Source organism: Capra hircus, chromosome 12, assembly GCF_001704415.2.
Source record: "Capra hircus breed San Clemente chromosome 12, ASM170441v1, whole genome shotgun sequence".
NCBI classification, from domain to species: domain Eukaryota; kingdom Metazoa; phylum Chordata; class Mammalia; order Artiodactyla; family Bovidae; genus Capra; species Capra hircus.
In genome coordinates, this window is record NC_030819.1 from 64,104,994 (window position 1) to 64,177,082 (window position 72,089).

Consider the following 72,089-nt stretch of genomic DNA (forward strand, 5'->3'; position numbering starts at 1 on the left):
GGGAAGCCTGGAGTACTGCAGTCCATGGGATCGTAAAGAGTTGGACACGACTGAGCGACTGAACTGAACTGAAGGTACACTGTTAGCATAATGGTGTAAAGCCACTTCTGATCAGGAGCACAGAGGTGGACAAAATGGATTATCCTGGTGTATGCGTGTACATGCCATGGTAAATTGATTCAGTCCTGTCCGACTCTGCTACCCTAGGGACTATGGTCCACCAGGCTCCCCTGTCCATTGGATTCTCCAGGCAAGAATACTGGAACGGTTTGCCATGCCCTTTTCTAGGGGATCATCTCGACCCGGGGATCGAACCCTTATTACTTGTGGCTCCTGCAGCCCCCTGGCGCTTGCATCGCTGTGGTTTTGTAATCCTATGATTGCCCCAGGTGGGGTACTCCCACTCGTTTTGAGTAGATAAAGTTCAGGGCCCATAAAGAGAAGGAATCATGGTTATGGGAGGAAAATAATCTGAACCTGCACTTTACCATCCCAGCTGATAAAATCTGCCTCTATTCAAATTTGAAAGAGTACATATTTCAAAAATATTTACTGGCTGATTACAAAGCTGTAACAGTAATGATGCCAAATCAAATTGGATAAATGTTGCCTGGTAAATAGAAAGCCCTCCATCAATGTTTGTTCAATTAAACCTGAGTATAAATGATTGTGAGTTATTCTGGAAATTAAAAATTCCTTGAAATAGTAGATATCAAAATTGTAAGAGCCAAGTATTATTCAGGAAAAATTAAAGGTGAAATGATTAGATTCCTTATCAAATGCTCATCTCATAGGGATTTTCGAAGAAATGTTTAGTTGATGAAAGACTTTGGGTCTTTAAATGATCTTTTGAATGCATTTTTGTACCTTTTAGCTTGTTTTGTGTTTTCACATTTTGGCTCTTTGTAAGTGAAAGTGAAAGTCGCTCAGTTGTATCCCACTCTTTGCATGGAATTCTCCAGATAAGAATACTGGAGTGGCTAGCTATTCCCTTCTCCAGAGGATCTTCTCAACCCAGGGATTGAACCCAGGTTTCCTGCAGTGCAGGCAGATTCTTTACCAGCTGAGCCACAAGGGAAGCCTAGTGGAAAACCTAGTAGGGAAGCCTACTATTTGAAGCCCTGGGGAAGCAGAAGTGAACAAAAGAGGAGAAAGATCATACCTTCATGAAACTTATGTTGCAGCAGAGGAAACAAATGTGAAAATGACATAGTATCTCAATCATTATATGGAGATAAACAAGCACACAAAAAATAAAGGAAACATATTTAATCTTACAGTACAGGACCTTGAAAAGTACAGTAGTCAATGCAATAGCTGGCACCCAGGGACTGGCATCAAGGGAACAGGCAGGAAGAGTTACTGACTGGAGATGGGATAGGAGGTGGGAGATGGTAGAGCTGAAGGGTCATCAGCAGTGGGAGATGGAGGTTACGTTGCAATTTCACTCATGCCTGGCATTGATGAAATGCATGGTTGCATCTTTGAAAGTTTGCAGCTTGAAGGTTCGTATGGAGGGGACTTACTGTAATTCAACTCCATTCTGACATTCTCTAACCTGGAGATAATGTCAGATTGCACAGGTCTAAGGCTCAGTCCAAATATAACGCTGCCTGCCCCCTGCTCCACCACGCCCACTTCAGATGTCAATCACAAATTCAATTTGTCACCTGTGCTTCTGATCCATTGGCTACAGGTCAGAGGTTTCCATGAATGACACCCTCGTTGGGTTTGATTAATTTGCTAGAGTGGCTCATAGAACTGTCCTTGTCTCAATCTGTTATCATTTGTTTTTAATGTGTACCACTGCCATTTTTTGTGTTTGTTTTTTATGTATTAGCTGTGTGAAAAGTGTTATAAACCTATTACATACAGTGCTATATAGCTGTATTAGTTGGGTACCTAGGCTAACTTTGTTGAACCTAATAAACAAATTGGACTTATGAACATGCTGTCGGAACAGAACTCATTTGTGTGTAGGGGCTTACTATTAGGACAACCAGCTGGTGTCAGAGAATTGCTTGATGGTGTGGAAAACCCTCCACACCTTGCAATCAGTGATTTGAGTTTCAGTAGTCTACTGATGGTGCTGTCAACTGCTGATCAGTTATTCTATTTGGAATCACGTTCTCAAACTCTGGTTTCAACAATCATCCACTTGTGGTGCTTTGCTTACAATTTTATCAATCTCTTCTTTGCCTTCGTGTGGACTCTTTTATCTCACTTCCTAATGTAAGTAATCCTAAATATCTGTTTTCACCTCTCTCCCAGGTTTGCATTGCATGCTCTCAAATGATGGCTTTATTGATTTCCAAGACTTAAACTTCAGATCTATCCCTTAACTGATTCCTCAGTTCCATGCGTAATTTTCAATACTGTAATCTTTTCAATATTTGAGCTGCTGCTGCTGCTAAGCTGCTTCAGTCGTGTCTGACTCTATGCGACCCCACTCTAGACAACAGCCCACCAGGCTCCCCTGCCCCTGGGATTCTCCAGGCAAGAACACTGGAGTGGGTTGCCATTTCCTTCTCCAATGTGTGAAAGTGAAAAGTGAAAGTGAAGTCACTCAGTCGTGTCCGACTCTTCACGACCCCATGGACTGCAGCCTACCAGGCTCCTCCGTCCATGGGATTTTCCAGGCAAGAGTACTGGAGTGGGGTGCCATTGCCTTCTATGATGTAATAAGCCCCACGTTGCTGCGTAACCCAGAGAAAGTCACACCTCTGACACGATCTCTCGTTTGTGAGATGAAAAAGTTTATCTTTCTGGTTTCACATGTATGTTGTCAGTCAAGGTTCTTGGCTAGAGAAGGAAATTTGAGCAGAGAGTAGATTGTTACAGGCTATTTGTGAGCTTTAGAATTGGTAGTAAGGCCGAGGAGACAGACTTGAGGACTGGAATAGGACGCCTCTAGTGTTCTTGCCTGGAGAATCCCAGGAGCGGCGGAGCCTGGTGGGCTGCCTATGGGGTCGCACAGAGTTGGACACGACTGAAGCGACTTAGCAGCAGCAGCAGCAGCAGCAGGAGTTTACGTGCAGAGAAGGAAATGGCAGCCCACTCCAGTATTCTTGCCTGGAGAATCCTGTGGCCAGAGGAGCCTGGTGGGCTGCTATCCATAGGGTCACACAGAGTTGGACACAACTGAAGTGACTTAGCATGCATGCATGCATTGGAGAAGAAAATGGCAACCCACTCCAGTATCCTTGCCTGGAGAATCCCAGGGACAGAGGAGCCTTGTGGGCTGCCGTCTACAGGGTCTCATAGGGTCAGACACAGCTGAAGCGACTTAGCAGCAGCAGCAGCAGTTTACGTGGCTGGAATCACAGATCACTCCCACTAAAGGAAAAGCCTCCAGACATTGCAATCATGACCTTGGAACAATGCGACTTCCACCACCGTGACTGTGCCCCACGTGAGATGAACTAACTACCTGGTCACCATCTTGATCTCACACACAGTATTCAGCCTCCAGTTGGCACATCCTGTTAACTGATCCTGGGTCACATTGCCCGTGCCCTGGGAGCAGGCAGAGGAAAGATCTAGCTGACCCAGGACACAGAGATTTCCACCCCAGCAGAATGGGGATCGGATGTGGGACAGCAAACCCCTCTCGCAATAAGAAATGTTTACCTTATATTTCTCCCAGTTACCTCCAACATGAAACATTGAAAGCAGGATACTCTCTGTTACCCAGGCAACTTGTGCCTGAAACATCTACCTCACATCCTCAGGATAAGGAATCTTGCTCCACAAGGCATTGTTTTCATAGTTGTTTGATCTTGTGCAGTTGTTGCTGGTCAGATTGCTACATTTTAATCACTTCTTTCTTTTCTTTTCCAGCTCTGGCACATAGATTTTGTTAGGAAGTCATTAATGAAGGAATGATTTAGGGACTCAAAGCAAAACAAAGCAAATCTCAAGGCAGAGTTTTATTGATCCAGGCCAAAATAATCTTGACTTGAATTCTTGCCCTTTAATGTGGTTTTTCTGGACTGTTTCTCCCTTGTGATTTTCAATGAGCTTCAATTACCAAGTAATGCTTTCTCAACTCCCGGAACATGGATGACAGATAGCAGAACCTGGTGACGCAGGGCTTACCTTCTTTTAGAAAAGGAGAGCATATGGAGGCAATGCTTCTTCCGGTTTTTTCGTCTTTTACTGTGAAGCAGATCACCACATTCTCAACACTTGGAGTAATCATCATCTTTTGAAAGTATATTTCATTCAAATATTTTAACATTTCCATAAGTAGATGGCAGAAGTTGTAATGCAGTGTTAGTTGCTTCAGTCGTGTCTGACTCTTTGTGACCCCATGGACTGTAGCCACCCAGGCTCCTCCATCCATGGAATTCTCCAGGCAAGAATACTGGAGTGGGTTGCCATCCCTTTCTTCCGGGGACCTTCCCAACCCAGGGACTGAACCTGGGTCTCCTGCATTGCAGGCAACTGCTTTACCATCTGAGCCACCAGAACCTATGAGCTGATGAGGGAAACATCACAGTAAATTAAGCCTGATAGGTACCTATGGAAGTCTGCAGATGAAGAGGAAGTGAAGCTGTGTCATTGTTCTAAGAAACACATTTTCCTTTGCTTTTTTAATTTTTAAAACATTAAAAAATAATTGAAGTGTACTTAGTTTCGGAGAAGGAAATGGCAACCCACTCCAGCACTCTTGTGTGGAAAATCTTGTGTGGATAAAGGAGCCTAGTGGGCTACAGTTCACGGGGTTGAAAAGAGTTGGACGCAACTTAGTGACTGAGCATGCACATGCATCATTTACAATAAAAATATTTGTTGAATCAATTCCTAGTAATTTCATGAAGAGTATAGTTTTTTGAAGACAGGGAAGTTGAAGACAGTCAGGACAACCAAGATGTAAGACCTGGATAGTTCCAACAAATTCCTGATTTAAAAATCACAATTACAGGCTTGGTTTTCACAATGTCATCAAATAAGGGCTGTTGATACATGTTTATGCTATAGAGAGTATATGTGCTTCTCCTAAATAGAATCAAATTGAGATTTAAAAAGGGATATATTTTCCTTTGCTTTTCATTGTGAGATGAGACTCAGAATGTCCCCTGCATTCATGAAACAGTGAAGGAGAAAACATGATGTTATTTGATTATCTATAAATATCCACAGAGGATAATAAATGCCTTTGCTACCTCTAAGCCCATGTGTTATGTTGAATTTTCAGTGTCTAGCAGTTATCCCTGACGCACTTTTTATGGTTTTAAAACTTGAGATCTGATTATATACTCCTGGGCTCTTCACTGAATTGCCTATTTGGAAAAGCCAACCACCCACCATATTTAAAATTAGAACCTGCCCCTACCACCTAGGCATTCTTAAACAGCTGACCCAACTCTGTTTTTCTTTTTTTTTTCTGTAGCAACTTATAGCCTTCTAAAATACTCGATGAAGCAACTTTATGTTTTTTATTGCTTATTTTCTAGCTTTTTCTGTTAAAGAGTAAGCTCTGTGAGGACAGGAGACTTTATCTGTTTGATTCATCTCTGTCTTAAGAGTTCCATACAGTAACTGGGCATATTCTAGGCATGAAATTAACATGTGCTGAATGAATGAACAGTGTCTACATGGCACTGAGTCTAGCTCTCATGCCTGAGGCTTGTGTGTCTGGTGTGGCTCCTTATTATGCCCAATTCCAGATCTGTAGTCCTTCCCCCCTTAAAAATCGGCTTTCCAAAGGATTGAAAACTCACTCATAGCAAGATTTCAAAGACTCCTCACAGTTTAGAGCACTCCTATTTCCTGCAGTAATTTCATTTTAAGACGGATCAAAGTTATCAAATCAAAGTGATACAATTTTTTCTGGAGACTTTTTTTTTCAGAGCAGTTTTGAGTTCACAGCAAAAACTGAGAGGAAGGTACAGAGTTCTCATATGCCTTCTCTGCTCACACATGGATAACTACCCCTAATTGTCAGCATCCTTCACCAGAATGATACATTTGTTATAATTAATGAACCTTCACTGACACTTCATTATCACCTAAAGCTCACAGATTACATTAGGGTTCACTCTTGGTGTTGTAAGTTCTATGGGTTTGGACAAATGTATAATGACATGCATCCATCATTATAGTATCATACGGAAGAGTTTCACTGTCCTAAAAAGAGTTTCAGTCTGTGCTCTATCTGGCCACTCCTCCCCCTCCACAACCTCCAGCAATTACTGATCTTTTTCCTGTATCTGTAGTTTTGTCTTTCCCAGTATGTCAAATAATTGGAATCATACACTGTGTAGCCTTTTCAGATTGGCTTCTTTACTTAGTAATATGCATTTAAGGTTCTTCCATGTCTTTTCATGGTTTGATAGCTCATTTCTTTTTAGTGCTGAATAATATTTCATTGTCTGGATGTACCACAGTTTATTTATTCATTTACCTACTGAAGGGCATCTTGATTGCTTCTAAGTTTTGGAGGCTATGAATAAAACTGCTATAAACATCCATGTGCAGCTTCTGTGTGGACATAAGTTTTCGACTTCTTTGGGCGAATACCAAGGAGCACAACTGCTGGATCATATGGTAAGAGTATATTTAGTTTTCTGGGAAACCACCAATGTGGCCTCCAAAATGGCTGTACCATTTTGCATTCCCACCAGTGATGTATGAGAATCCCAGTTGCCCACATCTTCACCAGCATTTGGTGTTGTAGGAATACAGTTTTAATCACAAAACTTTCACCACATCTTTTTAATGTGCATGGCTTATGTAGTTTATCAGGGGTAACTTTGGTTTGAAGATCAAGAGACTCAATCCCTTGGATCATTACACAGAATTCCTAATTTATGCATTTGTTGTGAACAGGTGTTGTGTCCTCTTTTTCAAGATTTTACTGAAAACTATGTGCTATCTAGAAGATAAAATGAGTATAAATCACAGTCTAATCACAAGATGGTTGGTATTTTCACCCACTACTGTAGAAGACCTGGCTTCACCATCTTAATGTGAATTGCTTTAGTTTTACTTTTTAAAAAAGAAATCTATAAATCATCGCCACCATCGACACCAGCATCACCACCATCATCACCATGATCAGCGTCATCACCATCACCAGCGTCAGCATCATCACCACATCACCACCATCATCACTGTCATCAGTGTCATCACCAGGACCAGCATCACCACCATCATCACCAGGACCAGCATCGTCACCATCACCATCATCACCAGCATCAGCATCATCACCACCATCATCAGTATCATCACCGTCCCCATCATCACTGTCATCAGCGTCATCACCAGGACCAGCATCATCACCATCACCATCATCAGCATCATCACCGCCATCATCACCAGGACCAGCATCGTCACCATCACCATCACCATCATCAGTGTCATCACCACCATCATCAGTGTCATCAGCATCATCACCATGACCAGCGTCAGCACCATCACCAGCATCAGCATCATCACCACCATCATCACCATCATCAGTGTCATCACCATCACCATCATCACTGTCATCACCAGGACCAACATCATCATCACCACCATCATCACCATGACCAGCATCATCACCACCATCATCACCATCATCAGTGTCATCACCATCACCATCATCACTGTCATCAGCATCATCACCAGGACCAACATCATCACCATCACCAGCATCATCAGTATCATCACCATCACCATCATCAGTGTCATCAGTGTCATCACCAGGACCAGCGTCGGTACCACCATCATCACCATCATCAGCATCGTCACCACCACCATCACCATCATCACTGTCATCAGCGTCATCACCAGGACCAGCGTCAGCACCATCACCAGCATCAGCATCATCACCACCATCATCACCATCACCAGCACCGTCACCATCGCCATCATCACTGTCATCAGTGTCATCACCATGATCAGCGTTATCACCATCACCAGCATCAGCATCATCGCCACCATCATCACCATCACCAGCATCAGCATCAGCATCATCACCACCATCTCATGAGCATCATCCTTATCAACACCATCCTCATCGTCACATCTCCCTCACCATCACCATATCCCATGAAGTTTGATATTACAGTATTTTCAATTTCTTAACTAAATACAGTAAAACTGTACTGTTCTGAAGGTCATAACTGTAAACCACAACCCTGGAACTGAGTCAATAAATGATCTCTAGCTGTTTTGAATCACCTAATTAAAAATATCTTTTCAAGATCTCTCTTTTCTTCTTGCCAACTTATACTGTTCTGCTGGCTTTTGGCCTCCAGCAGAGATCCTCTGGGGCAACCTGGTTTCTTACAGCCATTTGGCCTTGTCTATTGAAGGGGAATTAGGAAGAATGTGACTTGGCTGGGCCCCTGATGGGGAGGAAAGCAGGGCCTGAGGGAAACATGATATGACTGCACTATTGTTTTCTAGGCTAATCTCATTATAAATTTTAAAAAGTTTAGTCATTTGAGATCTCTCTTCTACGTTTACACTTGATTTATTGTTTGACTGGTCATTAGAAGTTAAAAAAATTTTTTTCTCCTGATTTTGAAGTCATTTTTTGTTTTCTATCCCTGTATTTGACCTGTTTTCCTTTTCTTTCTTTTCTCTCTCTCTTTTTTTTTTTTTTCGCCATTCCTTGGGGCATGCAGAATCTTAGTTCTCCAACCAGGGATCGAACCTATGTTCCCTATGGTAAAGTGCAGAGACTTAACCACTGGATGGCCCTAGAAGTCCTTTTCTTTCTTTTAAATCTCTAGAAGCTTTTAGATCATTTGTTTCATCTTTAGTGGGCTGGAATTCCTAATTAATGAGTCTTTATGTAGGTGTCTTTTCAAAACAAAGCTCTTTTGGCAAAACATTTGAAGAGCCCTTTCAAAACTAGAGTCCTGAATCCGTCAGTTTGAGAAATTTTTCTTGCATAATTTTTAATGAAATTTACCATAAAGTGACTGGGCAGAGATTAAAGATTTTAGCTGAAGAACTCCCAAAATGTCAGCATGTAGCCTAAGTCTTTGTTCTGGATCATTCAGTGTTTCAAGAGATGAATTTTCATTTTTTACTCATAGGCTGTACTACTCGGACTGGCTATTGATTTTCTGTCTGAGCCCAGAGATGGACAGAGATTAGGGGTATCATTATTCAAATTGCAGACTTTATTTTCTCTTTTGTTTTCTCTCTAGCCATACCTGCAGTCCTGGAGTCCTGATCTTACCTTATTAATGTTTTCTAGGAGGAAGCCTCTGCTCTCCTATAGAGGTAGGTAATCACCTGGCTGTGGGTGGGACAGCACTCCTGAGTCTCAGTGGCTGTCTGTTGACTTCAATAAGCCCTGTTTCTGTGTCTATATACTTCATCTCCACCTTCACTGGTGATCCTGAGCCTTTCTGAGCTCTGCCTGCAAATTGATATATCTAAGTATTTAGCTCGAAGCTCAAAGTTTTGAAGCTTCCTCCTTTCTGCTAGGTCAGGTACCACTCCATTATGGTTCTCTGTGTTCCAAAAATTTGCCAAGATCTTTCATGTGCTCTACCATTTTCTTTGACCTTGTGAAATAAAACTTAAAAAATTTTTCACTATCCTGTTAGTGGGGTTCAGAAGAGAATTCAAATTAAGAGACGATCTGCCATGCTTAACTGGAACTCCAATCAGTACTTTTCAAAATGCTCCCTCTTGGAAATCCAGGACTCTATATCAGTCCTGCTGGCTGGAGAGAGGGGGAAGGTGGCAAGGAGATGAATCTCTGATGATATTCAACCAGCTTAGTGCTGGTTCATCAGTTTGATACCCTGAGTTCCAGGCAAGGTGTCTTTGAACAAAAAGTTCTGCAAGTAAAAGTACTTTGGAAATTGCAAGTGTAGATAATCTTTAATGCAAACTTATGATGTTCATATTTGAGGACTATATGATTCACTTATTCATTCAATAAACAGGTATTGTGCTTCTGCTCTATGCCGGGCACCAAGCTAGGCACTGATTTCCTCCTACTTGATATAAACAGATTTAATAATGCTGCTTCGTATTAATACATATTCTGTGGAACCACACATCTCACCTATTAGAATCATGACATGGATTAAAACAAATGCAGGCTCATCTGTCCATGGAATTCTCTGGACATGAATACTGGAGTGGGTAGTCATTCCCATCTCCAGGGGATCTTCTCAACCCAGGGATTGAACCTGGGTCTCCTGCATTGCAGGCAGATTTTTTTTACCACCAGGGAAGCCCAAAAGCAAATTCAAGTGATTCAGAATTATTGTTATCCCATTTGAAGAGCAGAATATCAGCATATTTGATAAACATGCTTGTTTAAACCTGCTTCTTCTTCTTCTGGTTCCAAAACTGGGACCAGAACTTTGTTATTACTTAAGGGTAGAAGGTCATGAGAAGAGTATGTTTTTTTTTTCTGTTTAAAACTTTGCCTCTAATTTGTATTCATGTAAGACAAATTGATTTAGTTGTATCCAGTTAAACTGATCAACCCCTGGATCATTTGGGAACTGATTTTGCTTTCAGTTCAGTTCTGTTCAGTCGTTCAGTCATGTCCAACTCCTTTTGAGACCCCATGAATCGCAGCACGCCAGGCCTCCCTGTCCATCACCAACTCCTGGAGTTCACTCAGACTCACGTCCATCGAGTCCATGATGCCATCCAGCCATCTCATCCTCTGTCGTCCCCTTCTCCTCCTGCCCCTAATCCCTCCCAGCATCAGAGTCTTTTCCAATGAGTCAACTCTTCGCATGAGGTGGCCAAAAGTTATGTATTATTTCAATTTTGGATGAAAAAGACAATTTTTCTTTCTCATTATTTTTTATTTTTATTGAAATATAGTTGATTTACTAGGTTGTGTTAATTTCAGATATACAGTAAAGTGATTCAATTGTATATACATCCATATACATATATATATATATACACACACACACACATACATATATACACATATGTATAGGGCTTTCCTGGTGGCTCAGATGATAAAAAATCTGTGTGCAGTGCAGGATACCTGGGTTTGATCCCCTGGTCGGGAAGATGCCCCAGAGAATGGAATGGCTACCCATGCCAGCATTCTTGTCTGAGTCCATGAACAGAGGAGCCTGGCAGGCTACAGTCCGTGGGGTCGCAAAGAGCTGAATGCAAACTGAATGACTAACACTTTCACTTTTCATAATTCAACCTACGACACTTAGGATCCTGGATGTCATTTCTGACACCTCACTCTCTTTCCTCTGTGCATCCAATCCATAGCTGAATCCAGCATGTTCAACCTGTTCTACCTTGAATACGCTTGGGGCCCAGCTAGTTCTTTCCACCCTTAGCCCAACATTATCACTCTTTCTCTTGGACCATGATGGTAATTTCTTCACTGATCCGCTCCCACTCCAGTCTCTCCTAATCCATTTTCCCCCTGTATTAGCCAGAGAGATCATCCAATAGTGCATATTTGATTATATCTCTCCTATTCTTACAGCATTCCACAGCTTCCCACCGCCTAGAGATAAACACAGAACTCCTTCATGTGGCCTACACTCAACTGGGTCCAGCCCTGTCTCTCCAACTTTTCTCCCAGTGCTCTGAGCTTGGGCCAAATAGGAACTTCTTTCAGTTCCTTGATTGCACCATGCTCTTGCCTCTAGGCTTTGGACATGCTGTTCCCAGTCTGAAACACCCCTCAACCCTACTCCCCAGACACTGACTCATGCTTTTAACCTCGACTTTAACGTCGAGTAGCTTCAGGAAGGCTGGATCACTGTAATAGGCTGGATGGTGGCCCTCAAACAGACATGTTCATGCCTTCCTCCCTGGAACCTGTCACTATAATCTTGTTTGGAACAAAGGTCTTTGTAGATGTAACTAAGTTAAAGTTCATGGTTGTATCCCCAACACGTAGCCCAGTGTCTGTGGTACATCATAGGTGCTAATATTCAATATTAACAATGTTAACAACAATGACTTTCCTTGGGAACTTCCAGGGTGGTCCAGGGGTTAAGATTTCACTTTCCAGTGCAGGGGTGTGGATTTCATCCCTGGTCTAGGAGCTAAGAAAATTAAAACATCGGCCAAAAAATTAAAACATCAAACAGAAGCAATATTGTAACAAGTTCAATAAAGACTTAAAAAATGATCCACATAAAAAAACTCTAAGAAAAACCCTTTTCTTGAATAAATACATGAATGACTCCGTCCATATTTCAATCTAGGTGCTATCCAAGCAGTACATACAGATTTAGAAAAAATCAGAGGTCTGGCACCTGTGAACGCCCTGTAGATCTGACCTTCCAAGTATCTTAAGGGATCTGCAGTCTCCCTAGTAGACAAAATGCTCACATCTGGCAGGATACTTTAGGACTCCCCCCCCGCCCCGAGGAACACCATTTCCTCCAAAATGAAAATAAATACACTCTGATTTGATTTTACAAATATTTTAAGGGATCCTCTTATCAAAATATTTGTTGAAATGTAATTTTTGTGTTATGCCACATTAGTTATTTAAAACTGTGTTTGAAGGAGTGACCTCATTCTTAACCTAGAAAATTCCATAGTGTAACTGGAGAAAAGAATTCCGGGTTTACTCTTTTATGCAAAAAATCAGAAATACATGAGAAGATATATATTACTAAAGACTAAAAGAAAACCAACAATGACAGGAAGGAATAATAATAAGCAAATTCACAAGTTCCACGTCTGTTTACATCCCATTCTTTGAGCTCGACGTCATAACCGGTGGTACTTCCTTGAATGTCCGACTGCTTTTCCTTTCAGAAACGGCTCCTTCGCAAATTCCTGGTGAGCAATAAATCCCATGACCCCATCTCTTCTGCCTTTGGAAGAGCTGATGAGAGTACTTCTTATTCCTAAGTATGAAATTTGTTCAACAGTGAGCATGCATTTCAAGTTAGGTCTGTCAGACTGATTTTCAGGGATTGCTGTGAATTGCATGAGAAAGACGTGACTTTTATTGTTTTCTTTTTCTTCTGAGACGGCTGGTTCTAGGGACAGTACAATCTAAGCTTCTCATGGTCATTGTAGCTAGCGTGTGGTGACTGCCTGTCTGAAAAGGAAGCCAAGTCACATGAAAGCAAAGGCAAGAAATGGGAAGAGAGAGACAGACTCTTGATGCAGTTTTTCAAACCTGGGACCCATGAGTGCCCGGAACTGTTTGGTGGCTGTTTTGTCGCTAAGTCGTGTCTGACTCTTGTGACCCCGTGGACTGTAGCCCGCCAGGCTCCTCTGTCCATGGGACTTCCCAGGCAAGAGTACTGGAGTGCGTTGCCATTTCCTTCATCCAGGGGATCTTCCCAACCCAGGGACTGAACCTGAGTCTCCTGTGCCTCCTGTATTGGCAGGCTAATTCTTTACCACTGTTTCACCAGGGAAGCCCAGGACTTGGTTTCCCCTTTGATTATTCCTATCTTTAGATAGTGATCTAAGCTATGAAGGGGTCTGGGTGGTGAGACAGGGAGAGGAGAGATGAAGAGGAATGTGACCAACATGGCTTAGTCAGTGTTAGTTGCTCATTTGTGTCTGACTCTTTGTGGCCCTATGGACTGTAGCCTGTCAGGCTCCTCCCTCCATGGGATTCTCCAGGCAAGAATATGGGAGTGCTTTGCTGTTTCCTCCTCCAAGGAATCTTCCTGACCCAGGGACGGAACCCGGGTCTCCTGCACTGTTGGCAGATTCTTTGCCATCTGAACCATGAGGGAAGGCCCACAGAGATGGCTAGATGTTCTTAAAAAATTAATTCTTTCAGGGACTTCCCTGGTGGTTCAATGGTTAAGACTCTGCACTTTCAAGGCAGAAGGTGCAGGTTCTATCCCTGCTTATGTGGGCGTGGCCAAAGAATACATGAATAAAATTTTAAACAAACCAAAAAACCCTACTGCTTTCAGTTCCGTGTTGTAGAGTTGTCTCTGGGCAGTGCCTGTCCATTAGGCACTACCTGCCCATTAGGCACTACATTTCCTAGACAAGGACATGTGACTTGTTTTTGCAAAGGAATGAGGATGAGAATGAAGTGTGTCGCTTTATTTTCTATGAATAGACTATTAAATCTTTTTGATATTCCATGTAAATCATCCTGTTAATGTTATAAAACTAAGCCGCACGACTATATTGAGATGTGCTTGACACAGAACATTGTATAAATGTAATGAAGTGTGTCCATTTAGAGCCAAGGCAGTTCAGACTTGGGTTTGCCTTCTCTCCCCTCTCTTGCCCTCTTTCGTGGGTTCCAGCTCATTTTTATTTAAGATCAATAGACAAGGGAGTAGATTCCTGAAACTTAGTCTTTAAAAAATGCAAAGGAACTTAAGACTGAACTAGCAAGAAAGAGGCATTTTAAAACATTCTCAGTGCTGAAATGCTTGTGCTCTTTTTGAACTAACAGAAATAATCTAATCTGGTTAATAGTGATGACAGTTAAATGACCTTCCAAACCATGTCCCTCTGACCTGAATACCAAGCACCAAAATGTTACTCTCCTGGTCTGGAAGCTCCCTCGCTCACTGCCAAAGCATTTGGTTTTGGTCATTTCTCAAGCCCTCAGTTTCATCATATAGATCATTGCTTCCTTCCATCCCTGCAGCCCCAGTTCCATCATCTCCCTTGCTTCACTGGAGTTCTTGTAACCACCTGCCTATCACTAACTAAGAGACATTTCAGCCTATATTTTGTGTTGGAGCCAAAGAGTGAAACGGTCAGGCCTATGTTTAAAAACTTAATCCCATTATTTTGCCAACAAAGCCAACTCTGTTTGGCTTATGCTGTTTTGCTATTTTTATCCTTTCTTCCGAGTGTGGGCAAGTTTGAAATTGAAGCTCAAATGGGACACGGATGCTATAAATGTATCCAAGAGGCTCAATGGCTATTTGAACTTTCAGCGAAGAATTAACCAGCTAGCCACAAAAAGAGAGGAAATGTTTCCATTGTTTTAAGATGACAATAATCCTATTGTTTTGATTTGGAAACAACTGGAGGTTTGAAGAAAGCTTCCAGAGTCTAAATAGGACTCTGAGAATGTATCCTCACACTGCCGCTGCCGGAGGCTAACTAGCTCTGTAAATGCCAGACTCCTGGGATAGTCGTTAAGCCTTATGAAACGACAAATTATGGGTCCCCTGGAGCCAGAACTTTTTTTCTTTTATATCATCTACATGATCACCTATTCCAGATGCATCCCTAGAAGTCATGCATGCTTGAGAAATGTGCTCTCTTCACTGAGTCAGTTATTGGTAACTGGGTTATTATTGAAAGAGAGATGGGTCTGATCCCTGGATCATGAAGATCCCCTGGAGGAGGAAATGGCTACCCACTCCAGTATTCTGCCTGGGAAATCCATGGACAGAGGAGGCTGGTGGGCTACGGTCCATGGGGTGACAGAGTTGGACATGACTTAGCATGCACACACAGCCCACTGGAACGCCATGTCTTGACACCAATATGCTTTTCCTGGGCTCTTTGGATAAGTGACTGTCCCTTTTGATTGTTGTCCTTGTAGACATGCTCTGAGCTAGTTTGGATTAGCAGTGGGGTGAGAGAGGAGTGGTACATGGGATTTGTTTGGGGAACAACAGATTGAAGAGGCAAAAATTCCCTGGCGGTCCAGTGGTTAGGACTCTGCGCTTTCACTGCTGGGGGCCCAGGTTCTATCCCTGATCAGGAAACTAAGATCCTGCAAGTCAAATGGCTCCAGGGGATGGGGGGTAGGGGAGGAGAAAAGGCAGAAGTGCCCTGAAGAAGGACATGGCAATGAGAGAGGAAGGAAAAATGCAGGAGAGGAGTAGGGAGGGGAGATTAGTCCAAAGGCCACCCAGCGGGGGTGATGGTGCCATATTGGAGGAAGAGCTATTAATATATTGGCTGTAAGGATCCAGAAGGGGCCCACATGAAAACTATGGCTAAATACGTTTGGAGCATCCATGCTTTCATTGTTATACACAGTAAACATGTGTTGAGTTGCCCACTCTATGCCAAAGTTCAGATGGGAAGCCACATCTCTTAGAAGAAGGCCATTATTTTACCTCGGTATTTTGCAAGCGTTTCGTGATAATTTTCATGATTGCTGACACTAATGTGCACATTTTGCAGATGTGGAAATATGAACCACTGAGAGGTTAAGTGATTGCCTAAGGTCACAACACAAACGACTGGCTGCTTAGTGATTAGGAGACAGAGACTTTAAATTTCAAATGTATTGCCTCTGGCTAGATAATAACTAAAGGTTTAATTGATCTAACATGATTTAAAAAAAATAATTTTCTTCTAAGAGACATAAGATTGGCTTTAGCAGCAAGTATAAAGCTTCTAGTGCTTGCCCTTTTCTGGGACTATTCCCTTAGGGTGTGGAGCCCAAAACATTGAATGCTAATTGCTCATTTGATCATTTTTTTAAAAGTTATTATCAGATGATGTCCTTGATACACAAAAAGCTTTTTGCCTCTTTAGTATGCTTTTGCAAATCAGGGCAAGAACAGTGATGCTGAAACATCCAGGATTCCTTCAGAAACATCAGCCATTTGTGTCTGACATCTTATCTCCAAGACTCTACACTTTAGCACTTTTAAGTGATCATAAAAGTCGACTCCAGAGAGTCCATATCCGAGAATGGAGCTACAAGAATCCCAACTAATATGAGAAAGAAGAGAACATAAATCAGGGAATTCCTTAAGAGGAACCAAATAATTCAAACTCAAAGTATAGGAACTGTTGCTCAGTGGCTAAGTCGTGTCTGATTCTTTGCGTTCCCGTGGGCTGCAGCACACCAGACTTGCCTGTCCTTCAGTATGTCCTGGAGTTTGCTCAAAGTTATGTCCATTGAGTTGGAAATGGCTTCAGTCTAATTATACTGCAGAAAGAGCTAGCCAACAGATGTGAGAGAAGGGAGAAGAGATTGAGTGAAAGGGTGAAGGTTTGCAAATTGTCAGAGATGCATCAATTCCAGCCTGATGTTTGGTCATTGGATAAAGAACATGAATCCTCTCCACCCTGCAGAGCATTATCCTGCCTGTTTTAAACTTCAAGGGTAAAGACCGTCGTGTCCTGTTCGATAAATGGTGATAAAAGCTGGTTTGACACGTCCCTTGATTTATGCACCCTTCCGGAGGGATAGAACCTGACATCCTGTTTGTTGTCACAAACAGCTATAAATTGTAAATCAGGTGACAGCCATACTCTTCTATTTAAAGGACATCCTCCTTAAAATAAAAAAACAAACAAATAGATTTTTTTGCCTATTGTCCTGGTTTTACAATATTTGAAAACAACTGTTTGAAGCATGAGGGTTTTCCCCAGCAAACGGGCCAGACCTCAAGCCAAATGCCACACTGTCCTCCTTGACCAGAACATACTAAAGAGCAGAGAGTGTGTGCCGTTAGAAACTGTTCCAAGTCAAACAGGAGTTTGAAAATTGCCTTCGCATGAGCTCAGAGTAGCCAATTCCTTATTGGCAATAAGAAGTAGAGAATTCTCATTCAATAGCCAAGGGCCAAGTATGGCTTCTAGGGTCCAGAACCTTGGAAGTGTTAAGCTTAGCTTCCTCTCTACTTTTTTTCTGAGACAGATGTCCATTGCTTAAGAATTATTATTTTTTTTAAGTCTAGGACCTGAATGTTATTGCCTACCTGCTTGATTTTGCATTTTGGGGTTCTTTGAGCCAGTGCTGATATACTGTATATTAGTTCACAAAGGGACCAGAATGGGAGAGTCGGCCCAGTCTTTATGTCTACTTATATCTAGTCTTTTTTAGAGAAATATGACCCATGTAAAAATTTCCCATGCTGATGTGAAGAAGAGGTATAAGTAATGCAGAGAAGAGGTGTAAGTAACACAAAGAATGCTGACTGAAAAGGTGAGATTGCCTGTGGAATCCCATTGGAATTTCACGTTCAACAAGACATAATAAACGCATGTTGTGTCTTACTGAGTCGAGCACATTCCATCTTGTCATGAACATAGAAAGTCTATCCTGTCAGGTAGGCCTTGTACCCTTATGAAGAATCTGCATCATGGATGTGTTGGCTCACTCATGGTTGAGAATTACTAACTTTTTTCCTTGTTGCAGTGACCCCAGTCATGTCTGCTGGGATGAGAATCAGCAGGTTCTATTGGGGCAGAATAATCCAGGATGCATCAGAAGGGATCAGAGAGATAACATTGGAGGAGCTGGCTTTTCTGCTTGAGAAAGTGCTGTGAAAAATGTACCTGTCTGCTCAGGACCACATCTTTGTCAATAAGAGGTAATCTGTTAAATGTCTGCTTTTTCACATAAGCCAGTCTTCTGGAAGTCAAGGAAAAAGTAGATGGAAAAGTACTCCTCTTGTGTTTAAGACTAAATAATTCAGATGTTTGAAAGTGATCATTTATTTTCATATTTTTCCTTGAACAATTCTGAACTGTTTAAATGATAATTCCTCCCTATATTTTCCTTCTCATTTTCATTTTTAGTCTGCTTCCACCAACTCCCTTGCTACTGTATAATCCTGTAACATTCCTTCTTCTCATCTCAGGAAATGTGTGGTCTAGGCAAAGATGATGAGATGGAGCTCAAAGCTAGAGAAGAGAAGGAAGGCTGGTGCTTTCTAATGAGTGTCAGTCAAACCATGTCCATCTGCGGCCAGATAGCGGAGAACGGCATGTGGGGCTTGGAAAGAAAACATCTCTATATTTTTGTAAGTTTGTTTTGGCCTTCCCTGGTGGCTCAGTCAGTAAAGAATCTGCCTGCAAAGCAGGAGACCCGGGTTTGATCCCTGGTTCGAGATGAGCCCCTGGAGAAGGGACTGGTTGCCTATTCCAGTATTTTTGTCTGGAGAATTCTGTGGACAGAGGAGCCTGGTGGGCTACAGTCCAAGAGGCCACAAAGAGTTGGACACAACTGAATAACTAAGCGCACACACCACACAGTGTGTTTTCTCTGTATAGACTCTTGAAAAACTAACTTTGAGTGTATTGAAACTAGGAGAAATGCGATTTGCCCGCACGCTGTTGAGAATAGTTATAGGGTAGACTGTCAGGTGAGGGGTAGGTAGCATCAAGACAGCCAGCCCTGAAAAGGAGGGGAGTCGGGAGAACCAGTGGGATGGGGGGCGGGTGGCAGCGATGGGAGAAAGGAAGCCGAGAGCCAGGATGGACTCAGACACAGGTGGACTCAGACACAGGTGGACATGCCACCTCCTTTCCTGAGTCTTTGAATGCAGGCTCTTTCCAATGGTGGGTACCTCTTCTCCTTCCTCAGCTTCCCCAACATGGGGTTGCAAAGAGTCAGAGATGACTTAGCAACTAAACCACTACCAACACCACTCTACTGTCTGCTAATATTTAAGAAAGAGGCCCCCAAAAGCTGAAATGCAGCCTTGCGTGCCGTCCCATCTTTGGGACACACAGGAAGGCGATCTTGGAACCCCTGATGTCAGTCTCTTTGCACATTTTCTCTTGGGATGGTCAGATTGCAAGTGACGAAGAATTTGTCCTGTGTAGGGTGTGAGCCTGGCTGCCAATATCCTATAAACTGAGTGCTTATACAGAATTTATGGACTTTGACTTGACCATCTATTTTCAATAGGCATCCCCATCTCCCACTGTCTGTTCTCCCTTACCCCAGAGATCAGTCATCCTGTCCTGAGAACAAATCTCTGGGTTTCCACCAAGGTGTGAAAATACCAAGGCCAAGCTGTGCTAAGTGAGAACAATGCGGGCAATTTGACAGTCTGAGTGTTTCTCATACGGACTTTCAAATAACCACTCTTGTTTTCAGCTCTGCTGTCATTCCCAAAGTATAATTGCCTAGTGCTGCCAATTTCTAATTATTAGAGGGGTTCCACAGTACAAATCATGCTCAGCTTTTTACCACTGGTGAGTTTAGTATTCATTTTAATTCCTGCAGTGTCACTTATCTTTCATCCTTTTGCTTTCTAGCTTTCACATTTCTCTTGCTGTTTCTTTCTCTCTTGCTCTTTGACCTTGTTGATGCATGCCTTAATGTTTTTCTTTTACTTTCATTTTAGTGAGGCCTCAGGAGAGTGAGCAGTTATTTAACCTACTATATATAACCACAAGTCCTCTTGTGATCTCTAAAAGTAGTTTTCTCAGGAGCAAAAGCACAAGAACAGGGTTGTCGTGTACAGTGGCACAGTTTGAATAGTGCACAACTCTAAGGGAAACTATTCCTGTCATATGTTTTGACAAATGTCTAGCAAATCACAGTGAAGTGTCTTGTTCTGTAAAAATAAGAATAACATAGCAATTGTTTAATAGATAGAAATAAGGGGATTTCATCAAATAAATAATAATGAATTTATTCTAATAAATAATCGGAAGGGATTACTTTTTCTAAATTCATGCAAGAGAGACATGTGCTAATGACTGTGCTGAGCAAGGGATTTGAGCTGAGACTTCTGAATTTAAAGATGTTTCTGAGTCTTCTGGTTTACGTTGGGCCAGACGGCCTTCCAAAAATGGGCTGAGCAGAGTCTGAGAGTGCCAAGCCAACAGGGAGTTTCAACAGGTGGCCTCGCAGTAGTCTGATCAGGATTTTTAAAACGTCTTCTGTGAGGGAAATAACCAAAATTTTCTAGCCAACATGGTGAAATAAAATCTTCCTAACTGGTAGTAGTTGTAGACAAATTTGTATTTAAAAATAAAATCAGCAGCAGATTTCTGGTTGAAAGTCAGTTGGCTTAGAGATCCTAACAGGACCTCTCCTAACTTCCTACTCAAATAACTATAAAGACAGCAAAAAGAGTGAACATTTGTGCAAAACCCCAACTCACAGCTAACCCATTGCCAGAATCTTGGAAGAAAGTTTCCCAATAATGAGGTCTCTGGGGTGGGCCTAGACATCAAAATCAATGCCCTAGGTGTGCACTGCCAGCTGAAATGGAACTCAGCTGACTGCTTCAGAAGAGGGAGGGAGAACTATGGGCCCTGGCTCAGAGATCCAGGGTGCGCATACAAGCCCAATTCAGTTCAGTTCAGGGGCCCAGTCATGTCCGACTCTTGGCGACCCCACGGACTGCAGTACTCCAGGCCTCCCTGTCCATCAACAACTCCTGGAGCTTGCTCAAACTCCTGTCCATCGAGTCCATGATGCCATCCAACCATCTCATCCTCTGTCGTCCCCTTCTCCTCCTGCCCCCAATCTTTCCCAGCACCAGGGAGTCAGTTTCAAATGAGTCAGCTCTTCACATCAGGTGGCCAAAGTATTGGAGTTTCAGCTTTAGCATCAGTCCTTCCAATGAATATTCAGGACTGATCTCCTTTAGGATGGACTGGTTGGATCTCCTTATAGTCCAAGGGACTCTCAAGAGTCTTCTCCAACAACACAGTTCAAAAGCATCACTTCTTCGGCACTCAGCTCTCTTTATAGTCCAACTTTCATATCCATACATGACTACTAGAAAAACCAAAGCTTTGACTAGACAGACCTTTGTTGGCAAAGTAATGTCTCTGCTTTTTAATATGCTGTCTAGGTTGGTCGTAACTTTTTATCCAAGGAGCAAGCGTCTTTCAGTTACATGGCTGCAGTCACCACCTGCTATGATTTTGGAGCCGCCCCCCCCAAAATAAAGTCTGTCACTGTTTCCACTGTTTCCCCATCTATTTACTATGAAGCCCAAACAGCGATACATATGAAAACCTCAAGCTGTGGGGCCCAGCTTATGATCCAAGGTCCATATAGAAGCCCAGACTATCCATGCGATTGCATGGATAGCTCTTTTGAGTTTACTAGACTGAGGCACCTGACCCCATTAGTAATTTTCTTTCCTTGGAGATTTACTTGGAGATTTTAACCCCTTAGAAACTACATAGCAGGAAGTGTGTCTGGAGAGAGATGAGAAGAGAAAAGGCTGGAGAAAGCCTAGCAGAAGTATGTTGCATTCTGGTAGTTTAAAACAAATAAAGAGTTAGCGATGAGACCAGACATTGGAAGGGCATGTTGGGATTCATTTTTAGGGTAAGGAACCAGGCATTGGGTGTAAGAGAATGCCTTGGTCCACAACAATGATGCTGGGAGAATGTGGGCCAGTCACTGAAAATTCGGCAAGAAATTGTGCACCTGAACTTGCCCTCCAGTTGTAAATCATTTCCAATTGTCAATGGACAACACATGAGATCAAGGGCAAGTCATGGTCCTTGCCTGCTGGAGAAAACTAACCTCTAAAACAAGCAAATGGGAAAAACTGCAATAGTACAAGGAACATGTGAGAAAAATACTAAAGAGCAATAAAGTAGAAACTTAGAGAAAGTCTCTTGAAATATCACAAAATGATATCTTGGGTGTTTGGTAAACTTGGTATCATGATTTCAAGTTTCACACACATTGTTACCATACCAGTAAGAAAGGAAAAACAGTATATATATAAAATGGAAAACACACAGTTGTTGCCACACCAAAAACTGCACATCCCTGTGGATGAGAGGTGAAGTAGAAATTAGAAAGCACGTGGGGACTGCTTAAACTCTCATACTAGAACCAACAGAGTCAACTGGGGCATTGAATCCCATAGAATATGTGTCAGCAGCCCAAAGCCAGCCCACTGCTGAAACCAGGGCTTAACGTGGGGCACCTCAACTCTAAAAGGAAGTGGAAAAACTTACCGTTGCTGCCAAGAACCTTGACTTGCATAAATCTGCTTATACAGACTATATAGAGGGGGCAAAGATAACTGAGTAACCAGGACCTGGGCCAGCCACTGCTACAGGCTCTGGGGCTCCGTCTGTGATGCACCCCAATCTCATGATGGAAGGAACCCAAGCACCAGTCTAGAACCTGGTTCTGCTTATGCTGCTAGACGTGTGTATGTGATGTGTATGTGAGAGCGAGAGAGAGGGAATTAGATCAAATGATCAAGAAATATGAACAATAAAAACAACTAGAGAATAAACTCTTGAAGAAATGCAAATAATAGAGCAACATGAAGATGACTTACTATAAAGTTCTTTTGAACTGTGTCTAAGAAAGTATAGCCCATAAAGTCACCAATTCCTTCTAAACCCAGCTCCACATCTTCTTAGCTGTGTGACCTTGTGCAAGTCACTCGATCTTGTTGAGTCTTAGTTTCCTCATCCAAAAAATGGGGATTAAAATAGTACCTATTTCATTGAATTACTGGGACTATTAGTTATGACAGTGTCTAGCATAGATCAAACTAAAATGCAATGATGGAAGTCAAATATTCATTCAGTTCAGTTCAGTTCAGTTGCTCAGTCGTTTCAACTCTTTGCGACCCCATGAATCACAGCACGCCAGGCCTCCCTGTCCATCACCAACTCCCAGAGTTTACTCAGACTCACGTCCTTCGAGTCTGTGATGCCATCCAGCCATCTCATCCTCGGTCGTCCTCTTCTTCTCCTGCCCCCAATCCCTCCCAGCATCAGAGTCTTTTCCAATGAGTCAACTCTGCATGAGGTGGCCAAAGTACTGGAGTTTCAGCTTTAGCATCATTCCTTCCAAAGAAATCCCAGGGGTAATCTCCTTCAGAATGGACGGGTTGGATCTCCTTGTAGTCCAAGGGACTCTCAAGAGTCTTCTCCAACACCACAGTTCAAAAGCATCAATTCTTCGGCACTCAGCTTTCTTCACAGTCCAACTCTCACATCCATACATGACCACAGGAAAAACCATAGCCTTGACTAAATGGACCTTAGTCGGCAAAGTAATGTCTCTGCTTTTGAATATGCTATCTAGGTTGATCATAACTTTTCTTCCAAGGAGTAAGCATCTTTTAATTTCATCACCATCTTCAGTCATTTTGGAGCCCCCAAAAATAAAGTCTGACACTGTTTCTTAGAAATGGTAAAAAGAAAAAGATCAGAATCAGTGACAGAAAATCTGATGAATAACATAGAAGATAAACTTGAGAAGTTCTCCCAAAGTTTCTAAGAAAATAGAAAGAGATTTAAAAATAATGATAGAAAATAAAATAAGCATAGAGGACATAGAAAAACATTCTGACATTTAATACAAGCATTCTGACATTTAAAGTAAGGATAGAAATTTTTGAATTACTGTTGATAACCTTGGATTCACAATATATAAATCTGTATGAAAAGATGGTTTACCTTCTTTTCAAGGATCTGTGAAATACATACTAAGACACATTGTGTTATGCAAAGCCATAGGTTTTCAAGAGATTCTTTGGGTTACCTTGGTCAAAACCAAGGGTCCCTAATTACAAGTGGGTTTCTAGGCCCTCAGTTCTCTATTCAACTAAAAGTGTTCTGCTTTTCATTTTTGTACATGTTGGGGCTTCAGTGAAGGTTTAATTTTTTAAGTGTTGCACTGGTTGAATAACAAAAGGTTGAAAATTGCTGCCCTGAAAGTAATAAATTTCTAAGAGTTGAAATAGGGTATATAAACCCAATTCTCAAACTATCAGAAAAGTGACACCAGAAATTAATAACAAAAGTCAAAAACAAAACAAAACAAACCATCTTGGCTGGTTGGAACTTAAAATTACTATTCTAACTCATTACTGACTCAAGGAAAGGGAAAGTCACTTAGTTGTGTCCGACTCTTTGCGACCTCCATAGACTATTGAGTCCATGGGATTCTCCAGGCCAGAATACTGGAATGGGTAGCCTTTCCTTTCTCCAGGGGATCTTCCCAACCCAGGGATCGAACCCAGGTCTCCCGCATTACAGGTGGATTCTTTACCAGCTGAGCCACAAGGGAAGCCCATTATGACTCAAAGAGGTAATCAAACTATGATTATAACCTGTATGAAACTGTGACATAGTGCAACCTATAAGATGTGATGAAAACAATAATCAGGGCATAATCACAACCTCATAGTTCCATTATAAAATGAAAATTAGAAAAAATAAGCACTTCATTCTCCTATTTGGAAATTTTTAAAAAGTAGCTCAAAGAAAAAGGGAATTTTAGAGATAAAAGTAAAAAATAAATGAAAACAAGAATAACAAATATTATAATCAATATATCTAAGAGCTGAATCTTTGTGAGTTAAAATAAACAAAAAGAGACAATGAATTAGAGAAATCTCTGGCAATTATAATTTTTAAAAAGAGGAAAAAAATTCATTTAATAATGAGTACATTGCCATGCTTAGTCACTCAGTCATGCACAACCCTTTTTGACTCCATGGACTGTAGCCCACCAGGCTCCTCTTGTCCATGGGGATTCTCCAGGCAAGAATACTGGAGTGGCTTTCCATGCCTTCCTCCAGGGGATCTTTCCAACCCAGGGATCGAACCCAGGTCTCCCACAATGTAGGTGGATTCTTCACCATCTGAGCCACCAGGGAAGCCCAAGAATATTGGAGTGGGTAGCCTATCCTTTCTCCAGAGGAGCTTCCTGACCCAGGAATCAAACCAGGGTCTCCTACACTGCAGGTGGATTCTTCACCAGCTGAGCTACCAAGGAAGCCCTTTAATAATGAGTAGTAATGAGGTAATAATGAGTAATAATGTGTAGTAATGAAGGTTATAATCCCAGGTCCAAAAGAGATCATAATTTTATTAGAGAATTTGTATACTCTGGGCAGGGAATTGATCCCTGCCACATGAATCAATCCCATATACTAGGAAAAAAATTTGATATATGAATCAAAATTCTTTAAAATATGCTGACTTTTGGACCCAGAAATTTGTTTCCAGTCATAAGTCTGATAAAATTACTATAGAGGTGAACCTGAACTTATTTAAAATAGAGATTCTTTTTTGCATTATCCCCAAAGGACTTCCCTGGTGTCTCAGATGGTAAAGCGTCTGCCTACACTGTGGAGAGCTGGGTTCAATCCCTGGGTCGGGAAGATCCCATGGAAAAGGAAATGGCAACCCACTCCAGTACTCTTGCCTGGAGAATCCCATGGTTGGAGGAGCTTGGTGGGCTATAGTCCATGGGGTTGCAAAGAGTCGGACAAAACTGAATGACTTCACTTTCACTTTTCAATAGAACTAAACATGAGAAATTTCATAAATGTTCAACCATATTAAATAAGATATGGTACATTTATTCAGTGCAATGCCATGTAACCATTAAAAAGTTGTAGCATATTTGACACATTTATTTCACTTGGTAAAGTGAAAAAGGCAAGCTTCAAAACATCAGTCCAGGCTTTGGGGGTGGATTAAATGATTTCATTCATTTATTTCATGCCATCAATGGAAAAGACACTTCACATGTGTTAGTTTTCTCTCCCACACAGGATTATTTTGAGAGCTAGTTGTATATAATGTAGCTGCTCCAAGCCTGGCATGTGGTTATTCTCCATCATGCAGACTATTGCCCGTGGTGAGGAGAGTTAAGGCTTAACTCTAGCGCACACAGGCATTTTTGTCCCAGGATGCAGAGTCTGATGTGTTGAGGAAATGACAATGTGAGGACATGCGTGTGTTAACCCTTCACCTTCTGCTCTCTCTAAACACGTGTTTAGCACTGCATGTCTTGCTGATAATCAGAAAAAGGCAGCTGCATGAAAATTAGAGATCCCTCTAGAATCCAGCCACTATTTCTGAGTCTGACCATGAGCCAAACTCTCTTTGTATACGTCTCATCTGGCTCTAGCGTGCGTTCAGAGAGGCCCTGGCCAGTCCTACCAGTTGCCACATCCATTAGAAGACAAAAACTCCCTTTGTGATTGTTCTCATTAAGCTTGGTGTATTTTACCAAGAGCTTTAATAAAATTCTCTTTGTTCAGTTCAGTTCAGTCGCTCAGTCGTGTCTGACTCTTTGCGACCCCATGAATCGCAGCACGCCAGGCCTCCCTGTCCATCACCAACTCCCAGAGTTCACTCAGACTCACGTCCATCGAGTCCGTGATGCCATCCAGCCATCTCATCCTCTGTCATCCCCTTCTCCTGCCCCCAATCCCTCCCAGCATCAGAGTCTTTTCCAGTGAGTCAACTCTTCACATGAGGTGGCCAAAGTACTGGAGCTTCAGCTTTAGCATCATTCCTTCCAAAGAAATCCCAGGGTTGATCTCATTAAGCTTGGCCTATTTTACCAAGAGCTTTAATAAAATTCTCTTTGTTGGAAGTCTGCCAACATTACAGTTGATTTTAATTTTTATAATGTGTTATGTTGAGTTGGAATTGGACTCAGTCTTCCTTGAAGCGATAGTTTCACTGAAATATGCAAGACATGAGCTGACCCCTTCTTTTGCCCTGACATGGTCAAGGTGATGGATTCCTATCACATATGTCCAACGGAGGCTCTAACAGGAAGCTGTGCAAGTCTTTGCAGTGTACCTCAACATTAATGACTGTTATTTACTCTCGCATCAGCCCTGCATAAAATACCATCTTTGCAAAGTGCAATGGAATAACTGCCTAGGTTTCTCTCCCCCTACAATTGGGATTTTTTAGAACTCTCATTGTAGGAACATGTGGGTACAAGCCCTTCACTTCAGGTACATGACTTACTATGTGGCTTACTGGGTTGGACTTCTTTATCCTCCCGTCCTTTAATATTTCTGATAATCCCAAGCACTATTTTGTATCTATTTCAAGCCTTCAGTTATCCTCCTATTTTGTGTCTGTTGAGTGTATCTTTCTTCCTCATTCATCTCCTGTTCTCTTATTCTAATATTGGGCAAGACATAGCTGTTGCTATCTAAGGGCCTTTGGAGTCATTTGTTTTTTTGGTAGCACACATACAAGCTTATTTCCTTTCTTGGAATTGGGAAGTCATGTGGTATCAACTCATTAAATTGGAATTGTTTCAGGGATCTGGTTTATGGCTGTATAATAAGGTCAGGTTCTAAGGCCTGTGGGCAAATGTGACCTCTTTGTAGCAGGAGGACTTCTGTGGTGTGAGAAGCAGGGTTCTGACGATGCTCAGAAGGTTTCCTGGTCACCTAAATAATCTCACAAAACAACATTTTAATGACTTAAGTGTAAATAGATTAGACACATATGGATTCAATTTCCCTTCAAATACACATGACTTGGTAAAATCCAGAGCTTAGGGCAAAACGTGTTTTGGTTTATAAAAACCCAAACATTGGAAAATAAAACTGGAACATTTGTCTAGCCCCCAAATACCATGGGGTCAGCTTATTCCTTACCGCCAATTTACAACTGGTTCCAGGAAAGCAAAGCATGCCCCAACTCTTCTTGTCTTATGTGATGACGTGCTCTTAAAAGAAGATATTTTCTTATTTTAAGATTTTTTTTTTACTTTGATGTTTTTTCTTTAAGAAAAACTTATCAAGCCTTCCAAAGGTAGGACATCATTTGCTCTATCTAATGCATCCCCGATGTCTTTTCTCTTTGTGTGGTTCCATCTTTGCATCTTCACATTTGCTTACTTTGGATTATTGATGAGTATTTGTAGCCCCTGGGGGAAAACTCTTTTCTTAACAATGATAATCAATTGTTTAAATATATATTTGTAGCTTTTCAAAGACTCAACTATCTCTGAAAATAAAAAGTACTTTGAACCACAGTATAAAATTGTTCGAGCTTCTCTAAACCTACTGGGCCTGTAAGCTCACCACATTTTTCCTGCAGTGCCTCCTGAGTTTTTGTTCCAAGAGGGGGAGTGCAATGGATCACCCTGTCTTTTTAAGGTGATGGATAAGAAAGGCAGTGGATGTGTAGCGAGCGAAGACAGTGGGTGTTTAAGACTTGCCCACCAACCACAGAGGTGATTCATTATACCCAGTACAGTGTGTGTGTGTGTGTGTGTGTGTGTGTGTGTGTGTGTTTGGTGGTGACTTGTCCCTAATTCCCAAAATAACAAAATAAGAGCTCTGAGTGGGAAAATGTGACTCATCAGTAAATCAAGTCAAATTGTTGACGGACCCTGTCTTCAGCCCATTATAACCATTTATACTGGGCATTGTGCGTTCTGATTGTTAGAAATATTTACATCTACCTGTGTTTTGAGGTTTGTTTTTTTTTCCTTTTTATTAATGCAAAGCTCCAATACTTTGGCCACCTGATGCAAAGAGCCTATTTATTGGAAAAGACCCTGATGCTGGGAAAGATTGAAGGCAGGAGGAAAACAGGATGACAGAGGATAAGATGGTTGGATGGCATCACTGACTTGGTGGACATGAGTTTGAGCAAACTTCAGGAGGTGGTGAGGGACAGGGAAGCCTGGTGTGCTGCAGTCCATGGGGTCGCAGAGAGTTGGACACGACTGAATTACTGAACAACAACAACAAGAGTGTGCCAGTGCTTCAATTTGGAATACAAATTAAAAATAAAAAAGGATACGTTTATAACAATGGACATTCTGCAAAATGAATTCTTCTGTGTTGACATGTTGATGCAGTCAACATTGCCACAGATAAATGAAATCAGTTGATAACTGAAACTATCTGTTAGTCAATAACATCGCACCCTTCCTTACCGAATCATTTTATCAGAAGTACTCATCTCGAAGGTCATAAGGATGGTGACCATTTTGAACATTTATTAGGTACTATGTGTTTTATCTCAAGTATTACTCATCTTCCCCCAAACTCTTCAGCTTGGATGTTCTTAATGCCATTGCCTTCTTGAGAAAACTGAGAATCGGACTGTATAAGTGACTTAACAAAGGTTACACACTTGAACATAAGAATCCAGATCTGGGTGATCACAAATCCATTGTGTTCCCCCCAAGTCCCTCATTAGCCCTTTGATTATAAGGTGGTTAGGGGAGGCAGCAAAACTAAGACAGTGGTAGTAACAGCAAAGTAATAGCCAACGGTTACTGAGACAGGATTGTCAGTATGAGTTGGGCTTCCCTGGTGGCTCAGGTGGTAAAGAATCTGCCTGCAATGCAGGAGACTTGGGTTTGACCCCTGGGTTCGGAGGATCCCCCGAAGGAGGGCATGGAAACCCACTCCAATTCTTGCCTGGAGAATCCCATGGACAGAGGAGCCTGGCGGCTTCATAGGGTTGCAAAGAGTCAGACACAACTGAAGCAACTTAGTACCACTTTATGATGAATTTTTATTGAAGTATAGTTGACTTAAAATATTATATTAGTTTCAGGTGTACAACACAGTGATTTGATAATCTCTAAAGAAGCCTCAGTCTATAGAGTGGATAGGAGTCTAACTTTTTCGGAATGGTTCTAATTAAATATCAGATTGAATCAGGGTCCCCATTCTAGGAGAGGGTAAGCAGATACTCCGTTTAATTTGCCGTAAGTTGCCCAGTTTGGCATAAATCCAGTGCATCCATCCTAACTTCAGGGGCATAGGATATTAGTTCTGTGCATATGTGTGTGTTCACAAATAATTCCAAGAAGTTTTGTTTGCTCACCTGCTCTCAGCAGCTGAGGTTATGCAGAGAAGTTTCTACAATCCCATCCGCACTGGTGCCTGTTTCAGGTGGAGAGATTCCCACTACAAATCACAGGCATCCTAAACAGACTCCTTTAAGGATAGGAAATGTATTAAATGTGTAACTTGGAATTGAGGAAGAGAGTGTCAGAGTCAGTTTAACCTAGTGGCTCCCACTCCATCTCCCCACAGTTCCCCAGGCTGCTCCCTTATCTGTGTGCAGCTTCCTCTGTGGCAGCGGAAATGGGTACTGTAGTTTCAGACTTCACATCCACGCACCACAACGTCTGCTGTTGCTGCTGCGTTGCTTCATTCGTGTCCGACTCTGTGCGACCCCATAGACGGGGGCCCACTGTCTCTAGGATTCTCCAGGCAAGAACACTGGAGTGGGTTGCCATTTCCTTCTCCAATGCATGAAAGTGAAAAGCGAAAGTGAAGTCGCTCAGTCGTGCCTGACTCTTTGCGACCCCATGGACTGCAGCCTACCAGGCTTCTCCGTCCACGGGATTTTCCAGGCAAGAGTACTGGAGTGGGGTGCCATTGCCTTCTCCGCCACAATGTCTAGGGGAGGAGAAAATAGCTACTGGTTCCAGTGGCTCAGTCTCAAAAGGGAGGAAATTTCTTACCCAGAAGCTCTCATCACAATTCTAGTGTCTAACTGATCCACGTTCTCCTGGCAGGAAATGCCACGCATTGATTGGTTTAGTCTTGGAATCTCCATCAACCAATGGCAAGGGAGAAGCGGTTGTCCCGAGACCAATCAGGTCTTCTCTTGGTCCTGAGGTTGGGCAGCGTCCCTGAATCCCATGAGTGCTGAGAAGAGTGGTGGATAACAGCCTAGACCTGGGGTTCCCTTCGGCAGAAGACAAGGATAAAAGAGGTTTAGGGAAGGGCCCTGAAGGACACGGTGGGGGGCCGGGTAGGGCAAATGAAGAGGGGCACAAAGCTTAGCAGCTTCCTAGACAGAACTCTGCCAGTGGTACCCAGGGGTGATGAATTGTATATGCAGACCCCTCTGAAGGGATCTCCATGGAGACAGATGCCTGGTTCCAAGGAGCGTGGCTATGGGGCTGGGTCCTGCTCCAGCAATGGTCAAAAAGAGTGGCTTGGAAATGTGATGGCTGTGGAGCTTCTGTGATGTTACTTTAGTGGTTTCCTTTCAAAAACTTGCAGGAGTTGTTTTTGCGCGGGCTTGTGCGTTCTGACAGCGGCCACTAGAGGGCTCACGGGACAACTTGCCCTCTAGAGGTGGAGCCCAGAGAGCTGATGCGAGGCTGTCCTGGGGTTCAGAGCCCTGGGAGCTGATTGGAAGGCAGGCAGTCACAGGAGACCTTGCAAGAGAAACCTCAGGGATGAACAAGCTGGTTAAGCGCTTAAAAACCACGTGTTAGTCTCTCATGAGAATGACTAGTGGAATCGTTATATGTGTGTGGTCCAATATGGAGCCACGAGCCATGTGTGGCTACTGAACTCTTGAAATGTGACTCCTGCAACTGGAGATGTGCTCAAAGTACAAATTACACACCGAATCTTGAAGGCTTTGTGTGAAAGAAAAAGAATGCAAAGTCTAAATTTTGTATATTGATTATATGTTGACATTATAATATTTGAATAATTGGGTTAAATAAAATCTATTAGTGAAATTAAAATCACTTCTTTTGCTTTTGTTGTTTAAAATTAATTAATTAATTTTATTTTATTTTTTTTAGGTAATATGAATGGGCTTAGGACTTGGTGTAGTCATTTTACCATTTATTTTTTTATGTGTGTGTGTTTTTAATTGAAGTATAGTTGACCTGCAACATTATATTCGTTTTAGGCATATAGCATGGTGATTCAACATTTATAAAAGAAATTTAAAATTTCCTATGTTTGGGGACTTCTCTGTTCGTCCAGTGGTTAAGATTTCTTGCTTCTAATCCATGAGGCACCGGTTCAATTCCAGGTCGGGGAACTAAGATCCCACATTCTGCTTTCACCAAAAAAAAGTTTAATAAAAACAATTGTCTATGTTTGTGGTTCACATTAGATTTCTGCTGGACAGTGCTATGCTGAGCCATTGCAAAGGAGAGAGAGTAACTTGGTAGGGTGGAGTGGAAGGGTGGATACCCTGAGAAACCCTCGGGGAGGTTTGAGGTAGTTGAAGAGACCCTTCCACCATGTGCCTGGCCTGGGGTCAGAGGCACTCCCTGAGACTTTGGTGATGATGACAGTGATGACAACGGTGACTTGCCCTTAATTCTGTGCGTCAGATTAAGCTCAACACCCAGTGTATTAAATGCATCCCACAATTGCCTCAGAGTTTCTGTGTGAATCAGAAGAGATGACTAGTGTCAAACCTGGATACAGGAAAAAAAAAAAAAAACACACCTTACGCATGCCTTTATCATTTTTCTTTTTGCAGTGTTTGACCATTGAGCATCTAGAGACTGGGAAACTGAACTTTCATGAAACACCGTTGCTTGTGTGATCTGTCTCTTCAGAGACAGAGGCCTCTGACCTTTTTGTTAACATCACCTATCACTGCGAGCTCGGCACGTGTCAGACAGATAAGTATGTTGAGCCTCACCTCCTTTTTCAGAGAATACAATAGAAATCTTCCAGCTCCTTCCTCTCTCAGAAGGCAGAAGTTCATTACTTTTCAATACTCTTTATGTAACTTGCAGAAGACAGATGAATAATATAAGCTGTTAAGGCAAAAGCTTCCCAAAAGGCTTGGCCAAGGCTAAGGCAAAGAATCAAATCAGTTGGAAATGGAAACAATCATGTGAAGTGATGAATAAAATGGTGACTCCTAATTATAAATTCTGGGGCATCAATGTGGACCATCCCTAGACTCTCAAAGTAGCAGGAGCTGATGGTATCTATAGCCAAGGTTCTGTTTCCAGAATAAGTCCTTGCCCAGGTGGTGCTAGTGATAAAGAACCTGCCTGCCAGTGCATGAGACATAAGAGACACAGGTTCAATCCCTGGGTCGGGAAGATCCCCTGGAGAAGGGCATGGCAACCCACTTCAGTATTCTTGCCTGGAGAATCCCATGGACAAGAGGAGCCTGGGGGCGACAGTCTATGGGTCACAAATAGTCGGACATGACTGAGCAGATAACACTTTTACATCTCATGCCATCTGATCTTTGCTCACCATCTCAGCCCCTGACCTCCAGAGCAGAGTGTCCACTTTTGACCCCAAAGTCACCACCACAGCCCTCCCATATGGTACTTCATTCTTTCCCCTCCAACCTTCCCAAAGTGAAGAAACCAAGATCCCTCCCTGCACCTGCCAATCAAAGGTGAGGAATCCTTTTATTCCATAACTGGCAATACTGATAACAATGTCAATATTTATTTCATATTAAGGTAGGATTAACATTTAACAATGGATTGAGTTTCGTTCTACAAATCATACAATAAAACTGTGTGTATTTTACAGCCATAGTGTCAGAGGCTGACTTTTAAAATACCCACCTATACCTCCAACATGCAGTCCCCAAATCCTACAATTCTAAAGAGGATGCCTCTCATTTAATATACCAAATTCCAGTGGATTTGACAAAGGTCAGCCCCCCACTGTTGCTGGTGCAGCTCAGTTTAACAGCATGGCATCGCTTTTTTTTGCCCAAACTCCATTTCATCTCTTTCAAAACAAAAGCAAAGCTCATTTTGCCTTTTGTTTAGGGTTTTTCAGTTTTTCAGACTTCCGGATGAGATAGCACACCTCCTTTTGTACTCATCTTCTAAGTCTAGTACATCCCACAAAACATGTACTTCAAGCATTTTGACAAATACACAGTACTAAGGAGGCTTAGTACAAAGAGAATAGGATGCCGTGAAGGTTCGCATGCAAAATACGCTCCTCGACCTTGTCTAGATGCTAAGTATCCCTTTCATCAATGAGTAATTCTACTCTGCCCAAGACGCTGAGTGATACAAGTGTCAAGAAAACAGGACTGCTACCTTCAAGGTGTAGTTTTCAAGGGAGGAAGAAGTAAACAAGTACACGGATAACTATAGGACCCCCCATATTGTGTGAGAGCCCGGGGAGGACACGAGGCAGTGGTCCTTTAAAACGCCACAATTTCAATTTTTTTTAATTGAAGGATAATTGCTTTACAATGTGGTGATAGTTTCTGCTATTCAACAGTCTGAATCAACCGTATGTAAACAAATGTCCCCTCCCTCTGGAACCTTCCTCCCACCCCACAATCCCACTCCTCTAGGTCATCAGACAGCACCAAGCTGAGCTCCCTGTGCTCTACAGCCCCTTCCCGCTAGTTATGTTTTACACGTGGTCGTGTATATATGTCAGTCCTAATCTCCCAGTTCACGCCACCCTCTCCCTCCCACCCTGGGCCCACGTGTGCATTCTCTATACCTGCATCTCCATTCCTGCCTTCCTGCCCTGCTATAGGTTCATCTGTACCATGGTGAACACATATCTATTGCTAAATGAAGCCTCTTTTAAAAGTGAAAAAAAAAAATGACTGTAATTACTTGAGACAAAGTTTAGGTATACTGCAGGTCCTTCCATGAGCTGTTTCTGTTTCATTCTGTGGCCAATATTTTGTGTCTGCAGGCGGGGTGGGTCGGGGAGCCACAGGTGTTGCAGAGCGGCAGCTGCAAAGGCCAGGCGGATGGCAAAGGAGGGGCAGGAAGGAGAGGTCAGGAGAGGGCTGGGGCCCGCTGGGCGTGCAGGGGAATGATGGAAAATCTCTAGGTTTTGTCAGAGGCATAGGCGGGGCTGTCAAGAAGAGACAGGGCGGTGTTCCCAGAGCTGTGGTTTGGGGCCAGCTATACAACACGAGCACTGAATCTTCTGGGCAAACCGCTTCAAGCTGCCTTCCTATCAACCCCAAATTCAACAGAAAGTATACAGTTCCTTTCCTTTTTATCTCCACGCTTTGTATTTCCATGGGGCCAGGAACTTCCAGCAGTCAAGACATCTTTCTTCTCAAGACTCTGTTGCTCAAATCTGTGGTTCTGTCTCCTAAGAGTTACTTGATACCTTTGCACTGGGTTTTATTTTTACGTTTCGGCAAATAATTCCTTGATTTTCAAACAACTGTATTTGCTATCATGCTCCAAGTAGTTTATTTCAGAATCCTGGGATCTTTGAAGTAAAAAGCCCAAAGAACTGATAGTTAATAAGAATGGTCGTTTTGGTTCTTTGTTAGAGTGAATACTATGAGGAATATTACTACCGATACCAAACAGCCATCCCTGAAAAAACGGGAAGGTGAAAAGCTCTCATCATTAGAATTCTTGTGCTGAAGTATTGAGACAGTATCAGGCTTTTAAAAGGGGGAACTAGGATATTTCAAATATAGATTTCTCCCCCTCTCAGATGATAAAAAGTAGTGCCTTTGGCCGTGGTAATAATTTCACACAAAGAATAAAAATTAAAAACCATGAATACATCTGAAAATACAACTTACCAAATTTTACTGACTGGTAAATTATAGACTGCGTTGAGTTACTATGACAAATGTTAATGGAATATGGGTTGTTAAATGCTGTTTTTTCATTGGCTGATGACTGGTCTTTAACTATGAGGGAAGACCAGCCCAGTAAACAGGAAGTCATCTCTATGGCAACGGGCCATTCAACTTAACTTTTTTAACCCATGAAGAGGTAATTACTTTATTTTTTATTTCCATTTTTACAATATTCACAGTTTATAATAGCAGTGAGGACCTCTGGGGTCAGGCATTTCCTGGCTGCTAATAACAGGCTGATTTCAGGCCACCAAGGCTTGAGCATTGTGCCAATTTTTTTTTTTTTTTTAATGAAAAGAGAGCTATGATTTTCTTTTTTCCTTCCTGAAGTCTGTAGCATAAATAAATGACAGGATTTTATGTTCACACACATGGTGTTTTGATTTCCTGCAGATGATAACATCAGGGAGGAGACCGATCATCACTGGTGGGGTGGTGGGGGGTAGGGTGGGGGAGACTGAGATGGAAAAGCCACGGGGAATCCTTCTGGATGGCTGGTTAGAAGATGACTCCTGGGTACTGAAAGCGAAGATGAGACGGTGGTTCTGCCCAGGGCAGAACTCACTACACCAAGATGCACAGCCTTGGAGACCAGGGAATGTTCTGGTGGAGGCAATCATGAGTCAATGCTTCTTTTTGAACTCACTGCGGAGACCAGATTCCAGGGCCATTTCCCTGGCCTTTGCTCACCCAGGAAAATTTTTTCCCCTATTAGAAACCTCTGTGATCTATGCATCAAAAAATCATAAGGCAGGGACTTCCCTGGTGGCACAGTGGATTAAGAATCCACCTGCCAAGGTGAGGGACATGGGTTCCATCCCTGGTCCAGGAAGATCCCACATGCCTTGGAGCGACTAAGCCCATGGAACTACTAAGCCTGCCTACTACAACATTGAAACCTGCTCACCTAGAGCCTGCGCGCCTCAACAAGAGAACCAACAATGAGAAGCCCGGGCACTGCAAGAAGAGTAGCCCCCGCTCACTGCAACTACAGAGAGACTGTGCACAGCAACGAAGAGCCAGCACAGCCAAAAACAAAACAAAACTGTAAGGCAGACCACAGTCATGAGTTGTCTTGGGAACAAAGGTGAGGCTTGGACAAAGCCATTGTTTTAGGTACCAGAGCATCACCCTAGGTACCTTGAATGCCCCAACAGCCACTGTCTGTGGGAGAGGCAGGACCCAGACACAGAAGCACAGCCCTCCCCAGCAGACTTTGGGCAAATTTGAATCCAGCTTTAAATACTCTTTAAAGACTTCTCCACCAGCTTCTGGTCTCTGAAGGGAAGAAGGAAAGGACACAAGAGAAAGTTGTAGGCAATCCTCTTCTGCTGTCTTGCTCATAACACCATTGTGGCTGCTGTTTCTCACTTCGGTTATGTCCGACTCTTTGTGACCCTGTGGACTGTAGCCCATCAGGCTCCTCTGTCCATGGGATTCTCCAGGCAAGAAAACTGAAGTGGGTTGCCATTTCCTATTCCAGGGGATCTTTCTGACCAGGACTGAACTTATGTTTCCTGCCCTGGCAGGCAGATTCTCTACCACTGTGCTACCTGGGAAGCACCCGCTCAGAGCAGGATCAGATTAACCATCAGGGTGTCAGCATCAACATGAAAAAGAGAAGACAGGAGGCAAATCTCTGACAGCCATAGCCTCAGCCCTCAGAGCCCTAGGAAGCCAGCCCACTGCTGCCGGGCCCCAGAGAGGCAAAGGGAAAAGAGGGCTCACGGCAGGCCGAGGGGAGCCAAGCCTGGCCACCCACCAAATCCTCCCAATCCAGAACCCAAACCCCACTAGGCTTTCAAAACAAAGAGATGCTACCCACGGGAAGAGAGGGAAGACAGGGAAGAGAGGAAAATCCTACAGAAAAAGGAGACCCACAAGGCTCTGCCTGGCTTCCCCGGATCCCGGAGATGCCTGGAGAATTTGCAGTTCCTTGATAAATGCTGATATTCTGATGAATGCATGGTTTGAGATAAGATTACTTTCAAGTTTTATTTCTAAAAAACCGAACAGAAATTCATTTACCTTTATATATATATATGTATTTCTGATATGGACCATTTTTTAAAAGTCTTGAATCTGTTACAATGTCGCTTCTGTTTTATGTTTTGGTTTTTCAGTGGAGAGGCATGTGGGATCTTAGCTCCCAGACCAGGGATTGAACCCAGCATCCTGCTTTAGAAGGCAAAGTTCCAAACACTGGACCACTAGGGAAGTCTCTAATATCTTCTTGAGCAGTGCTATCAGCACACAGAGGGCTTCCCAGGTGGCACTAGTTGGTAAAGAACTCACCTGCCAAAGCAGGAGATGTAAGAGGTGTAGTTTCGATCCCTGGATGGGGAAGATCCCCTGGAGGAGGGCATGGCAACCCACTCCAGTATTCTTGCTTGGAGAATCCCATGAACAGAGGAGCCTCGGGGCTACAGCCCATAAGGTCACAAAGAGTCGGACACGACTGTGAGACTTAGCATGCATGCCCGCTCAAGAAATGATCACTCTAGTAACAGACTTCCCTGTTCCCTTTTCTTGTGTCCTGTTTGCCTTCCACAGCTCTAAAACATCACCAGAGTAAGCAACAAGCAGTCCATCGGGTCACAAAGAGTCTGACACGGCTTAGCGAATGAACAGCAGCAAAGCAACAAGGAAACCCAAAACTGTGTTTTTGGTTTGAGGCCAGAATTTCCTCTCTACCTAGCTTGGAAGCTCGTTTTCCATTCTCTGTCACTAGATCCACTCAGTTTCCTAAGAAGTAGACGCCACGTGCTCCCAGAAGTGGTTTGGTTTAGATGGAGAAATCTTCATGGAGAAGGTGCGGAATCAAGAAGAGGATCTGGGACTGGACATGAGGACCGCTGGAAAGCCACCATAAATTTTTCCATTCATGCAACACGGATTTATCCAATACCTACAGTGAACCAAGCCCTGAACGGAAAAAGGCTCAGAAGACGCGATTAAAGATGCTGAACTGATCAGTAGGCTGCAGGAAGGGGTGGGTGGGAGGTGGGTACAGGAGTTGATTTTGGGAGAGAGAAATCCACCATCTCCCTCAGGCTCCAATCAATCTGAAATGGTTTTGAACCACAGCAAGAATCAGGGTCTCCACAACCCCTGTACTTCTCTGCTCTGTTTAATAAATGTTCTTCTTGGGATAAGACAGAGCAAGAGTCCTCGTGGTTTTCACCAAGTCCTGAACGTACCTAAAGCCCAGTCCCTCTGAAAACCAAGTTCCTTTACTGTTCATCTCTCTATTCACAACTCCATTCCCTTTCTCATCCCTTCTGACCTCAATCCTTTGCTAAAGAACACTAATCTACCAGAGTCAGCAGGCTAAAATTACTGTTGTCGGTAACATCGGTAATGTACTAACTTTGCTATGATAGAAACCATCATTAATGTACAAACTCAGGTTGCTTCTCCAGGGTAAGTTGAGCTAATAGACCCTCAAGTCTGTGGAACACCTGGCCCGAGATAGCCTGTAAACCAGAGATGTTCTGACTCCAGAAACCATGATTAAGAAATGCCACAGAGAAGTCACAAGATAATGATTAATCCCAGCCTCTTAGTTCTTTCCCTTAAAAAAAAAATCCTAATTCAAAGATGGAGTTGTAGTGATCCTGAGCTTTGTCTCATACTCCTTTGCTTGTGGTCCTACAAATAAACCCTGCTGCTGCTGCTGCTAAGTCGCTTCAGTTGTGTCCTACTCTGTGCGACCCCATAGATGGCAGCCCACCAGGCTCCCCAGTCCCTGGGATTCTCCAGGCAAACTCTGACTTTTGCACAAATACTGACTGTCAGATTTTGCCTTTCTGCACTGCAGGCAATAGAACCCTTGCTTGATTCCACACCCAGTTTACTTATTCTTTCCCTCTCATCTGGCAAATGTTTACCGAATACTTACTAACCACTAGGCACCACATTAGGTACTAAGGACACGCTGATATTCAAGACAGACCCAGTGTCTACAGTCATGGAGCTTATAGTCTAGCACAGGTGTTGGCAAAATTTTTTGTAACAAGGCAGGTAGCCAACATTTTATGGTTCCTTTTGCAACTATTCAACTCTGCCATCTTAGCGTGAAAGAAACCATAGACAGTACATAGACGAATGAGCATGGCTGTGTTCCAGTGGAACTTTATTTACAAAAACAGGTGGAGGTCCAGATTTGGCTTGTGGGTCATTGCTTGCTGACCCCTGGTCTGGAAGGGAAGTCCCTTGGCATGCAATTACAGTGAGCACACTGATTGTTTTGAAAGGGGAAGAGTGATAAGAGAGCAGAGATTAAAGGATCCGAAATTGTTGAGCCTTCTGGAACTGAGGATGTGATGTTCAAGCTGAAATCCAAATGCTCATTAATAAGTTAACCTGGTTGGTGGGGTACTGGGAAGTTGGAGGAGCAGAGAATATTCCAAGGAGGCAGAGAAGTATGAACAAATGCCCTGGCATGAGAGAGAGTGTGGGAAACATGTGGCATGGCCGGAAGGATGAATAAAGATGAAAACTAGTGAAGATGAGACTATAGATGTATGCAAGGGTCAGGTGCTGGAGGACCCGATAAGAGGTGCTGAGAAGTTTGGGCATTGCCTAACCTAAGACAATAGGACCTTCTTATCAGGTTTTAAACATTGGAGTGTCATGACCACACCTGTGTTGGAAAGCTCTCTCCACTATGGAATGGAGTCAGGTAGAAGTTTTCAAACTGGAAACCAGTTAGAAAGCTGAGGCTCAGTCCACACAAGAGGTGATGATAGATTGTGGTGGCAGAGATGACGGGGATTGATGGCTGAATTTTGCAAAGAGGAGGTAGTCCTGGAATAAGCAACAAGCTCAAAAACTGCTTCTGTGGTTTGAAGAGGTGACTCCTACTTAGCTTGGAGCCTCATGTTGCTACTTTTCGCTCTCTGGAAAGAGGAACACCTTGATGAGGGAAGGGATACAGTTACAGAGGCCAGGAAGTAACTGTGTGAAGTGAAGTCGCTCAGTCGTGTCCGACTCTTTGCGACCCCGTGGACTGTAGCCCGCCAGGCTCCTCTGTTCATGGGATTCTCCAGGCAAGAATACTGGAGTGGGTTGCCATTTGGTACAAATGGAGGAACAGGATTAAGAGGTAGCTTGAGCTGAAGTGGACCATCTCCTCCATCTCCTTCCCTCCCCCATACACAAGAACGTGTACCGGGTTAGAACTTCTGAATGGGTAATATGGGCTTTGTAAAATGAAGACTCTTGTTTATAGACTTGAGCTCGTGCTGATATTGGTGAATGACTTCCCTGTATCTAACATGTCTCAACATATCGATAGACTTCCTCTGACTATGGCAGTCAGGAGTGTGCCCACTAGGCTGCTCAAAAATATCAACTAACCTGACAACATCTCTTGGATAGTAGAATTCTCTTTCTAATCAAAGATTACCCTCAGAGACAACAAGAGAATCGGCTGTCATCTCAAAATGTATTAAAGATCTTTGAGAGAGACAGGTGATTTCAAAAAATCCTGGAAATTTTAAAGCTAGATGCTATTTCATTACCTTCAGTTCCACTAGCATCACGTGGGTTTTGCCTTGGTAATCAGGCAAGATTCATGGACAGGGGAAAAAAAAAAAAAAACAACCCAAGAAATCTCTTTGCTTATGACAAAAAATTATTTTCTGATCACTTTATTGGGGGGAAAACAACAGGTCCTGTTGCTAACAGTAAATGTGTATTTAAAGTAGGTTAGTTTAGCTTTTTCACTTTTTTCTTTTGTATGTGATATCAGAGAATGTTCTGATTTCATTCTTTTATATGTAGCTGTCCAGTTTTCCCAGCACCACTTATTAAAGAGAATGTCTTTTCTCCATTGTATCTTTGACTCCTTTGTTGTAGATTAATTGATGATAAGAGCATAGGTTTATTTCTGGACTTTCTTCCTATTCTATTGATATCTGTTTCTGGTGTTTTTTTTGTGTGTGTGTGCATGTGTGAGTAGCATGATGTTTTGATTATTGTAACTTTGTAATATAGTCTGAAGTCAGGGAGCCTGATTCCTCCAGCTCCATCCTTCTTTGCTGTACACTTGAAACAAACACAACATTGCAAATCAACCATACTTGAATTTTTAAAAGTTAAAAAAAAAAAAAGATTACAGGATTCCTGTTGAAAATCTCACTTATTTCATGCATTTTGTGTAAGTATGGACAGAAGAATAAAATAAGAGCCAATGTGTGTGTTTCTCAACAGAAAAGAACACAGTTTGAAGGATAAGAGCCAAGATGAACACGCCAGTCTGCCTGCCTCTTCATATCGCATCCCCCTTTGTGTGCCATTAACCCCAAACTTACACGTCAACAGACAAGAGTCAGGAACATCCCTTGAACCCTGGGTGTCCTCAGGATCTCAGAGCCCAGGGTCATGACTACTGCATGACCTGACATCACTGTCTACACAGGTGAAGGGAAGTGAAGAGGTTGGAAACCAACCCCCCCTGCTTTCAATGAATAAGTCTTTTATCCCACTTCACCCTCCCTAGTCACATTCACTAAAAAGGCTGATCTTCTTATCTCAGTTCTTAACATAAATAACTGCCTGCTGCTACTAAGTCGCTTCAGTAGTGTCTGACTCTGTGCGACCCCATAGACGGCAGCCTACCAGGCTCCTCCGTCCCTGGGATTCTCCAGGCAAGAACACTGGAGTGGGTTGCCATTTCCTTCTCCAATGTGTAAAAGTGAAGTCGATCAGTCGTGTCTGACTCTTTGCGACCCCATGGACTGCAGCCTACCAGGCTCCTCCGTCCATGGGATTTTCCAGGCAAGAGTACTGGAGTGGGGTGCCATTGCCTTCTCTGAAATAACTGCCTAATAATCCATTATTTTCCCTCATAAAACAACACAAGTGATGCCATTTTGTGAAGCTGGGTGTGAACATGAAGACTGCCGAGTCTTCATGAAAGTCTGTAGTTATAGATGGTCTCAAGTAACCCAATAAGATGGCAAACCACTTGTATACACTTCTTTGTATTCTTCTCAATGCCATGGATACAGGCTCGATAAATGTTGAGAAATGCACAGTTTGGTTCATGGTCTTCCCATTGAATTCTGGCGGTGGTTCTCAAAAGAGGCTCACACACAAACACACTCCTTAGAATGGGTTTTGGCTGGGTACCACCCAGAATGATGAAAATTGCTTTGAAAAATGGAAGCTTTCTTGACCCAATATTAATACCAATTTCAAGCAGATTCCTTGCAATGACTTGCAGCTGTGGCTGTCATCCTGCCATGAGGAAGGTGTCAGCAAGACCAAGAATAGTAGCAGTCTGTCATCTCCCTGCTTTTGACGGTCTCATCTGAAATGGTAATTAACTAGTTGCTCGGCACAGGATGAAAATAAAAGTCAAGAAAAGTAGCAAAGGCAGAAAGTGCAGTCGTGCTGGCATTAAAAACGTGGAATGTGTTTTCCTGGGCTTTTCATGAGCCCTATTCTCCTCATTTAGGCTGTAAACATGTTTGAACTAGCAGACAACTAAATACCAATGACCATCAAATGAAAGGAAAGTTCAGTAGACATGTGATTTTTTTGTTTCTGTTTAAAAATGATGAAGAAATGTGCTGAAATAGATTCTGTTTTGATTCATCCCTTGGAAACTAAAACTGCTTTTCTTTCACACAATTGAGTTTCGTGTGTCTTGCATTTCACAGCAGAAAGGTCACTTCAGCAATACCTAGGTAAATCCACAAGACCTTAAAATTTTTAACTAACCTTTTGAATGAAAAGATGATCAGAAGATTTCAACTCTTAATTAGCATGGTTAAACAGGCTTTCTTGGTAACTCAAAAGATAAAGAATCTGCCTGCAATGCAGGAGACCCAGGTTTGATCCCTAAGTTCGGAAGATTCCCTGGAGAAGGGAATGGCAACCCACTCCAGTATTCTTATCTGGAAAATCCCATGGACAGAGGAGGCTGGCAGACCCCAGTCCATGGGGTCACAAAGAGCTGTACACGACGCGACTAACAATTTCTCTTTCCACTTCAGACACATAAATATATTCTGTTATAATGTCAGAATTTGAAATCTGAGGACTATTACTTCTAAGATTAGTTTAATCAAAATTCATGTTTACTTAAGGGTTTATATGGCATTTATCTTTTATGCTTTAGGTTTCTTCTTTCCAGAATAATAAAGCTCCCAGCGAGTATTTGAAAATGGTCTCATTCATAGAATCAGAGCTCTCTCTGTCTGGGAAAAAGTCACTGTCAAAAATAGCAAAGTCTGGATGGAACTGAAGCTGGCCCTTTAACCTTTGCTGAAAGCAGGATATTTCAATTATCTTAAGAATGTGTCAGATAAAGGAAGCAAATCAACAAGATAAACCAAGACAGAGGAAAAGGAAATTTTCCTGGAGCAGAGAAATCAATGAACAGTAGTATTTGCTGGTCATCTACTCTATATAGGTGCTAAGGAGATTTTAAAGTAAAGGTTAAGAAATGGATTACTTACTCACAAAATATAAATGGAGGTAAATAACAGCAAACAAAAAAATCAAGTGAATCTTAGATTATGTCTTACACATAGGCCTTATAAAAGTCCAAAGAGACAGTGGTTCATGAAGGCCCGAATAGACAGGGGAGGAATTCACAGAAGAATGGAAACTGAAGTGGGCATATTTCAAGATTCCAACAAAAAGAGAAGAAATGGTGGGTTTTGCTTGCAAAGGAACCACCTCCTGAAAAGAAAGCAGTGAGGAACATGCATCTTTGGAGGATTGAAGTGGCTAGTCTGATTTGATGACCAGGTTGGTACTGAGAAGTCAGCAAACAGAATGGAGCCACAGGGCAGAGGGCCTGCAGTCACATTTGATACAGTCTGATCTGTGTACAGACTAGGGGAATATCACTTAGCGAAGAGACTTTCCAGGTGGCTCAGCGGTAAAGAATCTGTCTTCCAATGCAAGAGACGTGGGTTCAATCCCTGGGTTAGGAAGATCCCCTGGAGAAGGAAATGGCAACCCACTCCAGTATTCTTGCCTGGGCAATCTCACGGACTGAGAGGAGACTGGTAGGCTGCAGTCTATGGGGTCACAAAGGATTGAACACACCTTAGTGACTAAACAACAACATTTAGGGAAGAGCTGTCTGGTGATGGGCCTCAGGATGAATGAACGGCTCTCAGGCTTTCAGGACTGGATGGGAAGTGGTTGGAGCAGCTGCCATCAAAGAAACCAGGGATCCACGTGCACCATGATAGGAGCTGGGCCAGAGTGGAGGGGAGTTGGCCATTCGGTGGAACGATTTGCTAATTCAGGTCAGAGGGTGAATGCATAAGTGTTCTGGCAAACTTGGTCTAGAATCACCAGGACCGTGTGTGTTAGTCGCTCAGTCGTATCCAACTCTTTGCCACCACATGGACCGTAGCCTGCCAGGGTTTTTTGTCCATGGGATTCTCCAGGCAAGAATACTGGAGTGTGTTGCCATTTCTTTCTCCAGGAGATTGTCCCAACCCAGGGATCAAACTCTTGTCTCCTGCACTGTAGGCAGATTCTTAGAAAGGCTCTTATAAACAATCTTGTAAGAGTCTTCTTTTTCCCACCTCAAATCCACCATTGAATACTGACTACCTGACCCTCTGCTGAATTTAAATCCACTTTGGAAGAAATTTCTCCACTGTAGCCTGAACACAATCCATTGCAGGTTGATAATGACTGTGGCCGGAGGCCTCTGCCCCTCCCTCACATCTGTCTTGGAGTCTAAATCTCTCTCATCCAGGATCCTGTACAGCCATGAAGACCCAGTGCCAGACAGAAGAAATTATTTATTAATATGAATTATAAATTTATTTGATATCCCTATCGTCAGTTCAGGAGCTTCCCAGGTGGCTCAGGGGTAAAGAATCCATCTGCCAATGCAGGAGACAAGAATTTGATCCCTGGGAAGATCAAATCTCCTTGGACTGGGAAGATCCCCTGGAGAAAGAAATGGAACCCCACTCCAATATTCTTGCCTGGGAAATCCCATGGACAGAGGAGCCTGGTGGGTTCCATGGGGACACCAAGAGTCAGACATGACTGAGTGACTAAGCCCCAGGGTCAGTGCAAAATGAAAAACATTGTCTTAAATATATGGTACTAAAACTTTTTCATTTTGTCCTCCTCAATATTGGTATATTCATTTAAAAATGATGCATCTTCTTCTGTTAAAAGTCTTAGGGAGAATAAAATGCATAAATATGGTTTATAATTTTTGACATCTTGGTATATCCATAATTGGATATAAATTGGGCTTATTTACATACTTGGTTTAAACCTGTCAGAGCTGGCAAAGATACCACAAAGCATGAGCAGTTCCAGGTGGGGGACGTGCAACTCAGGCTGTTTCTCCTAAATGGTGCTTTTATCCATCCTCTCAATAATTATGTAAAAGTTGCAGTTGAAATGTGGCTAGTAATTTTCCATCCTCCTTGGTGTCAATCAAATGTTCTTTCAACTAATCAGAACTCATTACATTTTAATATGTTTTACAAATGGGTTTAAAAACCACTGAAACCCTTTTTTGAGGGAAGATTTTTAAACATGGTAAAAAAAAGTTTGCAAGTTTCCTAAATGTATAAATGATGAGTTTTTAAGGCAAAACACATTTCTTCTGGCACTAAAATAATAAAACATTGGAAAGTTTTCCAGACATTTGCTTCCACAGTGTGTGTTCTCTCAATAACCAGAGTTTCTTTCAAAAAGTGGGTGGTTTTTATTCATTGTTGTAATGTCACCTTTACATTGAAGGAAAAGTTTGCATTTACATCTGATCAAAGTTTGTACTGGAAGGAGAAGCTTTACATTCTTCCTACTGATATCTTACTCTTTTTTTGTCAGAATTGTATTAAATGTTTAGTTCAGTTCAGTCGCTCAGTCGTGTCCGACTCTTTGCGACCCCACGCCAGGCCTCCCTGTCCATCACCAACTCCCGGAAGTTCACTCAGACTCACGTCCATCGAGTCAGTGATGCCATCCACCTATCTCATCCTCTGTCGTCCTCTTCTCCTCCTGCTCCCAATCCCTCCCAGCATCAGAGTCTTTTCCAATGAGTCAACTCTATATTAATTTGTAGAAACCTTTATGAGCCACTTGTATAGTTGGGGGAATATTAGTTTAGTTAGAATTAAATGGTACAATCCAATTAATTATGGCACACATTAACTGCAAAACATCATAGTTCATAGGACTCAGGGAGGTAACTGACTTCACCCCCGCACCTGCCTTTGGTGGCCTGAGACCACGGGATGTGTTGACTGAGTAAGGAAGTCAGTATAAATCCTTATATTACATATTAGTACATTTCATTTATCTTATATGTGCTAATAAAGCCATCTCATCCTCTGTCGTCCCCTTCTCCTCCTGCCCCCGACCCCTCCCAGCATAGTTGTATTTATTTATGTGTTCATTTACTGGCTGTGCTGCATGGACTTCTCTCTAGCTGCAGTGAGCGGGGACCACCTTCTAGCTGCAGTGTGCAGTCTTTGAATTCTGGAGGCTTCTCTCATTGCGGAGCGTGGTCTTTTGGGCATGCAGGCTTCAGTAGCTGGGACTCTCGGGCTCTAGAGCATAGACTCCACAGTTGTGGCACGCGGGCTTAGTTGATCCAAGGCATGGGGGATCTTCCTGGACCAGGGATTGAACCCACATCTCCTGCATTGGCAGGCGGATTCTTTGCCACTGAGCCACCAGGGAAGTTGTGTATCCATCCCTGACAATCACTATCTTAAATGAATGATCAGGTTTAGCCAAAGTTTAACGATGACTTCTTACAGCTGTATTATCACCAGAATCTCCCTAAAATTCACAAGAAAAATTATTAACAGTGATATTTTAAAATTTACAGTCATCTTGAACTTACTCGCCTATTGTAAAACATTGAATTTCTCCTAAAGTCCCAATAAATAATTTCTGGGTCTTCCTTACCCATATTTATAAATCATCTCTTCAAGTTCTCCTCCATGCCTTCCACGTTGGTGTCTGCTGTCTAGACAGTCACCCAAGGGGAGTGCTTTGCCACTGTCACCAGGCTACTGTCCTTGGTGAAGATAATTTGCCCAGAACCTTGCATCCTGGGACTCCCTCAAGATGCCAACGTTTGAGGGATGTTCCTGGTGGTCCAGGGGTTAAGACTTCTTACTTCCAACCCAGGGGACATGGAGTCAGCCCCTGATAGGGGAACTAAGATCTCACATGCCACATGGCAAGGCCAAAAAAATTTTTTTTTATTTTTAAAAAAGATGTCAACATCTGAAATGTGTTTTGGAGGAAAACAAGTGAATTAAGATAATAATTTCATTGAAATGATAATATGATGTAAGTGAAATACCCCCAATTGATATTTATGTTCCTTGAAGATTTTTTCTACTTTTACAATTTTTACTTTCAAAATGATTTCATCCAAATGTTCCTGCCTGTACAAGCTGTAAAATTGCAGAGTTGGAAACAACCTTTAAACTGCTGCCACATTTTCGTGATTATAAACTCCACAGAGTACAATGATTTCATTGGCAGAAAACATATTGGGAGAAAGAAAATCAGGGAAAAAAGAAATATATCCATCCACTAATAAATTCTTTAAAAAAACAAAAATAATTGATGTTCGTGTAAATAGTTGTAAAACTGGCTAGTGATGAACCCAAATTATCAACATGGGAAGAATATAGCATTTAAGAAGTATTAAAAAAAAAAAACCCAAACCATCCAAATACTCATTCTAAGACAAGTTGTTGATTTTCACCACTGCCATTTTGTTTTGAATTAAATTGCTTATGATCAAATCATTTTTAGCAAATTAATTGGAGGAAACATCCTTCTCCCAGTTCTGAGTCACTTTCTATCACTTACCTTCTGAAGGTCACTCCTTGGGTCCTGGTCATTTTCAGAGCATTTCATGGAAACCGGTCTTTAATTCAGTCTGCAGCCCCGCCCACCAAGAGGCACCGACCAATCACTGCAGCCTTTCAGAGGCTGTTGCCTCTTCTTTCTGGAAGCTCTTCCCAGCTCTCCACGCTCCTCCCTCAAGACAACTCAGAGGACGTGGCAGTTTAATCCAGGTGCATACTAGGGTCAGGATGGAAAATCTTCAGGTTGAATAGCATTTTATAATTAAAAAAAATTTAAAATACATATGACAAAATAGCATTTTATAATTTAAAAAACCACATTCATATCCATTATTATTTAATTCTGCCAACATACCTGTGAGGTAGTCCAAAAAGAATCAATTTGACCATTTTAGAGATGAGTAAAACAAGTTTTAGATCTGAAAGGAAACTTCAGTGTGAAAGTCCAATTTCTTCATTTTCCATGGTGCATAGGGTAGTCCAGACAATGCTGTACATTCTTTTTAAACAGAGACATTTCACCTCCTCATTCCCACCCAACCAGTTCTTCCAGGGAAGCACAATATGTATGTAGATATCAAGATATACTTTATAAATCTGAACTTACTAGTATGAATTGAAATGTATTAGTAGCTGAATCAATGAAAAAATCATGTTAGCCTACTGAATGCAAAAAGTTGAAATTTGAAGTTAGAGATGACAATAGTTCTCTTGTGCTCGGCATCAAGTCATTCCTCAACTTCATTTAGGTTTCATAATATTTGGAATATAACAGTCCACCAGGTGTGGTAACCTGACTTCTAAAACGGTGCCCAATGATCTTTGCTTCCTGGTGTCCAAGCCTTTGGTAATCTTCTCCTTTGAACATAGTCTGGGTCCGATGACTTATTTCTAATGACTAGAACACAGTAAGGAGAAGGCAATGGCACCCCACTCCAGTACTCTTGCCTGGAAAATCCCATGGATGGAGGAGTCTGGTGGGCTGCCGTCTATGGGGTCGCACAGAGTCAGACACGACTGATGCGACTTAGCAGCAGCAGCAGAATACAGTGAAGATGATAAGATGTCACTCCTGAGATAAAGTTATAAAAAAGGCCATGTCTTCCGTCTTGCTAGCATTCACGTTCTCTGGCCCTTCTGCCTTACTTGCTCTGGTTGAAGCCATCTGCCGTGTCGTTAGTTTCCCACAGTGGAGAGACCCACATGGCAAGGAACAAGGAGTCCTCCAGTCAATAGCCTGCAAGGGACTTAATCCTGCCAACAACCAGGTGAATGAACTTAGAATCAGATCCTTCCCCAGTGGGGCCTTTAGATGACTAAAGCTCTGGTCAACACCTTGATTGTAGCTTGGGATGAACTCAGAGAACCGGTTAAGCTGTGCTCAGATTCCTGACCTACAGAAACTGTGAGATAACCAGTGTTAGTTTAACCCACTCAATTTTGAGATAACTTGTTATGCAGCAATAACTAATACACCAAGCAAGCAGCTGCAAAAGGCAATGGACTTTTACCGTCTCTCCTTGCAATCTCTGGATACTCTTGAATTCAACAGAGAAGACAGACAGAGCAAGCATTAGTCCATGTCCCCCATAAATTTAATAAACTTGACAGCAGAAAGTAATGTCTCTAGTGTTGTAGCCTGTGTAATAAAACACATTTGAGTGTACTTCTCGGGTTTGTTACAGTATAAGCAGTCAACACAGACTTTAAAAAAGTGAATTTTATATGAAATGTTTGTGGAAATCATGGAAGAGGACACATGTAATGGAAAAAAAGTGAGTCTAAAAAGAAAACTAACTTGCAGAGGCTGGGTTTCCTCATTGTAAAATTGGACTAGTAATCCCTAGCACATGGGTCTTAAATGGTGCTCAAGCCAATGCCTGGTCAACTGATGCTCTTTAGCTTCCCCTGTGGCACTAAAATAGGTGAAGTGACTTGATGGATCCAGTGAGAACGGGATCTAGGACTCACCTCAAATTTGATATACCGCAAATTACCAAGCTATTCAGTGGCGGATTTTGAACTCTGAATCCAGGTCTCTGGCTTCTTCCAGAGCACACAGGGAGCCCCAACCCACCACCTCTAACTTCCAGGAAGAACTCTCCTAGGGACTCCTGCTTAAGCTGGTAACTCTAGTAGAGTCTGTAAGGCACTGAGAACAAAAGCTTACAAAGATAGATGGAAGAAGAGTGGCATTTCCTTTAGCTAATCCACATTTAAAATACCATCTTCCTAAACACAGTCTCTCCTCCACCCTCTATCTTTGACATTGATAGAGAAGCTTTCAAGAGAGCAGCATTGCTCAATTAGATGAAGCTACTAATTTGAAGGAACAATACATAATGAATGGCACTTACATGTGGTGATTCTAACGGCAAACACCTTCTACTGTTTTTCTCCCTGAAACATTTTATCTTGTCTTTTCCTCCCTTTGTGTAGTGTTGCAGTAGGAAATGGCAACCGGCTCCAGGATGCTTGCCTGAAAAATTCCATGGACAGAGGAGCCTGGGGGGCTACAAAGAGTTGCAAAGAGTCAGACACAACAGAGCATATACACAATGACTAGAGCAAGAGAGAAAGAGAGAGGGAAGAGGAAAGGATGGAGAAAAAAAGGAGCCTGGTGATAGGTGTATTTGGAGGAAGGAAGAGCACCCAGACCCCTTAAGAGGGTAGGTCCTTCCCCCAGGGCTCAGGTCTGAGTATCGTGCTACACAGGATTAAAAAAAAAAAAACACACACAGGCAAAAAAGTCAGCCTTTAAACCTCCTGGAGTGCTCAAATTAGCACAGGACCCTGCTATGCTTTTTCTGCTGCTCATCCTTTAAAGACTGGTGCAGAGAACTCCAGGGCTCCCATCCAATCTTTTATCCTTCATTTGGCATATAGCTAACACCCTCTTGGACACTAAAAAGAAAAAACTTTGACTTAATAACTTATTGCACATTCTTATAAAACAAAAACATCTGCGTAAATATGTTCCAAGCAAAAACTATTTGTGAAAACACAGATGATAAAAAGGGAGAGAGAAAACTGTGTATCATCTCTTGCTCACGTTCTCTCCCTTCATTTTACTTCGAATATCCGTGTCACCAGTGTGTTATGCTTTTTGACAGCCTTTCAAATCAAAGGGATTTGAATGAGAGCAAAATGAAAGTATTTGCCCAAACTCTGTAAATCTTTCTACTCTTCTGCATCGCATAGTGGAAAACCCACTACCACGGAGTGAGGAGACCACGTTTCTAGTCTGGGCTCTGGCAGTAACTAACGAGCTGGGTCGTAAGCAGCAGTGCGGTTTCTGAAAGGCTCGCTCTTTCCTATGAAAACCTCTCTCATGTCATTGGTTATTATCTTGTCTGAGTCATGTTCCCCTCTCCCCTGCATCAGCTGACATAGCCTCCCAGCCAGTCTGTGGGCTTCACCCTCACCCCCTCCAGTCCGTTCCTTACCCACAGCTGTCGGAATGTATTTACAGAGGTGAATCAAGGCATGCCACTCTCTGCTTACACTCCCGCGGCTCACCTGTCTGTCTCTACTCTGGCTGGTGCCCTGTCTGTCTACCACACACCTGGTCTTCTGTCACTTCTTAAGCCAAGTCCTTTCTTTCTTCCCAGCATCTTCATTTCTTATCTCTACCTAGAATGTGCTTCATCCAATTCTTCTCCCAAATCACTTTAAAGTTGGTATGTCATAAATATTAGTTAAAGTAAATGAATGAAGTGAAAGTGCAAGTCACTTAGGCATGTCCCACTCTTTGCGACCCCATGGACTGTATGGAATTCATATAGTCAAATACATTTCAGCTAAGTCAGCGGAATTCTCCAGGCCAGAATACTGGAGTGGGTAGCCTTTGCCTTCTCCAGGGGATCTTCCCAACCCAGGGATCGAACCCAGGTCTCCCACATTGCAGGTGAATTCTTTACCAGCTGAGCCACAAGGGAAGCCCAAGAATGCTGGAGTGGGCAGCTTATCTCTTCTCCAGTGGATCTTCCTGACTCAGGAATCAAACTGGGGTCTTCTGCATTCAGGTGGATTCCTTACCAACTGAACTATTAGGAATAAATGAACCCAATTCCTAATTCATTCCTTCAGTTCAGTTCAGTTCAGTCACTCAGTTGTGTCTGACTCTTTGAGACCCCATGAATCACAGCACGCCAGGCCTCCCTGTCCATCACCAACTCCCGGAGTTTACTCAAACTCACGTCCATTGAGTCCGTGATGCCATCCAGCCATCTCATCCTCGGTCATCCCCTTCTCCTCCTGCCCCCAATCCCTCCCAGCATTAGGGTCTTTTCCAGTGAGTCAACTCTTCGCATGAGGTGGCCAAAGGATTGGAGTTTCAGCTTTAGCATCAGTCCTTCCAACGAACACCCAGGACTGATCTCCTTCCGAATGGACTGGTTGGATCTCCTTGCAGTCCAAAGGGCTCTCAAGAGTCTTCTCCAATTCATTCCTTATCATCCTTCAATTTAAATATCAAGTCTTAAGAGAAAAATTTTCCCCCAATCATTTGAGCTGGAGGAACAGCTCTTTCTCATTGTTCTCTCACATCCCTCTTTATTTCCTTTCCAGCACTCGGGGCAATGGTGATACATTGTTTCTTTTATTCCTGTGTGCTTATGGTGTATCTTTTCCGTCAGAATTTAAGCTCCCTGAGGGCAGGGGCCATTTCTATCTTTTCAGCATTATATTTTTTGTGCCTCACCATGATGCAATGCCTAACGCCTGATGCGTCTGCAATAAACATTCACTGCATCAAATGAACAGATGAACGAATGCAAATTCTACTGTATTTATCCCTTACCTAAAGCCCTTTCAAGGCTGTCCATAGCCTGTCAGGGAAATGCTGAGCTCTGCATGATATGGCGATGCCATTTTTTAAAAATTGAAATACAGTTGATTTATGATGTTGTGTTAGCTTCAGCGATTCAGTTATATCTATAAATAACTGAATATTGTTTTTCACATTCTTTTCTGGTATAGGTTATCACAAAATACTGAGTATAGCTCCTTGTGCTATACAGTAGGTACTTGTTTGTTATCTATTTTATACATAATAGTGTGAGTATGTTCATCCCAATCTCCTAATTTATCCCTCCTCTGCCTTTCCCCTTTGGTAACCATGAGTTTGTTTTCTGTGTCTGTGGGTCTATTTCTGTTTTGTGCATAAGTTTATTTGTATCATTATTTTTAGATTCCACATATAAAATGCATCATACATTTATCTTTCTTTGTCTACTTCACTTAGCGTGATAATCTCTAGGTCCAACCACATTGCTACTGCTGCTGCTAAGTCGCTTCAGTCGTGTCCGACTCTGTGAGACCCCATAGACGGCAGCCCACCAGGCTCCCCCATCCCTGGGATTCTCCAGGCAAGAACACTGGAGTGGGTTGCCATTTCCTTCTCCAATGCATGAAAGTGAAAAGTGAAAGTGAAGTTGTTCAGTCGTGTCCGACTCTGTGCGACCCCATGGACTGCAGCCTACCAGGGATTTTCCAGGCAAGAGTACTGGAGTGGGGTGCCATTGCCACATTGCTGCAAATGGCATCATTTCCTTCTTTTTTATGGCTGAGTAATATTCCATTTACCACGTCTAGAGATGTCATCTTGATGTGGCTCCTTCTCTCCTATCAGTTTTAATATTAGTTGCATTTCCAATTAAAGCCATATTCTTTTTAGCATCTGTTTTTCTGGACGTGTTTGTCTGGAATATCAGCCATTACCTCTCCTGTACATAATCTTCCTGGTTGTTTGTGTTTGTTCTTCAAAATTCAGTTAAAGCATCCCTTCCTCTGGGAAGCCCTCTTGGATTGTTGTCTCCTCCTGTCTCTCCTTCCCTGCACCTGCTAGTAATCCGATCTTCCTTCTCATGTGGCACAAATCACACTCAAACAGGGTATTTTCCCAATTTGGGGGGTTGTTTCTTGAGGGCCAGGATTGTTTCTTACTGCTCTTGGCTCTTTGTTGCCCCTGTACATAGTAGATATTCAAATAAGAGCTTGTGAATAAATATTTCTGAATGGCTGACATTCCTCCTCCATGTGTAGGAGTATAAGAGGTATCATTACTAAGGGCACATCCTACTTAACCCATTCATGATCAGGTAGTAGTAAGTCAAGTACCATTTCACGTTAATCTAAAACGTCCCGAAACCCTGGCTTAAATTCATATTTCAAGTTGCCAAAGCTTTTGACTTTGCAAACCAGTATCACTCAAGGTCATCGTCTCCAGAAAGGTTGCATATACCTTGGGCAACCATCAGGCTATGCTTTTTGTCCTTGCAATAAAAATGGAAACTCTGAGCCACCAGGGAAGTCCCAAGTTTATCCTAGAAAAATATTAAAAATAATAAACATAGCACCTTATATTTGTCTACTTGTCTAATGTTTTATAACTGTAGGATGTTCTCATTTATGGAAAATAACTGTAAGCATGATGGAAAATTTGAAACTGTGTATTTGGAAGTGAAAAATATTTTGGAAAGCAATGTTTCTCAAAATCCTTCCAAAAAATACCCCAGGATTTTTGAACATATAAGTTTCCAGACCCCTGAAAGACATATCCAGAGGTGGAAACCCTCTGGGTGCATCCTGGGAATCTGCATTTTTTAAAGAGCTCCCTGGCAAGCCTTACACACATGCAAGTTTGAGAGGCCACCTTGGAGAACATGTGATTTTTTTCATTCAAGTGTAGTGAGGTCATGGAGGTAATATCAGGACAAATGTCCCTGGGAATATGTAACCAGAAGGTTTGGGCAGAATTGAAAAGGTAGGTTATTTTAGAGGGAAGGAGTGAAAGAAATTCAAGATCCCGCAATGAAAGGGCTAAAGTTTATATGGTAGGACTGAAGGCTTGACTACAAAGGGTGGCTTATTTTTCCCACTGTAGGGATAGGGTGTGTGGGGACAATTACCATCATCAAAGGGTTGTTCCATGCATCACTAAATAAAAAGTAGCTCAGGGACCACAATCACCTATTATTAGAAACATAATAGTCATATCTTATTTTAAAACCTGTTTTTAATCTTTTGCCACCTGTAAAACTAGACTAAACAGATCAAATATTAAGGCTATCTAAAAATACCCTGAGCAGAAACATAATTAGGGTTCTAATCTAATTGGGATTATCATGAAGTAGGCTATGCAGACAAGCTGGGAGAGATAAGCCTCTATCAGAGGCATTAAGTTCTAAGTGTTCATTAGATTTATGGGACCAAGCCATGTGTTTTTTGGACAGTATAGAAATCATGTTGAACAGGTTTCAAAACCAAAATAATGATGGCAATTTATTTTCATTTAAAGAATATCTTAAGAGCCCTGGTTTCAAAAGACTAAGCAATGTGTTGCTTGAGGCTTTTGCTTCATGAGAAAACTTAGTGATGGGTCTGAGGTTCTGTGAACTTTCAGATACCGCTTCTGGACAAACCTCAGAGCAATTCTGATTCCCCTTCTCAAGGTTCTCGTATCTGTGCCATATGGTATCGGACAGTGTGAAATATCTTGATCTGATTGCATCTCATAGAAGTTACCCCATGTGTGTTAACTACTCAGTCGTGTCCAGCTCTTTGAGACTCCATGAACTGTAGCCTGCCAGACTCCTCTGTCCAGATTCTCTAGGCAAGAATACTGGAGTGGGTTGCCATTACCTTCTCTAGGGCATATTCCTGACCCAGGGACCAGATCCAGGGATCAAACCAAGGTCTCCTGCGTTACAGGCAGTTTCTTTACCATCTGAACCACCAAAGAAGCCCAAGGTGATCTTTGGTGTTTATATATTGACTGATCATATCAAAAGTGGTCATTGAAACAAACGCCACGTACTCAAAATTAATGATTCAAAACAACTGAAATAATAGGGCTTCACTGTAGAAACTTCTTAAAATGAGAAGAAAAATGTTTAAGCCCCCCTATCTTGTTCTCTAATATAATATTTCATTCTGGAAATGAATTCTTAGGCAGACGATAAAAACCAGCTTAAGGAAAATTATCTTTTCTGTCTCCTCTAATCACCTGCCTGATTCACTGTTTCCTTGTGCTTGGAAAAGTTACTAAAAGTTTTAGTTGAAAAGATGGAAGGCTTGACTCAATTCCAGTTGTCTGAAAGCCCAGCTGGGGAGCTTGTTGGCCATGGTGGCGTCTGTGCTTTTGGGCCAGGAATGTGTTCTCCTTGGAAGGAATGAGTCTACCAAGCTCCTTATCTCAAAAATGTGTCTCAGAGATCTTATGCCTTCCTCACCCACAAACCAGCTCTTTTCTCATAAACTCAGGTCACTACAGTTCTTCAAACAGGACCTTGAAGAACTTCTTCCCCCTGCAAAGCTCGTATTTATGAATTTGAAAATGATCAATAACACTTCTTTCCTATAGGAAATGTTTGTATTTGTTTTTTAAAAAGCTTTTTATTTAATATTGGAAGATAGCCAATTAACAGTGCCGTGATAGTTTCAGATGCATAGCAGAGGGACTCAGACATTCATATATCCATACATGTATCCATTCTCCCCTAAACTCCCCTCCCATCCAGCCTGTCACATAACACTGAGCAGAGTTTCCTATGCTATGCGATAGGTCTTTGCTGGTTATCCATTTTAACTATAGCCGTGTGTACATGTCAATCTCAAAGTCCTTAACTGTCCCATCCCCTCCACACCTTTCCCCCCTGGTCAGCGTAAGTTAATTCTATTAGTCTGTGAATCTGTTTCTGTTTTGTACATAATTTCATGTATCAGAAATGCCTATATTTGTTTTTGAACCCATGCAGGAACAGATGGTTTCTGCTGGCGAGTGGCATTTTCATTAACTCAGCTGTTTAACACACTCTTTGAAGTTTTCCATCAGACTCTTCAAGAAAGAACAAGGCTGCTTGAGAGAACCAGCCTCCTTGACATTGGTCTGGGCAATGATTTTTTGAATATGACACCCAAAACACATGCAATAAAAGCAAAATTCAACAAACGGGACTGTATCAAATGGAAAGGCTCCGTAGAAAAGAAGAAACAATCATCAGAATGAAAAAGCAACCCACAGAATAGGAGAAAATAGTTGTAAATAATATATCTGATAGAGGATTAATATAAATATATAAAGAACTTCTGTAACTCAAGGAAAAATCAAACTATGCAGTTAAAAAAATGAGAAGGGAAATGAAATAGACATTTTTTCAAGGAAGATTTTCAAATGGCCAACAGGTACATGAAAAGATACCTGACATCACTAATAATCAGGGAAATGCAAATCATAACCTCAATGAGTTATCACCTCTCACTAATGTTAGAGCAGCTATCATCAAGAAGACAAGAGATAATAAGTTTTGGCAAGAGTGTGTAGAAAAGGGAACCCAGGTATACTGTTGGTAGAAAGGTAAGTTAGGACAGCCACTTTGGGAAACAGCATGGAGTTTCTACAAAAAATTAAAATAGAACTACCATGCATGCATGCTAAGTTGTTTCAGTCATGTCCGACTCTTTGCAACCCCATGGACTGTAGCCTGCCAGGCTCCTCTGTCCATGAGGATTCTCCAGGCAAGAGTATTGGAGTAGGTTGTCATTTCCTTCTCCAGGAGATCTTCCCGACCCAGGGATAGAACCCATTTCTCCTGCAATGCAGGCAGATTCTTTCCTGCTGAGCCACTGGGAAAGCCAGAATTCCATGTGATCCAGAAATTTCACTTCTGGGTATATATGCAAAGGAAACGAAAACAGGACATTGAAAAGATATACGTACCGCCATGTTTATGGAAGCATTATCCACAATAACCAAGATATGGAAATAACCTCAGTGTCAGTATTTATACAATGGAGTATTATTCAGTCATGAGAAAGAAGGAAAACCTGCCATTTGTGACAGCACGGATGGACCTGGAGGGCATTATGCTAATAAGATAACTCAGACGGAGGAAAACAAATACTGTTTATCACTTGTATGTGGAATCTAAAAAGCCAAACTGTTAGACACAGAGAGTAGAATGGTGATTGCTAGGGGCTACGTGTGGGTGTGTGGGGGAGGATAAGGGAGCTGTTGGTCAAAGGATAGGAACTTGCAGCTGGAAGATAAGTTCTGGAGAGCTAATGCACAACTATTATTATGGACAACAGTACTGTATTCTATACTTCAAAGCTGCTAAGAGAATAGAATGTAAATGTTCTCATGACAAAATGAAATGATCATTATGTGATGCGATGGATGTGTTGGCCAACTCTGTCATGATAATCATACTGCAAAATATGCATGCTTGCTAAGTCACTTCAGTTGTGTCCAACTCTTGGTGACCCTATGGACTGTAGCCTGCCAGGCTCCTTTGTCCATGGGGTTTTCCGGGTAAGAATACTGGAGTGAGTTGCCATGCCCTCCTCTAGGGGATCTTCCTGACCCAAGGATCAAACCTATGTCTCTTATGTCTCCTGCACTGGCAAACAGGTGCTTTACCACTAGCACCACGGATCAGATAACCATGTGGACGTCTTAATGTTATATGTCAATTAAGGCCCCTCAAGAAGACAAAAAGAACAAGGAAACTGGAGGGAAGATGTTGAAGAACTCCTCTTATTCAGTCATGAATTTTACACCAGCCACCTGGGTTGTCAGGTTCCCTTTGCTTGGTTAATCCTGGTTTTTCCATTCCTCAGTTTTCCTCATATACTTCTTTAAAATTGGTACAAGATTTAATAGAGAATTATTTTCCTGAGTCTTTGAGAATAGGGGTAGCAGAGGGTATCAACATGAAATATTAAGAAGCATTAAGTTAACAAATTGAGCTGAATCTCCAAGGATAGAGACCTGAACTCACAGAACGTGACTGAGGACAATGGTACCCAGCCAGTTGGGCTTCAGTCAGTCAGTCAGTTCAGTTGCTCAGTCGTGTCCGACTCTTTGCGACACCATGAATTGCAGCACACCAGGCCTCCCTGTCCATCACCAACTCCCAGAGTTCACTCAAACTCACGTCCATCTAGATGATATAAAAAGAATATTGTGTTTGCCAATTGATCATCTTCATTAAATATCCTGACATTTGCACTATCCCAATGCAAATCTTCAATAATCTTTTCTCTCTCCCCTTTTCTCTTTATCTTTCTCTCTTACTTATTTCCTCCCTGCTTTCCTTCTTTCCTTTACAAAATTATTTATTCTGCTGTTTGGATTTCTCTAAATATCAACCAATGCTGGTTCTTGGAAAATGAGTATCTAGTGTATTGCCTCTGTGGAAGGAGGAAGAGGATTGAAATTAAAAGGCAGTGGCAGGGTGGGGAAGGTGGTGGGTAAAGAATGTTGGCTTCCTTGGTGGCTCAGTGGTAAAGAATCTGCCTCCAATGCAGGAGACTGGGGTTTGATCCCTGGGTAGGGAAGATCTCCTGGAGAGAAGGGAATGGCAACCCACTCCAATATTCTTGCCTGATGAATTCCATTGACAGTGGAACCTGGAGGGTTATAGTCCTGGGACTCACAAAGAGTTGGGCACGACGGAGCTACTAACATACACAAAGAACGTCAACTTCTCTTTGCAGAGTTTTATTACACAAAAAACCAATTGAGGCAAATACTATAAAACGTTGGTATATTTTAAATTCAGTGTGTAAGTTACATGGGTGTTTGTTATATTAACTTTTCTATGATTCATTTTTAAAATTAGAGCATCTGGTGTGAAATTCTACAATTAGTTCATATGTTAATTAGTTAATTAATTGATACAGCAACGAGTCACCAAGCACCTACAACATACTTGGATTTATGCTGAGAAATGTGATATGAAGACAGCATACCCATATACAATGTCTTATTATAGTGTGAACTTCCTGATTTAGGTTTTCCTGCAGTAAGAGATGACTTTTAATTGAGATTGGATGACAGGTCTATTTATGAAGTGGTTAAAAATGGCCTGGCTAGTTACAACCTAATAAAGAGCAAATGCCTTTCCTATTTATCTCCTCTTCCTCCTCCACCCCATTTTCCTTTCCAAGACCATTGCAACTGGTAACCCCTTTTTTCTAAAGTAACAAGTCTTCATAAAGTGTCTGAGTAGACACATTCAATCAAACAAGAGTTTTAAGTATTCTGTCAAATAAAAGACTTGGAAGATCTTAAGCCAAAATCTAAGAATGGATATCCTTTGTGTCAAAAGATCCTAGGTGAGCTTGCTTGTTGTTGGTATGGTGTCTAAAATGAGTTAGCATAACCAACAAGTTGGAGGATGAATTACAAGAATTTTTTTTTCAACTACTGCTCTCATTTATGGTAGTTTCTTAAATAAGAGCTAAACTCCCTAAATCAGATATTACGAAGGGTGTTGCCAATGTCAATTGGCCCATACAGTGAGTCTGAAATTGAGAGTTCAATTCTGAGTGCCATGCATACTTGTTCATGTTCATCATACGTCTGAATGGTTAAGGTATTACCTGAACAAGGATGTTTACCTACTAAGATTTAGATAACTTACCAATGACAAGAGATGAAAGGATGCTCACTCAGGCAGCCGATGAGCAAATATTGCCTTCATGTTATTAAATAGGTCCAAATTAGTGTTTCTAGCCCAAAGAAACTTCAGCTAATTCCTGACAACATGGTGGCTCAGATGGTAAAGAATCTGCTGGCAATGTGGGAGATCTGGGTTTGATCCCTGGGTTGGGAAGATTCCCTGGAGGAGGGCATGGCAAACCACTCCAGTGTTCTTGCCTGCAGAATCCCCATGGACAGAGGAGCCTGGCGGGCTACAATCCATGGGGTCACAAAGAGTCAGACATGACTGAGTGACTAAGCATGGCACAACCACGAAAGGGCTCTCTACTGAAAGCATATAATTCCTTCTGTATTCAGGCTCACATGTTCATTGCTTTCATGGTGAAGACAAGGAAAGCAATTACCTACAAGACATAAAGGATGGAAAGCAACATATCTCTTGAGCTTTGAGCCATTATTTTGAATTCATTAATAAGAATGGCATTGTTCATGTGTTGCTGCAATTATGATTATGGATAAGTGAATCAGTCAGTTCAGCCACTCAGTCAAGCCCAATTCTTTGTGAGCCCATGGACCGCAGCACGCCAGGCTTCCCTGTCCATCACCAACTCCCAGAGCCTATTGAAACTCATGTCCGTTGTGTTGCTGATGCCATCCAACCATCTCATTCTCTGTCATCCCCTTCTCCTCCTACCTTCAATCTTTCCCAGCATCAGGATCTTTTCCAATGAGTTGATTCTTTGCATCAGGTGGCCAAAAGATTGGAGTTTCAGCTTCAGCATCAGCCCTTCCAATGAATATTCAGGACTGGTCTCCTTTAGGAGGACTGGTTTGATCTCCTTGCAATCCAAGGAACTCTCAAGAGTCTTCTCCAAAGCTACAGTTCAAAAGCATCCATTCTTTGGCATTCAGCTTTCTTTATAGTCAAACTCTCATATCCATACATGACTACTGGAAAAACCATAGCTTTGACTAGATAATAGATAAGCAAATACATTAGTAATTTAGTTCCTCTTTTGTTTTTTTACAATATTGTTTCAAAGCATGTCTCATTTATCAGTATATCAACTGATCTGGTCACAAGTGGTGGGAACAAAATACTCTCTTCATAACCTATTTTGTAACCTTGAGCAGCAACATGGTAGAGAAAACCTGAACAATGAAAATGAGGGTCTCAAACCTGGATGAAATCAGTGCGACTTAGCTTTTTGCTGTTATTTCTTCCCTGTGAAGAACATGTAAAATGGGGAGTTTGATAGATAAAATAACAGTTTAACTGCCCTTCCCAATGCATTTAGTATCTGAACATGAAAAGGGAATGAGCATTAAGCAGAGTCTATTTTTGTGGACTTAATGAGCATTAAGTGGAGTCCATATTTGTCCATTTCAATCCAAGTCAATGATCTACTCTCCAGCAAGATGCAGGTGGAATTCTGGGACACAGGACACCTTGTCTGATACCTAGTTTAGTGCGTCTTTATTACTTTCTCACTCTCCTCTTTAATCATTATTAGGAGGAGCAACAAGTAGTTTTTGCCCAGATTCCTATTTTGAAACTTTTCTTCTTATCTCGGCAAGTTTCTATCCCAAGTTGGGGGTCCATGCCTCTGAAAAGCCCTATTCCTACGAAGTCTTGTGCAACGGCCTCAGAGGGAGTGTGTGCTTGCAGATGACAAGACACAAGCGGGGAGAATTGGCAACTACACAAAAAAAGATACGAAATAGTCTCCACCTACCAGTCAGATGCTGTCCATCAGAGTGGAAAACAATGGAGGGAAGGAAGATCACTCAGTTGTATAGGATCCATTTCGAACAATCTCTAATCAATTCAGGGACACCTCCTCTCCACCCCCCTCTCCCCTCCATCATCTGTCTGCCTTTGTGTAGTTCTAAGAGCCGCATTAAGAATTTTGACAAGGGTGTCATTTTAATCTGAATGTCTCAAAATGATAGGGGAGGAAAAAAGCGCGCGCTCTCTCTCTCTCTTTTTTTTTTTTTTTTTTCCCTTCAACTCCAAAATAAAATGATCTGGGAAGGAGAACAAAAAAGTTTCCCCATGAGATCTACTTTTGGTGTCAAGTCTTCTAGGATGACCCTGAGGATGGAGATACTTTGGGGATAGAAGGGGGGGTGTGACATTTGTCATCACACTTTAGGAAAGAATTAGTTAGGCCAGCCCAACAGTGGCTGATTTCTGCCAACTTACGAGGACTTATAAGAAGAAAGATCTTAGAATTTGTAGTGAGGAGTTTGGATTCAGGCTCTGTGCCATATTATCTGTGTGACCTTTCACATCTCATGTCTTGGAGCCTTATTTCTTCTTTGTATAGAAGAAATAATACCTAAATTAGGGTAGTGTGACTATTAAATGAGGTGATGTATATGAAAATGCTTCTGGCATATTTACCCATGTTTACATGGGTAAATAATTATATTGGAAATAAAGACCCAAGGTAAAGTCTATGATAATGAGAACTTAATGTTGGGCACCATTAGGGTGAGAACTGATCTCTAGCTGAGGTAACGTGCACTGAGCCATGCCCTACCCCCATATATGCCCCAACTGGACCTGCACATTTCTTAAGCCAGGTCCACTTGAGCGTGAGTGGAAGGAGAAAAGACTTGGCATAATGGCCTTCGCTCATCTCTTCCTTCGAGTGCTTTCCTCTCTGAGGTCTCCCACTCGTCCTCCATTGGCAATGACCTTCCACGAGAGTTATTTACAGACGACATGACCTCAATTATCAGTATCTTTGTAACTCAGTTGATGTGTTTCTTGTCCCAAGAGTTGTCGCTGTTTGCATTTGGTTGCTATAGCTCCTATCACACTATAGGTTCTCTCCCTCTTTTCTTGATTCTTCTTCCTCTCCTACTGCTCTATATTTATGAAGGAAATTGGGTGATTTGTTCTATAGAGCCTCCCACATTCTGGATTTGCACCTTGTGTGCCTATGTTTCCAATCTTTTCCTCTATCTATTCTACTTTTTGTAAAGTGGGAACTATACCCAGAGGCTTAATAGATTCAGGTTGGACGTTTGGTTGAGACTATCTTAAGAGATGTTGTGGTGGGCTTTCCACTGCCCTTTCAAGAGGCATGTATTCTGTGGTTCTTTCTCTTTCTGGTCGAATTGAGATTGATCAGTGGGTTGGAGCATGGTCAGCCTGATTTATTCTTATAAAGAATAAATTATTTATTCTTTATGAAAGTTCATCTAAAGCTTTTCACAGTCACTGGCAAGTGCTTGTGAGACTCGTTATTTCAAGAGGCTTTGCTAATATTCCAATTCCATCACTTTTTAGTGTGTTGGTTGGAATGCTTTTATAAGTAGAAACAACACTCATCAAGCATTTGATTACCCTCAGACATAACATAAGCAGGAAAGACAATATAAATATTTGCTTATTACTTCACCAGTTTTCAGAACGGTGAAGTGGTTCCCAAGCATTCTTGGTGGCCCATGACACTGTCGTGGTTTCTATTTTCTAGTGTAATAATGAATGTGTAGATTTTGACACATTTAATATGTTTCAGTGCATTATGGTTAGTCTCTTTTTTAACACTTAAATGATCTCAACTTTGGTAGTAGAACTGCCTACAAGTTGGCTGCTAAATCCATTTAACATGACTACAGTAAACTTGAATAATGCTTTTCAGAAGCTTCTTGCTTAGCTTCTTAAACTCCCAGATTTAGGTAATTATCTTCAAGGGAAAACTATCCATATGCTAAGCTTAGTTCTCTGACTCACTCTTCTCACCAGGATCTTAATCTATCAAGTCTCTAATTTTGATTTTTCATCCCCATGTGATTGCCACAGCCTCTGCTGGTTTCTCTTTTTTGTGGCGGCCGCTCCCTGGGGAAAGCTCAGGTTTTCTTCTTATACCCAGAATCAGCACCTGTTACCAGGGCGAAAGTAGAGGATAACTCTCAGTTCATTTTCCAATGACCTCTTTTCCAGAATCTTGACACTCTTAGCTCTGATTGTTTTGGCAGCTCTGGAGAAACATAAAATAGGTGACCAGTGCAAGTTCGATGCATGAAACAGGGCACCCGGAGCCAATGCTCTGGGTCAACCCAGAGGGATAGGGTGGGGAGGGAGGTGGGAGGAGGGCTCAGGATGGGGGTGGACTCATGTAGCCCTGTGGCTGATTCACGTTAATGTATGGCAAAAACCATCACAATATTGCAATTATTTTCCTATTAAAATAAATTAACTTTTAAAAAAAGAGTTACTGTGTAGCTGCAAACTACTTATCAACCCGGGCTTCCCAGGTGGCTCAGTGGTAAAGAATCCACCTGCCAATGCAGGAGACATGGGCTTGATCCCTGATCCGGGAAGATCCCACCTGCCGTGGAGCAACGAAGCCCCTGTCCTGCAACTGTTTCTGTGCTCTGGAGCCCATGAGCTGCTACTGCTGAGCTCAAGTGCCTAGAACCCGGGGCCCTGCAACAAGAGACGACGTGGCCCTGAGAAGCCCACGCACCGCAAAGAAGAGCAGCTGCGACTAGAGGGAAACCTGTGTAGCAAGGAAGACCCAGCACAAAAGACCCAGCACAACCAAATATCCATATAAATAAATAAAATTATAAAGAAAAGCTCTGAGCTCAAAGCTTGATGTATTCACCAACTCAAACGACCTGGTGAGAGAGGATTTCTGCTTTTTTTACCTTCTTTTCTCCTCTCCTGAAATTTCAAAATGTCATTACCTATTCATAATGGAATGCTCAGAGCAAGTCAAATTTCTAATGAATAATATATTTTGAAAGGGAGCAAAGAGATCATACATTTTCTAGGCAAGATGAATATTCTGAGGAAACACTAAGTTGCTCTCGTGGAAAAGAGAAACATAAGTGTCCTTTTAAAAATTATTTTATATTTGACAACTAAATGTAATGAAGTATCCTGAGATACTTTGAATCTTGAAACAGGGAAAAAAACAAACAAACAAACCCAGCAGGTAAAACTAAGGTAATCTGAATAAAAAATTGATTTTAGTTAACAATAACATATTGATTTCAGTTCATTAATTTGACAAATGCACCATCCTAATGTGTAGCATCACCGACTCAATGGACATGAAACTCCAGGAGATTTGAAGGACAGGGAAGCCTGGCATGCTGCAGTCCATGGGGTCACAAAGAGTTGGACACAACTGAGCAACTAACAACAATAAGGTAAGATATTAATAAGAGGGAAAACTGGGTACAGTGTTTACGGGAACCTTCTGCAGTGTCTTCACAACTTTTCAGTAGATCTAAAATTATTCTGAAATATTAAGTTTATTTTAAAAAATGATTTCATATAGAAAGAAGGTGTTGAAAAGCAAAGGGAGGTGAGACAATAAAAGGTTACATTTATGACTCAAGTTATAAAACAAAATAGAAATATTAATATTCCATGCAGATTTGCAGAAATGATGTCAGCAAACCATTTTTATCTAGAAATAACAATAGCAGAATAAAGCATTTCAAGTGAAGAAAACAATGTTACAGAGCCCAGCATCACCAAGTTCTTGCTCACGTACAAATAACCCTGAGAAACTTTCTGTGAATGAAGATGTATATAATTCCTAGTTTTTAAAGAGCTATGGGCAGGGAGCCAAAATATATTCTTGGACTCTATTCTTTCAGTATCCTAAAATTAACCTATTGGAATGAACTATTATACTCAGCTGTTTGGAACTGGAAATCTAACTCTAAAAGCAACCATTTTATTTGAGGTTTTTTAAAATGAAGCATTTTTTTTCTACTGTTTTTTTTTTTTTTAAATGTCAAACACACACAAAAGTATATAGAACAGAATAATAACCCCCTATGTGCCCATTACCCAGTTTCATCAGTGGTAGAGACTCACTAAACTTGTTCCAACTCTTCCTCTCCCCTCTCATTTTATCCCTAGAATGATATAAAGATATCTGATATAACTCTCAGATAACAGAGTCATTTGCTTTTTCAATACACTGACATTTTAGGTATTCTTCTATAAACATTTATGAAGCCCTTTAAAATTTTTTTTAAATTTTATATTGGAGTACAGTCAATTAACAATGTTTTATTAGTTTACTAGTGTACAGTAGTGATTCAGTTATACATATATATGTAACTAATACAACATTGTTAATCAACTATACTTCAATATAAAATACAAAACATTTTGTAAAGTAAGTTCTCCATAAATGTTTACAAAATAATACCTAAAATATTGGTGTATTGAAAAAGCAAATGACTCTGCTATCTGAGAGTTGCTTTATATTATGGTAGGCTGGAGTTCCATGGACAGAGGAGCTTTGGACTACAATCCGTGATGTCACAAAGAGCTAGACATGATTGAGTGACTAACACTTTCCTTCTTTTCCAAGTTCTTTTCTTATTTATTGCAGAGTATTGAGCAGAGTTCCCTGTACTATACAGTAGGTCCTTGTTGGTTACTTATTTTGAATACAACATTGTGTACTTGTCAATCCCAAACTCCCAATCTATCCCTTCTCCCAACCTTTCCCCGCTGGTAACTACAAAATTGTTCTCTAAGTCTGAAACCCCTACTTTTGAGGCAACTAATTTAGGAGATGAACATAGAGATGAGTGACAGTTGGATCTTGCTGGAAAGGAGGAGCTTAGTTTAATAAGAAAACGAAGACATAAAGGTAATATCCCCAATGGACAATATAAAGGGGTAAATGCTGTGATCAAGACCCAGAAAGCATGCTGTAGGGTCTCAGAGTAGGCGAGGAGACTTCAGCTGGGAGGGTGAAGAGGAAACCTTGTAAGAGACACTGCATCCCAGTCGGACCACAGCCGATGACCAGAGTTACACTCGCAGCAGGGTGACGGATGAGGGAGACCCGGCCACAGGTCCCGCCTGCGGTGCACCGCCCGCCCCCCACCCCCGCCACACACACCACTTTCTTCTTCAGATACACACGCAGGGCAGGGGCATCTCAGAAGGGAGTCATTTGTCCCTAAAAGAAAATGGATCCACCCTGCTGCTGCTAAGTCGCTTCAGTCGTGTCTGACTCCGTGCGACCCCAGAGACGGCAGCCCCAGGCTCCCCCGTCCCTGGGATGCTCCAGGCAAGAACACTGGAGTGGGTTGCCATCTCCTTCTCCAATGCGTGAAAGTGAAAAGTGAAAGTGAAGTCGCTCAGTCGTGTCCGACTCTTAGTGACCCCATGGACTGCAGCCCATCAGGCTCCTCTGTTCATGGGATTTTCCAGGCAAGAGTACTGGAGTGGGGTGCCATTGCCTTCTCCAGGATCCACCCTAGTGGACCAAATGTTAGAGGCAACTTCAGCCTGATTTTTGATAAAAGAGAACCCAAAGAAAGTTTTCTCCGACACTGACAGAATGGGGACTCTGAAAGAAATTAAATCATCATTAAAAAATGGAGAGAATTCTAGTTCTTTCACCCCTGAGCTTGAGATACACACCTGCTGTGAGTATTTGAAGATGTTGGCGTGAGACTACATAATTATAGAATTACGTTTGGGCTTGGAGGCAGCAAAAATGTCAAAGAACAAAAGAGCACAGTGACAGAGCAAACCCGAGAATTGAGGAGAGCCGCGGCTGCAGCTTCTCCGTGACGCGGGTGTCAAGGGAGAGGAGGCGGTGATTGTCATAATAACTCGGTTTTTCTCAGTGAAAGGGAAGCTGGATTATGTGCGGACCATGGGATTCTAATTGAACTGGGAGCAAAGGAATTAGCCAGTGATGGTGACAGCAGAGGTGTTCTATTCACTCTCTAGGCTCTTCCCTATAGTTTCCAGCCAACTAGCAATGATGTGAGACATCGTGGCTACTTTAGGCCCATGGTATGTGACCATGACTAGAGATCTCTTCAAGAAAATTAGAGCTACCAAGGGAACATTTCATGCAAAGATGGGCACAATAAAGGACAGAAACGGTATGGACCTAACAGAAGCAGAAGATATTAAGAAGAGGTGGCAAGAATACACAGAAGAACTATACAAATAAGATTTTCATGACCCAGATAATCATGATGGTGTGATCACCAATCTAGAGCCAGACATCCTGGAATGCAAAGTAAAGTGAGCCTTAGGAAGCATCACTATGAACAAAGCTAGTGGAAGTGATGGAATTCCAGGTGAGCTGTTTCAAATCCTAGAAGATGATGATCGGAAAGTGCTGCACTCAATATGCCAACAAATTTGGAAAACTCAGCAGTGGCCACAGGACTAGAAAAGGTCAGTTTTCATTCCAATCCCAAAGAAAGGTAATGCCAAAGAATGCTCACACTACTGCACAATTGCACTCATCTCACATGCTAGTGAAGTAATGCTCAAAATTCTCCAAGCAAGGCTTCAGCAATGAATTTCTAGATGTTCAAGCTGGTTTTAGAAAAGGCAGAGGAACCAGAGATCAAATTGCCAACATCCGTTGGATCACCAAAAAAGCAAGAGAGTTCCAGAAAAACATCTACTTCGGCTTTACAGCAAACTGTGGAAAATTCCGGAAGAGATGGGAATACCTGACCTGCCTCTTGAGAAACCTGTATGCAGGTCAAGAAGCAACAGTTAGAACTGGACATGGAACAACAGACTGGTTCCAAATAGGAAAAGAAGTACGTTAAGGCTGTATATTGTCACCCTGCTTATTTAACTTATATGCAGAGTACAACATGAGAAATGCTGGGCTGGAGGAAGCACAAGCTGGAATCAAGATTGCTGGGAGAAATATCCACAAACTCAGATATGCAGATGATACCGCCCTTATGGCAGAAAGCAAAGAACAAAAGAGCCTCTTGATGAAAGTGAAAGAGGAGAGTGAAAAAGTTGGCTTGAGGTTCAACATTCAGAAAACTAAGATCATGGCCCCATGATGGTCCCAACACTTCATGGCAAATAGATGGGGAGACAGTGGAAACAGTAACAGACTTTATTTTGGGGGGCTCCAAAATCACTGTGGATGGTGACCATAGCCATGAAATTAAAAGACGCTTGCTCCTTGGAAGAAAAGTTATGACCAACCTAGATAGCATATTGAAAAGCAGAGACATTGCTTGGCCAACAAAGGTCCATCTAGTCAAAGCTATAGTTTTTCCAGTGGTTATGTATGGATCTGAGAGTTGGACTATAAAGAAAGCTGAGCGCCAAAGAATTGATGCTTTTGAACTGTGTTGTTGGAGAAGACTCTTGAGAGTCCCTTGGACTGCAAGAAGATCCAACCAGTCCATCCTAAAGGAGATCAGTCCTGAATATTCATTGGAAGGACTGATGCTGAAGCTGAAACTCCAGTACTTTGGCCACCTGATGCGAAGAACTGACTCCTTGGAAAAGACCCTGATGCTGGAAAGATTGAAGGTGGGAGGAGAAGGGGACATTAGAGGATGAGATGGTTGAATGGCATTACCGACTCAATGGACATGAGTTTGAGTAAACTCCGGGAGTTGGTGATGGACAGGGAGGCCTGGCTTGCTGCAGTCCATGGGGTCGCAAAGAGTGTGACACGACTGAGCTACTGAACTGAACTGAACTGATGTGACCATAAATGCCTGTGCCCCTTCCATGATGAGACGCTGGGGAACCAGGTGCCCCTTCTTTCAGTCTTCTCTTCTTTGTCGACAGCAACCCTGGGAGCCACATGGTGTGATGGCAGCATCCCAAGATGGAGGAAGTGGGACCACTAAATGCTATACGGAGGAGAGCCAGCCAATAGGCTGTGGCCATGGCTCAACGGGGGCGTGGCCTTTTCTCCTGCCGTCTTGAGGCTTATTTGCTAGTGCAGTCCAGCGTTGACACCCTCCCTAGAGCCATGCTCACTGTCCCACTGAAGTTAGGTTACATGTGTAGCCAGGCTCACCTTGGAAGCACCTGTAAGGTTTCCTCTATTGAGTCTGTTGGATCCCGGTAACTAGATGAAACCCTAAATGCAGAAACCATATCTCACATGCCCCTCAGAGGACCCCACAGAGTGTTTTACAAAGATTCACAGAATGTGAAAATAAACGGAAGAAAACCTCAGGGAGTGACCTTTTGGAATTCTCACGCTTCATGAGAAGAAAGGCAGAAATCTCAGATGTTTCCGTTGGAAAAATAAGACTGTGGCCTAAAAAGACAACTCTGGGAAGAGTGAATTTCCAAAGTCATCTTATTCATTGTGTTCAATAACAGTGAGGCGATTGTGTAGACGGCGTTCTCATAAGCAAAGCTTCGGTTTAAGTCTCAGATCAGGGGCCAGGACACAAACTCGGACACCATGCTTAGAAATTATACTTCCTTCTCAACTGTTCCCCCAAATATTTTGGTCAACGATACAGTTTCAAAGCAAGTGTGGATGTGAGTGCTAGATATGGTATAGTCTCAGAGGAATGTTTCAAAAACAACGAGATCATTGTAGAATCAAGACGTTGTGGAGATAATCTACAGGTATCATAAACCTTTGTATCTGGGGACTAAAGACAGCTCCCGCCAGTAGCACTGCTGTTAGCTTGGTAGGTTTCCATCTTGAGCGCCTACAAAACTCAGCGGACAGAACGCAGAGGAAATATAAGCAACAGCCTGAAAATCATGATAGAGAGTAGAATTTCATAATGCTCTGATAGACACAGCAGTTGAGTACTTCAAAAGAGTGAACTTGAATAAACCCATAGTTTCTTATTATAGAAGGTAATTATGACTCACATTTATAAAGCATTTTGTAGTAGAAAGCACTTTGTGTTATTTATTTCTTACACTAAATGTCTGGGGAAGGTAATGGTATTAGTTCTCTTTACAATATTATATACAATTCTCTTTACCCAATATTATTATGGGCTTCCCTGGTGGCTCAGATGGTAAAGAATCCCCTGGCAATGCAGGGGACATGGGTTCAATCCCCGGATTGGGAAAATCCCCTGGAGAAGGGAATGGCTACCCAGTCCTATATTCTTGCCTGGAAAATTCCATGGACAGAGGAGCCTGGTGGGTTACAGTCCATGGGGTTATGAAGAGTCAGACATGACTGAACTACTGAGCACACGCTCACACAGACACATATTTGCAAGACATTAAAAAAAATTTACTGTATTTGATTTACAATGTTGTGTTACTTTCTGGTGTATGGCAAAGTGAATCAGTTATACATATATCCACTCTTTTTTCAGTTCAG

At 42.1% G+C, this 72,089-nt stretch overlaps 1 long non-coding RNA gene across 1 annotated transcript; it reads left to right on the forward strand.

Annotated features, from left to right (window-relative positions):
• On the forward strand, nucleotides 12,696–38,750 carry LOC108637280. Its single transcript, XR_001918920.1, has 4 exons — nucleotides 12,696–12,753; nucleotides 18,026–18,200; nucleotides 32,608–32,756; nucleotides 38,248–38,750. It is a non-coding gene; the product is annotated as an uncharacterized LOC108637280 (long non-coding RNA).